We start from the raw sequence: 62,850 nt of genomic DNA, 5'->3' as shown, positions 1-62,850 counted from the left end.
AACTTTAACACCAACCTGGCGGGTGGAGGGCTGCCACTGTTCTCACAATCCACCAACTGCACTAAACGTCTCCTCCACCTGAGAATTTAAGAAAACTCTTCAAGTTGGGTCACCCAGGGGCCATCCCTCTAAAAGACCCAAAATAACGCAGCTTACAGAGCAAACAACGTCTAGAAGCGGCTTAGCTTCCTCCCCACCAACCGTCTCCCCTGGGCAGCAGAATGTTTTTACTGACCGTAAACACAGCCTCTCGCTCTCTCTCCGCAAACCCCGGGCAGAGGCGGGGCGCTGTGCGGAGCAGCCGCTGCCCGGCTGGGACACGCGGGACCCCGACCCCGCTGTCACCGCTCCGCCGGCGGCCCCGCCGCGGAGCCGGCTCGGTTCGGACCGTCGCGCCCGCGAAGATCAGCACAGCGGCCCGGCCGGCGGCGCGCCCCCGGCCCGCGCCCTGGGCGGCGGCTCCGCGCGGCGCTGCGGCTCCCGAACGGCCGCCGGGCGGCGCTGCGGGCGGGAGCTGGGGTTAGGGGTTGACAGTGTCTTACTTTGCACCGTTTTTTGTTTTTGTTTTTGTTTTGTTTTGTTTTGTTTTTTTAACATTTTTTATTGACTTATAATCATTTTACAATGTTGTGTCAAATGCCAGTGTTCAGCACAATTTTTCAGTCATTTATGGACATATACACACTTATTGTCGCATTTTTTTCTCTGTGAGCTACCATAACATTTTGTGTATATTTCCCTGTGCTATACAATAAACAAGTATAATCTTGTTTATCTATGCTACAATTTTCAAAATTGTACTTGGCACTAACTTTAATCCTAAGAGTTATGCCCCTCTTGGGGTCTTACAGATCTCCTAAGAACCTTTACTAGACTGCTGGTTACTCACTGTTGGGCATTTGAAAACAATGATACAATCTAAAACTTGAAAGCAATAATGAAAATCAACCATATTATTTGATATATAAAATATTGAACTAGGAAAAGTATGTATGTTAAGAATAAGGGCAAGAACATGATAGTGTGTATAGCACTTTATGAACAGCTAGGGCTGAACACATATTTTTAAAATTTATTCTATATTTCATTGAATAACAATCTTGTGGCTTGAGTTTGCTCTTTGTGTATGACGGATGTCTAATTTTTAACAATACTGCTGTAAAAAAAGATTGATGAAATTGGGTCTATGCCATGCAAAGGTCCACAATCTACTGCTCAAGAGACAAATTATAAAAATTAATTATGTCACAAGGTGATAAGTCTCAAAATAGTTATGTGATTCATAGAGGAGGCACATTTGTATTTATATTTTGTAGATGAGCAGTTTGCAGTTTGATGGGAGCTGGGCTAGAGGATGAAAATTCTAAGTTGAAACAAGTGTTGCAAATGCGTGGAGACAGGAAAGAGTCTACAAGGAGGGCCAGCTGCATATTGTTTACGACGCCTTTTGTGGGGCGACTAGTAGAGTATATGGGGGATACATAGCAGCCAGAGAGTTAAGGGTGTTGTGCTCTCTGCTGGTTAGTCAGAAGTTTATTAGTAATGTGTAGTCATTGAGAAGATTAAAACACAAAAAGCGTGGTCATTTGTGAGTTTTAGTAAGAATATTCTGCTAACAATGTAAAAGTTTTGGAGGAAGGGAGGGGTATGACCTAGAGCAGTGATTCACAATCCAGGTAGATTGTAATAAAAAAGAGTTACACAGAGAGTTAAAAAAAAAAAAAAAAAAACTCCACATATTCTGGTTAACATCCCAAACTGAAAGAATCAATAGGACTGGAACTTGAGAAGCTATGTTTTTTAAAAGCCCACTTATTAGTTATATATTGCTAGATAAGAAGTTATCACAAAACTTGCAGCTAAAGCAACAAACATTCATTATCTCAGAGTTTCTATGGGTCAAGAATTGGGACACTGTTTATTTAGCCAGGCCTTTAGCTTCAAAGTCACTCACAAGGCTGTGAGCAGACTGGGGTTTCATCTGATAACTGTGATCAAACACTGTAGAAAGCATTTTTTCAACTTCAAGAATTAAAGTCAATCCAAATGTATGGATTCATCATAATACAATGTTTAAAAATGATGATAAAAATATAACTAGAAATTTATATATATATATATATATATATATACACTATATATATATATATATAACCTATAGGTCAAAGAAAATTTTATTTTCAAAATTATAAAATATTTTTAAATGAACAATACTGATAATACCATACATCAAACTTTCAGGATGCAGCCAAATGACTAATTTCAGTGAAATTCATGTCCCCAGAGCCACATGCTAGTAAAGAATTAAAGTTGAAAACAAGCTAAATATCAATCTCTACACGTGATACAAATACACACAAAGTAGCATAAACCAAAATAAAAATGAAAGCATACTTAATGAAACAGAAAACCAATATACAGTAATGGGATCAAAGCATCCAAAATGCTGGTACTTTGTGAAACTCGTAAAGCTAGACTGACTAGTCAAAAGACATGAGATCTGTGTTCCAAATTGCTAAGAATCCAAAATGCCTCAAAAAATATTGTCACAGTCTGAAAAACAAGGACCAAATAACCTATAAAATCATGCTTTTAAAAATCCACCTCTGGTTATGTCACAAGGTAGGAATATAAACTGAATTCCAAAGGGTCCAAATCGCCTTTGAGAAGCAACATAAACTTGTTGAGCATTAGTAAATTATTAGAATTTTTAGAATAAATTAAATAAAATGTTAATGAATTTCTTGAAGACTGAATGATGGCTAGAATCTTGAAAAACCTTGACATAAGAGGAATCCACACATACTCATAGAAAATGTCCCACTGGCCCCCATCAGGTGCTCATAAAACATAGCTGATGTCAGGAAGGAGAGATGTGACATCCCTGGCTGGACAGGCTGACCACACTTCCCAAGGTTTGAGGGGCAGCAGGAAGACCTGGAGAACCTAGGAGCCCGTAGGCACTCAACAAAGCTTTGCATTAAGTAACAAAAGCAGCAGTCTACCATTGAAATAGGTCAAGGGCACAGAGAGAGACTGTAAGACAGGTCAGCAGGTCTGCTAACAGCTGAGGGTGGAACAGGAATACTCAGGAAACCCTCAGACCTGCCACTCAGAGCAATGCCATGGCGGAGTTCCAATGGAGGAATGGGACGCTTTTTGTCTGCTTGATGTAGCTGCAGCAACAGCAGAGCCCAGCCAGGTGGGGTACAGCTGCATTGGATCAGTGCCCCCCACAAACATTCTAACTGAAAATTTTCAAACATAAATTATTATCTCAATATCTACTTTTTTACAATGCCAAGCATACAATAAAAATGGAGTCAAGCAGAAACACGGAAACAGAACATGTTAAAACTATGAATCATAATGAGATGAGATGAGGAAACACAGAACCAAAATCAGAGATAGACCAAATGTTGGAACAATCAGACAGGGCAGGGATTTAAAATCGCTATTATTATTACGTTGAAGGATCTAGTGGGAAGGTGAACACACATGAACATATGAGAAATGAAATGGCAACTACTTTTAGAGTTAAATGAAAATCCTATAAAAGTAAAGCACAGTATCAGTGGTTAAGAATTATTTTAAAGGAATGAACTAAAAAAGATGTGGGCAAATTGGTGGAAAGAATCAGAGAACCTGAGCTAGAGCAATACCAGTTAACCACATGGAAATCAAAGACAAACAGAAAAAAATGACAACTGAGCATTCAATAGCTGAGAACATCCCACAGGACAATGTCTAAACGTTTATTGTAGGTAACTGGAAAAATCAAAATAGAAGAAGTAAAGAAGAAAGGGGAAAACATATTTGAAGGGAAAATGGCCAGGAATTTTCTAAAAATAATGAAAGGCAAACAAATGTCAGATCAGAAGCTCACTGAACACCAAGCAGAACAAAAGAGAAGAGAAATATGGCCATGTACCTCACAGACTAGCAATAAAAACCAAGTATAAAGAGAAAAACTTGTAGGCAATTAGTGAAAAAATGAAACACTACATAGAGAGCAACAAAAATTAGGATTGGAAGCAAACATTGCTAGAAATTATAAAAACTAGGAGAAAGTACAATAACATCTCTAAAGAGCTGAAGGAAAAATGTCAACCAGAATTATCTACATAGTAATTTTTTAAAGTGAATGCAAAGTAGACTTTTGAAGTATAGCTTTTGAACCCTTCTGTCCTTTTGGTGGGAATGTAAATTGGCATAGCCACTATGAAAAACAGTATAGGGGTTTCTCACAAAACTAAAACTACAGCTATCATACGATCCAGCAATTTGATTCCTGTGTTTATATCTGAAAAATCAAAAACTCTTAATTTGAAAAGACACCTGCACCCCAATGTTTATAGCAACACTATTTACAATAGCCAAGACATGGAAGCAACACAAGTCCGTATCAACACCTGAATTGATAGAGAAGACGTGGTGTATGTACATGTAAATATATACATAAAGTAATATTACTTAGTCCTATAAAAGAATGAAACTCTGCCATTTGCAGCAATGTGGGCGGGCTTAGAGAATAATAGTATGCTTAGTGAAATAAGTCAGACCGAGAAAGAAAGTACTGTGTGAGATCATTTATCTGCGGGATGTGAAAAATAATATAAATGAGTGTATATGCAAAACAGAAACAGACTCACAGATGTAGAAAACAAACTAATGGTTACCAGTGGGGAGAGGGATGGGTGGGAGGCAAATTAGGGGTACACCATTAAAAGACACGCACTACAATGTATAAAACAGACATCTAACAAGAAGGACATTGCACAGCACAGAGAAGTATAGCCATTTATTTATAATAGCTTTGAATAGAGTACAGTCTGTAAAAATGATTAATTACTATGCTGTACTATGCTGTACAGCATAGTAATTTTTTTTAAAAAAAGGAAAAACATAGAGGCAGGGGCTGGAGGGGGTCAGGTATTGCCAAAACTTTAAGGACTAACCACCTACAAGAATATTAAATGCGTTTTAAAAAGTCAAAAAAAGAAAAGAAAAAGCTGACATAATTTATTGCCATCAGGCTTTCACTTTAAGAACTGCTGAAGGCGGGCGGGGCGTCGGGATGCGGGAGAGCAGGTGGCCAGTCTCCACAGCCGGTCCCCAGCCCGGCCGCCTGCTCTCCCGCCCCGACCCGCGCTGCGCCTCCGCCTGCGGCCGGCGGCCGGGCGGCCGTGTGGGAAGCGCCGCAGCGCCGCCTGTCGGCCGCCGGGCTCCCCCGCGGAGCGCAGCGGGCAGCGGGGAGCAGGGAGGGTCCCGGCGGCCGTCCGGGCGGCGGCCGTGCCCGCTCGTCGGCCGCGCGCGCTCGGGGGCCGGGCTGGGCGGGGGCAGAGGGCCGGTGCGGGGCCCCGCGGGCGCGAGGAGGAGCCAGGAGGGCCGCGTCCCCCTGGGTGCCCGAGGGCTCGCGTGGGGTCGTGGGTGGAGCAGATCCCATCCCTCGACTCGCCTTGACGCGGGCGGAGGAGGACCGGACCCCTCTTACCTGAGTGAGTCTTGTCTTTCTCTATTTGAGTGAAAAACTGCGGTGCAAAATAAAAGCGCAGAGCAAGGTGGAAGCTAATTGAAGAAAAAGTCACATCTTAGATTAGCTGTTCAACTGCTGCCTCATACTGGATACAATTTTGGTTTCCTATGAGTAGACTTTAACACTAAGGTTTTAGGAATTTGACCGTTAAAAGGTTGTGAAGTTTAAAAGGCTAAGTTTTGTTACTTAAAAGTCTGAGTACCTGTGATCTTTCATTTTCCTAATCATTGTTGAAACGAGATTGTAGAATAGTGTCTTATATTTCATGCCATCCTCGCATAATAAAACGAAGTTTCAATTCTGTAGGCGCTAAAATGGAAGGCTTCAGGGTATATTGTGTTTGATACTTTCAAGGTAATACCATTTCATATTCATTTTAATGAAAAATTGTGTTTTTTAAATTCCTTTTTTATTATGTACAGATGTCAGGGTAAGATCTTTAATGCTTTTAGTGTTGGGGAAGTATTTCGGTATACTTGAGGTCAGAACTATCTAGTAAAGCATGGATGATTTAAAGAGTGACATTTTAGTATTAAAATTTTAATTACTGTCCTTGCTATTTGAAATCGAATGTGCTTGTGAAGGGGGCCGTATCTTTTAGAGTTGTGCTTAGTACCTACCTATAGGCTCTTGAAAATGTAGTAATGAAGTGGTGTATTTTAATTTGATAGTTTTCATTTTGTGGATTTCATTTTTTATTTAAACATGATTTTTTCTCCCTAATATGGTACATAAGAGAGAGTGTGGACATATTTTGAGATTAGATTATGTTAATGGCAGATACTTTAACCACATTTAGTCAGTTTTGGAAGCTGAATATAAACTCTAAAAAGTTACTGATTATTAGTATATTTATTGTACATTGGAAGCCTGCATTTTCTAGTTTATAGTTAAGCTATCTAATTGTTACATTTACAGTGATTTTAGATTTATGAAATTTTATACCTTAGCACAGTTAAAAATAATATATTTTAGGCAGTTACTGATGTTTTCTTAAACCACTGAAATTTACTTTGAAACTGTTGCTAAAAATTGCGCTGGTCAACTTCATATCCCATTTGTTCCTTTTCTGTACTTTACATCGTTGACAGTATTCTCCAACTGGGGAAGGGAGGAGTGCAGAAGCAGTTTTGGACTATGTTTTAGAACTATTTTAAAATTATACTTTCTATTAGCTATACTTTTGTATTGTTTGCTTCTTGGTGGCATGGGAGGCGAAAGAGTAGTTGTGTGTAGTTGTGAAATTTAAAATTAGGTGAACTAGATAGACGTACTGTACATGTTTTGTTTTTTACTCGAAAGTAAACATCTATCTTACTGTCAACAATGAACTAATTAACTGGTGTATGTTAGAAATAAAATTTTGAACTCCCAGTCTGTCCCTTCCCACCCCCGTCCCCCTTGGCAACCACAAGTTTGTATTCTATGTCTATGAGTCTGTTTTTGTTCTGTATGTATGTTCATTTTTTTTTTTTTAGAACTGACTTTGAACCTCAATAAGCTTGTGAGAGCATCATTTTGGTGAGCAAACAGTGAAATTCAGACAATGATAAAGTAGTTTCATACTGACAGTAAAAAGAAACAAGAGAATCAAGAAAGTTGTCCATAAAAAGAAAATCAATCTATTTCCTGTCTAGGTTACAGCAGTAAAGGCACGTTTTGCAATACCGAAGCCTTGTGAATTTTATTTGATTGACACAAAATACGTATTCATAGCAATCTTACAGCCCTAACCAGCTGATTTAACACATCATGTGCCAGAAGTGTTTGATGATGCTTTCTTAAGGCTTTTCATTTTTATAAAGTGAAGCAAACTTGATTGATAGTATGAAGAGGATATGAAAGCTCTAGATGTTGATTTATTTCAACAGCTATACTTAGGCAAGATAATGATTTCTTTTAGATATTCTGCTTTCTGTGCTGTATTAGGTGTCAAACTTAGTTCTTTCAAAGAAATTGTATCCCCAAATCAGGGCTTATATCTCTCATTTCTACATCTGTACTCCCTGAAGATTCTATTTACGTTCATTTTAAATATTTATAATAGGGTTTAGAAACGGTGTTAAATATATAGAAATGTTTTTTCCTTTACATAATGAAGATGCTAAGAACAAGGATACCACATCTCTCTCTCTCTCTAAACTTGTGTGTGTATGTGAGAGAGAGAGAGAAAGTTAGAGACAATTTTGCCATATAAATAAAACTTACCAATGTTCAAATGAGTTGAAAAGCATTATCTCATTTATTTCTTGTGAATTTTCAACAGCCTTGATAGCGTAAGCCCATTCAGATAAGAAAACAACAATTAAGACATTTTTTAAAAAGTGCATACACCTCAGTTCTCACAAGGCCAAGATATAAACCTATATACTCAGGTAACAAATTGTTTTATTTACTTTTTGTTGCTTATTTATTCTGCAATTGAAGCATTATTGGCTCAAGTGTTAATTAACTGACACAAAAGATATATTATCACTAAAAATTTAAAGCATAACATTTTACAAATCTGAAATTTGACTGTTTTTGTCATACTCCCTCTTGCATTACCATTTCATTTTCATTCATTCTTGAGTTACTACAAAAGAATCATGGGCATTTTATTTATTTGTAAGATATCTTATCCTACTTAGCTTAAAGAAATTTAGCAATTTTTTTAAAAAGCACTGATGAATTCACACAGAAAAATATTAGAAAACATCCAATGATAGGCTGCCTACGAGTGACTCCGCTTAGATTTAGGACGCACACAGACTGAGTGCAGGAATGGAAATAAATGTTTCAAGCAAATGTTAATGTAAAGAAAGCAAGGGTAGCTACACTTATATCAAACAAAACAGACTTTAAGCAAAAGATAGTTAAGAGACAAAGAAGCATTATATGATAATGAAGGAATCAGTCCATCAAGAAGATATTTTTAAAATTGGGTATAGAAAAAAATGTATCTCAGCATAATAAGGGCCGTATATGATGACTATACAGTGGTGGAAGGTTGAAAGCTTTTCTCTAAGATCAGAAGCAAGACAAGAGTGCCCACTCTCAGAACCCTTATTCAGTGTACTACTGGAAGTTCTAGCCAGAGCAATTAGGCACACACACAAAATTAGAGCCACCCAAATTGGAAAAGAGGTAAAACTGTTTGTAGATGTTTCTGTTTTCAGTCAATCAATTTCAAACAGTCTCAAAAAACTGTGAAATAAGTTTGACTGTTTTCCCTTCTAAATCAGCTTTCAGCTGGCAGCTTAAATGTGCCTTTGCCATGATACTAAAGCCCAGTGATTGTCTCATATATTTTAGGTCCCTGAATGCCAAATATCATTCAATTTCAGAAATGTATTTGACAGTCTTAAAAGAGGAGAAATGATGACTTTAACCATTTATAGTAACCTTGAAACTCTTTCCTTTTTTTCCTTATTTTAAGTTCCAGTGTAAACTTCTTACAATAGTGGTATAACATTAAATAAAACAATTAATTAATTGACTGATTAAACAACTTCAGTTTTATTTTTCTAGATAACATATTTACTCTACACTTTTTTTTAGCATTTTGTTATATTATTTAAAGTCATCTGTGGTTGCATTTTGCTATTATCTAAATATTTAAATATAGTATTTGTTAAATATATTTTCTATCTGTAAAGTGTATATCCAACTGAATATTTTCCCTAAAAAAACAGTAATATTTTTGTATAATCAATCTTTACCACACTGATTCAGTCTTTACATCCAGAAACTTAAATGTTCCACCTGCTTCCCCAAATTAACTATTGAATATTTTTTCTTAAACATACTTCATAAGTCTAGTTTTAAAATAATTTTTTATAATATCCTATGAACACTGGTTTTCCCTATATAAACTTCTGGAACTGTTGAGTATTCCTTCTAATAAATAACCATTGGAGTAGAATATGATTTACCTCAGACGTTGGCTCAAAATATAATAATCAACTCAATGTTTTTACTTATTTTATTTCAAGTCAAGTTAGACATATTGAAGCAGTCTTTCCAAAGCAAATTTTCTAGCCTTAGAAATTTGGTTAAATGATACTATTTACAAATCATTTTTAAAAAAGTTTAGAACATTGATCAGAATATTTTATTACATGAGAAATATTTAAAGAAATCAATCTATGCATTTGATTAGTCATTAAGTAGAAAACAAGTGTAGCTATGCTAGATTAATAGCACTGAACTGTAAAATAAATAAAGCTCTAAAAATAAGCTAATTTGGCATGAGTTGATAATAACCCACTTCATTGATGAACATGAGTTTAAGACATATTTTAACTCTTCGCCCTCATAAAAAAGACCAAATTGAACCAAATTAAAAATAATAAAATTCACCAAGGCATCCTTCCCTTTGGGAGTGATTTTAGGTAACTTTATTTTTCACTCAGATTTTTCTTATATCTACCTTTTACGTCAGTAGTCTTAATGAGGAAATTCAGGGACAATGAGTTGTTCTGGGTCAGTTGCGGTCATTTAAAGTTTAGCTCATTCACCCAGAATGACACCACTGAGTTCCTGTCGTCATTACTGAAGTTACAGAAAATGTGTATTAAAAGTACGTGATTGACTTATTAGAATGTTGTGACATAAGACAAGCACATAATTTTTTAAACTGAAATTTACTTTATCTTTCCTGATTTCTATATTCACTGATCAAATGGAAGGAGTAATTTTACGTTTCTTTGCATGAAAATTTAATGAGATGATATCACACCATTTGGGTAAAATTATGTCATTTAACTTTGCACCTCATTTTAAGAGTTCCAGTCATCAACATATTGTCAGAAGGAAATTTTGTGAGTTGAGACAAATTGCTTGCAAAAAGACATCCTAACTTTGTGAAGGACAGCTAGAAAGATTAAACAGAGTTAGCTCTCAGGTGACAACCAGGCTGAGGAAGTTTGGTTATTGACAAAGAATTAGTGAAGAAAATTCCTTTCTCTCTTTTCGTAACAGATGCAAGAATAATTAGAAACTGACCCAGACGTGTTCACAGTAAACCTATTAAAAATATAATGGCAGCAGCCAGCAAAAAACTGTCACATTTATTCTTTCAATACATACAACATTCTTATAGCGGCCACGCATTTGCCAGCAATTTTTATTCCCTTTTCTCCTCAACCCCTGATTTAGGCCAGAAGAAATTATGAAGAGCTGGGGGCAGGAGGTGGGAAATACACTCAATATATTTGAAACATATACAAATATGCTCAGATAGCTACAGCTCTCTCTTCTATCTCCCTCTCACCCTCAGTCTAAGGGAAACAGTCCCTCCTGGTGACAGGGAGACAGTATCAGCGAATCTAAACTTTGAGTGACCGTTGTTCATTAGAGCTTCTCTAATCATTTTTGGCTAGTAAATTAATTTTTGTGCTAAAAATAAATCTTGAAATTTCTGTGTACTTATTTCCTGTTGCTGCTGTAATAAATTATTATAACCTCAGTAGTTTGAAATATTTATTATTTTATATTTCTGGAGATGAGACATCTGAAGTCAATCCTGCTGGGATCAAGTCAAGGTTTTAGGAGGGCTCTGAGGGGAGACTTGTTTTAGTGTCTTTCTGGCATCTTGTGGATACCCACATCCCTTGGCCAGTGGACTCTCCCTGCATCTTCAGAGAACATCACTCCAATCTCCGCCTGCCATCACATCACTTTCTGTGTCCCTGTCTCCTTCTGGGGTCCCCCATATAAGGATTCATGTGATTAAATCAAGCCCATCTGGATAATCTAGGATACTCCCCTCCTATCAAGAACCTTGTCTTAACTATCTACAAAGTTTCTTTTTCATAAAAGATAACATTCATAGGTTCTTGGGATTAGGACATGCACATATTTCGGGGTGCCATTATTCAACCAACCATACTCTGGATTCCCAGAAACTTCTCAGGAAAGTGATGCCTTCAGTTTATGTGGTATCTACTTCTGATGCTCCTGATCACAGATATTATGGCCTTAACTCCTGTTCATGAGCATCTGGAGAGAAAGCCACTGTCTTGATCTAAAATACAACACAAATGAGATTCATGTCAATCACCACACTTTTAAAAATAGTTTCGCCAGTGATTCCTTTTAAATTTTTAAGAGGCAATTTGTAAATTGTAAAAATTTCTCCAAGGGTGATTTTTTTCCTATTCATTTTTCTGTTTCATTATTAATGAAGACATATTGGCACTTTTACTTTCTCTGAGGCATTTCAAGTGTTTATATTTGTTTCTTACAACTATAAGCATTTCAACCATTCACAGAAATCACACTAATTTAGAGAAATTAAGCTGTCACTTCTTATAGAGCTGTTTTAATTCACTTTATCACTTGATATAAAAATTCTACTGAAAAAAAATCAAGAGAAATAATAAAATATATGCTTATAGCTTCTTCCATTCTTGCTCTTATAATGGTATGATATAGAATCAAGTCAAATTTTAAGTGTGAGAGAAGTTTTTGAATATATTCATGACTTACATCCCTCTTAAATTTCTCCCTATGACAAGACTAGAACTAACTGATTAATGATTAATCAGTAGGAAAAGTGTGGAATCACAAAGTACTACTCATCACAGACCAGTTTACACCTGCATGGACAAGTGACAGTGACATAAGCACCACTTCCTGAGTTTTTTTATTTTTGTCTTGGAACAACTATTAAGACACCTGTACATTTCCTGTACAAAAGCTATTGAGAGGCAATAGAAGCTGTGCGGTAACTTCAATTTCCCTTCATCTTTCTAAGCTGGGACTCTGTGTTGCTTTATTACTGCCTGCTGCCTAGCTACAAATTATACTTTTCTCCAGCTCCGAGAAATAGTCTATAATTTAATTAATTATTGCTTCTCCTTCATGTGTTCTTTTTACTCTTTCTAGAGCTGCTATCATTCACGTGTTAGACCAGCTCGATCTGTTCTTCCAGATATTCAGCTTTCTTCATCATGTCATTGCCTAATTTATCCACTAAATTCTTCAACAAATAACTCTTGAGCTCCTACTGTGGGTAGTTATTCTTCCAGGTAGGTGCATATTTTGATGAACAAATTCCTCTCCCTCATGTGGTTTATCTTTTAGTGGGAGATGACAGAAAATAAAAATCAGGTGTATTTCAAGAGAAACATAAAGCAAATGAAAGTGGACAGGAAGCTCTGGTAGTTGCTTTTCCCCCAAAGTTTGCCAAGGACAACTTCATGGGCAAATTATCATCAGTCCAGCAGAAATTTAGAGTAAGAGTCATGTATACAGCATAAAGGTCAAAGCAGATCCCCGTCTCTTTATTTTTAACTCTACTTTAAAATAGTTCTTCCATTGAAACATTTTAGATTGCTGTAACTTGAGTCACTATTTCCCTTTGAATTTTTAAAATTAGCTGTTTAATTGAAAAGTATAGTTTGTAGCTGCAGTCTGGCTGTGTACACAAAATGTCTTTGTTCTCCTTTTGAACCTCTTTCCATATTTTAACTATAGTTATCTAAGTTGTCCTCTCTTTTCTCCAGAGACTCTAATCCCTTCAAATTGTATCCATTTTATTCTAACCCATTTTTATCCCTTCCATCCTTAAATTCAAAACTGAGTTGATTCGTTGTGGTAAAGGAGATGGAGAATACCTAAGTAGACTGATTCTGACCCACCTTCACTAGTCAAAGTGTGCTGATAAAGTAGCCACTCTCTTCTATTGTCCCAGTGTTCCTTATACTAACTTACAAATGCTTACCTAGCTGACAAAGTCAGAAAAGTCTGCAGAATTGCTTTGTTGAGAGAGGCTAAGACCTAACTCATTGTAGTCATACAAGGTTTCCACCGACCATTTTGGTCAAAGAAGGCAGTTGCTTTAAAAATGAGGAGAGAAGTGAGAAACCCATTTCAGATCATTATTTTCCTAGAATATCCAATGGATAGTTATATTTTATACAAACTATTATTTTATACTCAACATGAAAATGTTGCAGAAACTTGAATCCTGTTGAGAGACCAAGTGACACTTGGAGTGTTGGAGTACTCGGGTTTATTTCACCTGCGGGCCCAGAGGAGTTAACACTCCAAGCTCTGGACCCCGTTTGTAGGTTTACACAGGCTTTTATAGGGTTTTAGGTTTTGATTAAGTTTGCACCATATGCAAATTAGGTATTAGAAATGGACCAATCAGGAGCGAACTTTTGAGAACCAATGGAATTTAAGGGGTAAGTTTCATTTTCCTAGAAGCAAGCAGATTTACAGAAGCACAAAAGCAGGAAGGCAATGGCCCTGCCTTGGAGGTCTTGCTGGTCCCTTTTTACCCTTCCAAAGTATTAGGAAACAGAAAATATATTCAGGAGACTGGAGGGTAAGTGGGATATAAATGATTATGATGAATAGGTTAAAGATATCATTTTCAGTGGTAAAAAAGGGAGATAATATATGGAAAAGCAGAGAGGAATTGCAAAGATACACATAAAGAAAGAAAAGAAAGATAATGGAAATAAAATATCTGAGTGGAAAAGCTAGGAGAAAAGAAAGAAAACAACTTTATCCTCTCCCCCTGTGTTTGTTTCTCAAGATGATTTCCTATAACTTCCTTAAAAGCATCTCCATTATTGGGCTGCATTTTGTCGTTTAGGCCAATACTTATTGGACAATTGGCTTTACTCTCTTTCTTGGACAGAGTTCCCCAAACTTTGTTCAATTACCAATGGAATACCTGCTACTCATTTTAAAGAGAAGTGTCAGGCTATGAGGGGGCACAGCATCCAGCAGAGCAGAACAATGTCAGCAATCCTAGAGCAAAACGTCTTCACTGGCATTGTGGTAAATACTTCAGTAATACAGAGATGCTGGCATTAATTACAGCTGTTTATTTTTTAAGTGTAGAGAACTCATAAAATAAAATAAAAAATCAGTGAATGTAAATATTTAATATATTTCAAATACAAGTTGTTAGAATAGACATTTTTTCAATATATCTAGAAAATCATAAATTTTATAAAATAAAACAATGTATAATGCCATTGTAAGTGAATGGTAGAAAATTATTGAAGCAATGCATTAAATAATGAAGTAACCATAAACGATAGAACAAAACAAAGAAACTTGAAAATTAAATATTATTTGATTTTTTTTTAACAAGCTAGCTTCAAAGACAGTATGCATCAAAGACAGTGTCCCTTTTGGATACTTAGTATATTCTTGCTTAAAAATTTCCAGCTGCTGAAATAGCTCTTTGAAACTCAATACTATTCCTGGAAATTGAAAGGAGATAGTTGTAAATTAACTCAAAATTGTTTTCTCTGATTCTGTAATCTTGAAATACTCTTATCACTTGTTTGAGGTCTTGGAGGAGGTTCTTGGTACATTTTGGGGGGGGCTGAACCATTCTATTATAAGTAAGTTGTAATTTTTGTCTCAAATAGAGCATTGTGTTTACTTTTGTCATCTTTGGATTCATCATGTATAAATGAAGATTCTGATGCAGAGTTACTTGTACCAGTTTCACCACTGTCATGTTCCATTTCTTAGAAAAAGACTTTGAAGTAAGGAAAACCATTCTTAAAATAGAAGCTTTGCAATATTGCTGGATGCTCAGTCTGAGACTCTTATGGGCACAGACAAGTGTATAACAATAGATCACTCATTTCATCAGTTTATCTTTTTGGCTTAAACTGGACAACCGAGTCACTATCCAGATCTCAAGACACGATGCATTATATTTCATAGGTTCTTCAAACCTTAAAATTAAGTTATCAGAACAAGTCTCTGTATTTTGGCCATTCAAATGAGCATGATATACTTCAATCCCAGGAGACAGAAAGTCAGTATTAAAAATAATAAAACAGCCATTTCTCTGGCTTACTGTGTGCTTAGACTGTGGCACAGAAAATCATAAATGCATAAAATATAATGATAGACTGTGATAAGGGCTATAAAATTTAAAAAATAAGGACAGGTTAAAGCAGAGAGAGTAGTGGAAGAAGAGCTGTTTTAGGAATGTTTATTAAACTCAACAAGAAAGACATCTTTGAGGAGATGGTATTTGAGTAAAATCCTAAACGAAATGAACATTGAGCACCGTAATTTCTGGTTAAAATGTGTCATAGATAGAAAACCAACAAACACAGGGATTTGAAGCAGATGCTTAAGGTATTCAAGAAACTTCTTGTGGATCAAAGCGGCAGAAACTGAGTACTCAGAGGCACTGCAGTAGAAGGTAATAGTGGAGGGAAAGGCAGAGACAAAATACAGCCAGCATGATACGCATTTAAAGTACTTTAGATTTTATTTAAATGTTACAGGAACCCACTGAGGGAGAGTGGCAGGGGAGTAACATGATTTTAAAACAAATACGTTCTCTTGTGTACAAAAGAGATGATAAGGAAGAAAAAACTTTTCAATTCTGCTTTAGCTGTAGCTCTCACCATTCAAATGATGGCAATTTTGCCTTTTAATTGCTCAGCTAAAAACTATAGAATCATTAATTATACTCTTTTAAACTCAAACCAGTATAAGGGAATATCCTATCAAGTCCATCTTAAAAGTCTATCCAGAATCTAGCCACTTCTTACATGTCCCCTCTCCCATCCTGCTTCGAATCGCTATCCTCTCCTGCCCAGATCACTGCATTAGCTCTTAACTGAGCTCTTCGCATCTATCTGTCCTTCTCTACAGTTGTTCTCCAACACGGCAGCCAAAGCATCACTTTAAAGTATACGCAAAATAAGTCACCCGTTCGCCAGCAGCCCTGCTGTGCTTCCTATTCACCGTAGGGTAAAAGTCAACGGCCTTAAAATGGCATTCGCGGTCAGCACCCGCCCGCCGCTCCAGTTTCCTGCCCATCCTGCACTGCTTCCCCTTGTCTTCCCCTGACCTGCCACACCAGCCTCAGGAGTAGGATCTGAATAGACAGGGACTTGGCATTGGGTGCTCCCTCTGCTGTGAACGCTCGAGATAGCGGCGTGTCCCTTCGCCTCACTCAAACCACCGCCCAGACACTCGCTTTCTCAATGAGACATTCACTCACCATCCTACATACACTTGAATGGGGAGTCAAAGCAGGGAGGGAACGTGGGAGGCTAACGAGATTCCCAGATGAGAAATTTTGGTAGTTTTAACAAGAGAGTCACTTTTGTATAAATAAGTGAATAAATGTAAATAGTAAATAGAAAAAGTAAATAAATGAATAAAAGTGTTCATACACATGATATATATTTATGGGGGACTTAAAAGATTTACTGATATACCAGAAGCAGGCTGAAAGACAAATGAAAGAAATGATGGATCAAATAAAGAACACTGGCAGAAAAGCAAGTTTAATCCTGGGATTAAACGTCAACCACAGGGGAGGGTATAGTTCAAGTGGTAAAGTGAATGCTTAACATGCACAAGGTCCTGGGTTCAATCCTGAGTACCTCCTCTAAAAATAAATAAATAAACCTAATTACCTCCCCTACGAAAAAAAAAAAAAAAAGCAAAAAGCAACCATTTCTTCATAATATATGAAGTTTGAGATGCCACATCAGGTTTGTATGGAAATGGACACCAGTTTACCTGGCTGGATGCAGAATTAAACTGGTTTGGTGTTTTCAGGTCAACAGAACATGAAACAAGGGAGATACAGAATTTGAAACTGAATATACAGGTATGCTGAGGGTGATGAGCAGAGAAGAGGAATTTCAACCAGGTAACTAGAGATACCTGTTGGTGGTAGGAAAACATGACGTAATTTCAATATTAGGGTACGTGATTGAGTGAGCTTGAAGTACTTGGAGGATGATCAGAGAGTGGAAACATTTAAATCAAGGTGTTACAGGGCATGTATTTAAAGGTCATGATGAATTAAAAGGCATGGGAAATGGACCAAGACCAGGAGAAGGAGGGAAAAAAATCATAAAATAATTGTTAAAGGATTTAAGCGACCAAGATAGGTGGATTTGCAAGATAGGTACTGATATCATGAAGAATGCTGACAACAGTGTTAGAGAAAGGGACACAAGCCTAGGGATGCACAGGAACTAAGAGGAGAGGAGATGCTTGAAAGGAGCCTTGGGAGAAAGAAACAGAGTTCGAGGGAGAATGGTCCACGGTATAGCCATCGATGAACATGGACAGGCTTTTGAGGGGGAAGAGGAGAAATGGTGTAGATACGGCAACAAATGAATAGAGCCACCCAAGAGGACTACAGGTCCTCAGGTTTCAGTCAGAAGAAGAAAGGAAAAAATGCAAAAAGAATGTGGCATTGGAAAATTTGCTGCTGACAAAATGAGGTCCTGAGGGAACAGTGGAAAGGGTATTGGATATTGGAGTGTTGGAGGCTGTGCAGAGCAGACTGGGACTAAGATTCATTTGATCAGGTGTCCCCTGGAAGATGTAGAGGTTACACGGTGCTAATTCAAAATGTACGTACATAGCTCTGTACTAACTTCTGTCGTGGTGTTTTATTATTTATTATTTGCAGAGAAATGAGTAGGTCCAGGACTAATGAAGAAAGGATTATACATGTATTTTCAAAATGAACCACTAGGGGGCCAGGTGGCAGGGTGACCTCTATACCAGTCCCCGGGGAATACAAAATTATATTCATGGTGACAGAAGCTACTCGTGATGGTAAAATGTCAATGGTGTCCCAGATACTTTCAGTTGTAACAGAGTTTCAAACCCTAATCTGAAATATTAATATTGTGCTTAAACTTTAACAAACTTTTTTTCTCAGTTAAATTGCAGAATGATTTATTTGAAAGGGAAAGTTGGACTTACACATACGGCTACTGATTTCAAGGAAAGAAAAATGTAGCCACTAAGCTTTTGAGATAATTAACCCCAAGAGATTGAGGTTTCCTGTTAGTTAAGAACTAGAGAGCCACCAAGGGGAAACATTCCATTATTAGCGAACTCCTCATCCAAAAGTGTGATTGTTTTTTTTCCCCAAAATTAATGTAAAAATGTAACTTTATTATATGTTGAAAGGAAAGCTGTCTACCTATACATTTCTGTGGTCCAACACTCTATTTCAAAGTCACGATGCATGCTCAATTAGGTTGATTTGTGACAGAAACTGAAAATGCTAACTCTCCAGGGCTAACATGGTGAGACATCACACAGACTAATGAAATGATGAAACTGACTTGAGGTAAAAACATATGTTAATACATTGAATGACACAAAAATTGGGCAAGCCATAATTGGGACTTCGTGAGTAGGAAACAGGAAAAAAAAAACAACAAAACAATAAACTAAGAGAATAAAATAGAACATCATTATTCCAGGAAATATCTTTGAATTTGAGGGGAGAAAATAAAAGGTTCAGAAAGCAAAAATCTGTATATAGAACAAAAATTCTGCTTTTTTTTTTTTTTAAAGCATAGTGCTTATTTTTCCAATATCGAGTTTCTGGCATATTTTACAAAGGTAACTCTCAGTAAATATTTGTTTAAATGATTGAGTTTCAGGCTGGAAGGAAAAAACAAACTGATGTAAGAGAAAGACACTGAGTAGTTCCATTAACATCGATTTCCTGATTTATGTTTCCTCATTTCATTCTAAATATTCAGAATGTGATCATCTTTACATATAGAAAATATTAGAGGCATTACATTCAGTAAATATTAAAATAGGCAGGTGTGTGTCTCTGTGCTCTGTGTGTGTGTGTGTGTGTGTGTGATGGCAGTACCAGCAGTGCCTCCAAGCCCTCATGTGGTCTAGTGGTCCAGGCCCTTCCCGCTCTGGTGCGCAGCCGAGAGCTCAGAATCTGCCTGCCAGGTCATGATGCCCCTCTGGCCACTGCCCAGCGCTCCTCAGAGGGCTGACCCGGAACCTCAGCACTGCCTCTGGAGGAACTTCTGGGCTGTCTGTTGAGCTCCCTGAGCACCTGACCAGCCCTCACACCCCTGACTTAATGCCGATTCTCGCAACTGCCCCACTCTGATCTATCTTCGAGGCCACCCGCCTGAACCCCTGATTACCATTCACCACAGAAACCTCCTGATCATGTTCCATCCTCCTCCTTAAACATTGCAGTTATTTGAAGACGGTACCTTCCGTCTCCTCCTGTGCTGTCCTTAACAGCTAACCCCCCTGGGTGTTCTTCTCATTCTAATTCTTCAGTATTTGACTACTGGCCCATCACACCTTCCTCTGATACAATCCCAGTCTCACTTATTTCAATATCTGCAGAGTTGACCCAGTTAGAACCCTAGCTTCTCAGACGAGGAGACCGTCTCAGCTCAAAGATCTCAGTCTTCATCCTGCCTCCAACCTACTCCCACTGCAGGGTTCTCCATGCTCCCAAACCATCGCACGTGATGTTCCTGCCATCATCTTAATGTCAAGGATCTCATGCTCCATCAACGGCCTCATTCTCCTTATTAGCTCACTCCTTGTGCTCTGAAGACAGCTCTTCAACTCCATAATCCATTGCCCCTACCAACTCTCAAATGTCTTTCAGCCTCTCCCTGTACCCTTACTTATTGAATTAGATCATGTGGCCCATTTCTATACTCACTGCTTGCATATGCCTGCAAATCCCCTGCGCCTTTCTCTCCATTACTGTAGCCTGATCAAGACCCAATTTTAGTTGAATTGAACACCCAAGCTGTTTCATGTGAACACGTGAATAACTACCCATATCTGAGGATGCTGCACTGTACTGTAGACTGAACTCACTCTTAATCCATGATCACTAACTTCAAGGAGTCCATTATTGCTGCGTTATCAGTAATGCTCCGTTTTCCTCCTCCTCATGTGGATAACGATTTCACGCCTTTTCATTTCACATGACTTCTTATTTTGCTTGAGAAATAGAACAATCAGAAGACACTTTCCAAATGATTCAACCCCACATATTCAAAACACCTAAATCAGTACAAATATCCTGCTTTGTCTCCATTGTAATTGATGTAGTGTCCGCCGTCCTGCCTAAGCCTGCTCCTCTGTTTGTGTGCCGCACCCCAGCCCATCTCTCCTACTGTTTAAAGATGACCAGTTTTGAATGTCCTTCAGCTGCCACTCCATTGCTCTATATTTCTACTACCCTTTATAGGAAAAGTCCATTTCTTTCCCTCCATTCACCTGTGAAATGGGTCTACCCAATATTTTCCCCCACCATTCTGTCCGATCGCTCTTTTCAAGGGAATCCTTATTTCCAATTGCAAAGATCAGTTCTCATTTCTGATCAGTTCTCAGTTCTCTAACTCTAGCCACATTGTTTGAGATAATATAGCACTGTCTTAATATTCTTAAAATATTTCCTGTTTCCTGTGATGATTTTTATAGCCCTGACTCACTGACCGCCACTTCTTAGTTTTATTTTCCTGTCCTTTAATTTCCTCAAATAGAAGAGTGCCCAGGGTCTCATCTGCAGACCTCCCACTTCCCTGTCCAAGCTCCCTTCAAGGTAACTCATCCAGTTTCCTGCTTTAAATGCCATGTCCTTGTTACTGTAATTCAAACACATATGAAGCTGAGACCTTTCCTCTAGAATGGAAACTTATCTGAACATATCTGAACGCCTCTCTCAGGGCTCCCACTTAGCTCTATTAGCTATTGCAGCCAACATGCCCAAACTGATTTCTTGATTTCCACCCTTCCCAACCATGCTTCTTTCTACACACATTTTCTCATTTTAGAGAAATATATTTCAACATTTCAGTGGAGCAAAAAAGCAAGCTTAGCATTATCCTCGACTTCTTTTTATCTCTTGATTCACATCCAGTCCTTCAGCAAAATATTGAATCTTCCCTTTAGAAATATATCCCAAATCTGGCCCTTAATTATCACCATCATGTGACTTCCTGGGGGCAGTGTCAGTCACCACCACCTCTAGGATGTATGTCATAGCACCTTCCTCACTGGTGTCCTTGTGTCTTCCCTTGGGGTCATACAACAATATACAGTCTAGGGAAAGGACGGAATGGTTCCTCAAAGCAGCACCTGCCTACTAGAATGGTCATGCTGACAGCTTTTCTCTACTGCTGTAGAAGAGGGTTTCACTGTTATGAGAGACTCTTCAAGTATTCTTATGTTATTTCTTTCATTTTCTGCAATTACTGTAGCTCATAAACTCCATTTTATTTTCAAATTATTAGCACTCCCAACTAACACATCCTTCAGTAGTTTCAGAGAATCATTGACTTTCTATTCCACCTGCCTGGTGACTCCAAGACATCAATTATCCCTTTTCCTTTCCCACCAGGTTGCACGTGTGCCCTCCCTGCTCTCAGTTTGTAGGCACAGATGAAAATGAGCTCCTGTCTAACACTGTGTTGCCTGTGGTCAGGAGATGCCAGTTGAATTCTTACGTCTGATGTCTTAGTGTCTTTCTCAAGGAAGCACTTTTATTTCCTCTCTCATCTAATCATAGGAATGCAGATCCAGTCCATCTGTGCAAGTAGAGAAACTGATGCCATCATCACCTTTCTATTCTCCTCTCTTCATCTTTACTTCTTCCCCAACTCCACACTCCCCCGCCACCCCAGATTCAGAATAGAAGAGTAGACGCTTGGGTTGAGGTGTGTGGATATAGCAGGGGAGAAGATAAAGAAGGATCTTCCTCATTGGTGCTGTTTGAGTTCAGTGCAGCATCTCAAGAATTTGGTAGAAATACACATTTGCAGCCCTCACTGGGACATATTGAATTAGAAACTCTAGGGGCAAGGGACAACTATTTTTGTTTTAAACAGCTCTTCGGGAGAGTCTAACATGGCTAAAGTCTGGTGCAGCTAGTGTGAGAATCACTTTTAGAAAAATACGCATTTTAAGATAACAATGCACAGATAATTTTTTTGCTAAACGCATTTAAATCAAAGGGCTTTTATTTTTCTTATTTTCAGTGATTCTCTTAATTTCCTTTGAGAAAAGAAAAATGGTCTTTCAGACTACTTTCTGTCACTGTTCATGCTTTATTAGTTTATATTGATGACATCGCCATCACTTCATCTGAGTCAAAGTTGGGGAATTTTTTAACTATCCGTGGTGAGTCGTGGGAGGGATGAGGATCTGGGTGCTGGAAATCCTGTTTTTGTGTTTCAAATTTCGTTACATTCTTACTGATTTCTGAGCTTGGATTTTCACTCTTCATTTGAATTGGACTGTGTTATTCCTGACTCATTAAAGCAGTTTAGTTTTTACTCTCCTGTCACTTCCCTAATATTTCCCAATATCTCCTGTCAAGCTCTAGTAACCAATAGTCTAATTTAGCCAAAGGATGAGACAATATTTTTAATTATGTAGATTCAAGTTAGCACAATGTATGTTGTGCTCAATGTAAATTCTTAAAGAACATGGATGTTACTGGAGAATGTTATCCTAAGTGATGTAAGCCAGAAAGAGAAAGAAACATACCGTATGAGATCGCTTATATGCAGAATCTAAAAAAAAAAAAAAAAAAAAAAAAAATACAAAACAGAAACAGACTCATAGACATAGAATACAAACTTGTGATTGCCAGGGGAACAGAGGGTAGGAAGGGACTGTGATTTCAAAATGTAGAATAGATAAACAAGTTTGTACTGTGCAGCATGGGGAAATGCATACAGGATCTTGTGGTGGCTCGCGGCGAAAGAAAATGTGACAATGAATGTATGTATGTTCATGTTTAACTGAAAAATTGTGCTCTACACTGGAATTTGACACAACATTGTAAAATGACTATAACTCAATTTTTAAAAGTTAAAAAAAAAAGAACATGGACAATCTAAACAATTAGAACACATATACTGGCTCATATTAATTTCATGAGTTGTTCATTAATTTCAAAGTTGTTACAACTTGTTACCTACTTTGATGTATCCATCCTTGAGAAACCTAACTTGTATCCTTATAGCATTCATCCTATCAAAAACATGCTTTATAAAGCATTCAAGATCAAATTCCATAATTTTAAGTTTATTAATTATAGAAAAATAAACTGAGGGATGATAGTAATACCTCTAGCTATCTCATTGTATCTTTGATGATAAAATTTAAAACAAAGCCTTCTAGACAACCAGAATAATGCTAGTAAGGGCCAATAAAAGTATCATACTTGATAAAGAATAAATTTTATATATAAAGGTACATTTACCCCATTTATATAATGCTATCCGTATTTTTAAAAGTACATTACTTTTCTAAGTAGATTCACAAATATACTAGCACTATAAGGCTTAGAACCAGAAATTATAATTAAAAAGTCAGTATCTTTAAAAGGATGGATTTATTGGTAAGTGAATATAAGATTGCATGCACTCACTAATTTCACTGGATGGGTAAGATCTAAGGTATCGAAATGATGAGGCTTCTCTTCATTCTCTTTTGAAAATGTCAAATTTTAAAAACTGAATATGTTTCTTTTGTAAACGTGTGTTTAGATTCCTTTGAAATTGCTGAAGGTACTGTCCAGTGTACTTCCGGGATGTACGTGAAAGCTTCTTTTCAGTGTGTTTTAAGGCTTTTCCTGTACCAGAGCTTTTAATTTTCCTTTTTTATGAATATTCTAAAATTTTGAGGTTGTTTACTGCCCCTCATTAATGCCCGACAGAACTTACTTTAAGCAGCTGGATAAGTCAAGCAAGAGTGAAGAGCACAAATTGTGCTTCTTAACAGCGTGAGGAAGTATCTACAAAGCTATTTAAAATGGTCTAAAATTATAGGCCCAGATAACTAGGTCACTTCTGTCATTTACAAGTGGGTAATTTTTAGCAAGTTTTTATTTAGATAAGGCACTGCTTCCTAAAACTTTGCCTAAAGATCCTAAATGAAAACTACCAGCTGAGATCTGTGAATTGCAGAAAGAGATAATTACTCTACGCTTTCAAAATATAATATTAATGTTGTATGTGTGCAGTAGAAATAATACAGTGGATACTTACATCACCTCTTCTTTCTAAACCTTCAAATATTACTCAGTTATCCTACAAAAATCCATTATAAAGCAAAATATATGTTTTATAACTGTATGTTCAAATTCTGTCTGAGAATTTCTCAAGCATTTATTTAAAACCAATACCACAATGTTTAAATATCCCATAAAAACACATTCACATTTTTCTACTTTAACTGGAAATAAAATATTGTAAGCCATTAAATAAAATTTAAGCTTGAAACAAAACATTGTTTTATTTCTGCCCACATGGCTTTAAAATTCATATATTTTTGTTTAAAAATAGGAAATTAAGTAATCCTACCTGCAATGATCATCTTTGTCATATTTTATACTTGTGGCATCAGTCTTGCAAAGAAATGACTCATGTGGTGTTTGAAGTTGCTTACAAAGCTTGTCTGTCAATATTGGTGAACACATGCATATGATATCCTAGAAAAGATTAAAAGGTAATTTTTTACAAAAATGTTCAGGTATTTCGAATATAATGAATGGATTCTTACATGGGGAGGGGAGAAAACCATTTACATGAGCAGGTAGTAGAATTTCTCAGTTTAACAATGTGGAAGGTTCTATTTTCCAAAAAATCCCGACATCATTTCCCATGTCACAACCTATTTCTACTACAGTATTTCAACACTCCCCTAAGTGAGAGTTGAGGACCAGCACTTCCCTCCTTGAGTGGAAGCAAGCTGTGACTCTGGGGAAAAAGATGTTCTGTGACTTTCAAGGCTAAGTTTAAAAGACCTCTGTCTTGGGAGGTTCGCTATTGGAACCAGCCACCATACTGTGAGGAAGATCAAGCCACATGGATAAGTTATACTTAGGTTTCCAGCCAATATTGGACCTGGTTGACTGCCAGCATCAACCACCAGACATGTAAGGAAGTCATTAATATATGAATATGAATTCTTATTATAAATTCAAGTATCAATCTTATTAAAAGGAAAGATATTCATTTGTAGGAATTATTAAATGATTTCCTAGTCTTACTTCTTTGACTATTAAATTTAAAAGTTAAAATGTAACAGTAAATATAATGAACTGATAAAGAAAAATTGTTTTAAATAACTAAAAATGAAAATTTAGACAATTACATTGTTCACATGGGAGAATTCTGGCAGAAGAACAAAAAAAGGAAATTGAGTGTTTTTGAATTTATGGTTTCTATTTAAAATACGAAAAAATGAAAATAAACAAGTTAAGTAGCTTTTTTGATTTTTCTGAATTTAAAAATTATATGTTAATTAGAATTTTAATTACTTGTACTTTTCAGACAGGTTGGTAATGGTAAAATATATTTTCAAATAGCTTCCTTGTATGATAGATTCACACTTACCTTTGGAATAGGAGTGCAGTCAGTATCATTCTGACACGGTATTGGTGAACATTCATTGACATCAGTTTCACAATTTTGATTGAGAAATCCTTCTGGGCATTCCCCAGTGTAAGCTGTCATTTTGACTAATTCCCCCTTCCCGACAAGACTGAGAAACACAGTGTTCCATTGACTCCTCACAGAATGGGCCTTAAAAGATGACACACACAGAGAAAATAAATATAATCATAGGCGTGTAGCCAACTTAGTACAGAAAAAGGCTCTAGAGTTCATGAAATCTTTTCTAACACATTTATCCTGGTGTAATTTACATACCATAGAACTCACCCATTGCAAATCTAGAATCCAATAATTTTTGCAAATGGAGCTATTGGACCCTCAACACCAGTGTTAGCACATCTCCATTACCAAAGAAGAGCTCTTATATGGTCCCTTCTTGTCCCCAGCTCCACCCCCACACGACCATTCATCTTTCTGTCTCTAGAGATTACTGTTTCTGGGCATTTCATACAAATAGAATGATAACAACATACTATCTTTTGTGATTGGCTTCTTTTCCTTAGAATAAAGTTTTTGAGGATTTTTCATATTGTATCACTATCTTGTTACTCTTTACTGCCAAAGAATCAATTCAAAACTATACAATATTTTATTTATTCATTCACAAGTTGGTAAACATTTGGGTTGATTTCACTTTTCAACTTTTTTACTTAGATTATAATTGACGTATAACATTATGTTAGTTTCAGGCTCATAACATAATGATTCAGTATATGTATATATTGTGAGATCATCATCACCATAAATCTAGTTAACATTCATCATAACACATGGTTACAATTTTTTCAAATTCTTCTTTTGTCAATTTATGTCTTCCTTTGTTTACTTCTTGGTCAGTCCAACTAAAACTATGTCAGTTTTGTTTTTATCAAAAGCCAGTGTTTGTTTTTTATCAATTTCTCTTGTCAGTTTCAATGATTTTGCCATTAATCCTTTCTTTTGTGTCTTTTGGGTTCAGTTTGCTCTTCTTTTTCTAGCCATTCAAGGTAGAAGCTTAGACTATTGCTTTAAGACATTTTTCTTTCTTAATCTGGAAATTTAAAACCATAAACTTCCCTGGGGGCATTGTTTTAGCTAAATTTCATAAATTTTGATATGATGTGAATATGTGTATTCCACTGTGATTCTTCTTTGACTCAGGTTGTCTTAGAAATTTGTTTAATCTCCAAATATTTGGAGATTTCTTAAAATTTTTCTGTCATGAATTTCCAATTTAATTCTATTAGGGTTGGAGAGAATGTGTCATATGACTCTAATTCTTTCAGACTTGTTGAGACTAGCTTTGTGGCCAAGTTCACTTGTTGACAACATTGTCTACCAACAGCAGAGTTGAACGTATGCGCTCTTGGTGCTGATTGCAATGTGAGAGTGGATACCTTCTTAAATTTGTACCCCAGGAAAGTCACCTGCCTTCCACTAATCCCCACACTAAGGTTGTGTGAATAGAACAAATAAAGTAGTGACCTTAAGGCCTAAGACTGGTAGCCCCACTGCAGCTTTCCTAAGAGCAGGATCAATACGTGTTTCATTGCAAAGTTGAGAGGCGTTTGTCAGCTATGGGTCAGCATGTTGCTATGGGCACCCCCTAGTGGCAATTGAAGGTACCTGCAGGACTGGCCTGACAAGCCTCGCCTTACCTGTTAAGTCCTGGGCTTCGAAATGGAACATACTCCTTTACTCCTTGTTGGCCTGATTAGACAATTCATACACGCTGGGGAGAGCTGAATAGAGACATGTTTGACTTCCTGCTAAAAATGGCATACCTGGCCTCCAGAAATTATCTACAGAAAGTAAAAACATATATATATGTGTGTTTCAAGTTTGTAACCCTTGTCAACCAATCACTCTATAACCTAAGGCCAACATGTATACAACATGTTCATTGGAAAAAAAGCTTTATACAAAACTCCAACTATTGTTACTTAGCAAGAATATATAAGCCAAAGAAAAGAAAAAAGAAAAACTTAGAATATATGCTATTAATGGATTTGAAGCTTGAATTGTGCGCCGGATTCTAAAATATAAAGGCAATATAAAATGTTGAATGGTCACAGTATTGACACTGTTATATTAAAATAACTCAGCGTCTAACTTCAGGGTATAAGTACCTGGGTAATTATTCTGATCACACAAAGAAAAAACAAATATGTATTTCTCAATGTTGTGATATACTAACATTATCATATTAAATAATTATAGGAAGTAAAATTTAATTACATTTAAGACATAAAGGTTATTTAGCATCATGGGAAGAATTATTTGAATGACATGACTTCATATGTATGTAATGCTTGCAGTTTCCATGGCGCTTGCATTCATTATATCTGATAAAATCCTTAAGATAAACCTGAGATGTTTAAAACATCATTATTATCTAGTTTTATGTTTGAATTCTTTTTTAAATGAAAAACTCATTTTGCTAGTGGTTAAGCAACTTGCAACATGCCAGACAGTTGGTTGATTAATGGCAGGTTAATAATAAAAAAGTGTGCATTCCGCTTAATCCTATTATAATTCACCACAACATATGCCCACTAGATTTGTTCTTTAAAAAAGAGATTAAGACTCAAAATCACTTGATTGCTAACATTAGTCTTTTAGACAGTTAGATAAGGAGGGGCACCAGGTAGAAGAGGTGGAGGAGAGAGAGGATGGTCTCTCCTCTCTAGATATTTTAGATAATATATCAGTAGCAACCCTAAACAATGAGCCACACTCCTCCCAACCCATGGATTTTTGTCCTTGTTGTTTATTTATTTGCTTGCTTATTTAGTGACTTGGATGTGTTAGGTGATTAGATAAGCGGGTGCACCAGGCAGATAAGGTGGAGGAGAGGGAGGAGGGTCCGGAAAATGGTGATGTGCCTGCCTTCAGCATAAAGGGGATTTGCTTCCTCTAAATGAGTGTTGGCAGGAAACCGCTTAGAACCTGACAGCCACAACTGCATGGTAGTGACAAGGACATAACCTGATGTGACCCAATGCCGACCGTAATATAATTAGCATTGTGGTTTAGGCACCACCCGCACCCCAGGCCTTTCTGTGTGCATCATGGGTAGGGACATGTGCAAAAGGGGGTGAACAGGGGGAGGAGCCAAGACGGCAGAGTAGAGAGACCCCCCCAGCTTGCCATCTCCCACAAATACACCAAGAATGACATCTACAAGCTCACTGAATCACACGGAACAGCTAATGAACTCTGGCAGAGTGTCTCTCATTTCAAAATACAAGAGGATTCTCAGAAAATCTGGTAAGAAATAAAAGAAAAAACTCAGTGCAGGACCAGTCTTGCAGGCACTGACTGGCACAGGAAGAAAGGTGCCCTCACCCTGGGATGCCCTCTCTATAGCCAGGTGGTCAGTGGGGACAGAAGCGGGGCTTCCGAGGTTCAGAGGAGAAAGTGGCAACTGTGTGGCAGACAGAACTATGGGGAACTGATGCAGAGGGTCCCTGTGACTCCCAGCCCTAGATGCAAGCCAGCAGGGACAAGCCAGGGCTGGCATCAGGAGATCGGTGAGCAGCCCAGGCAGAGGGCTGGGCCCCAGGGCACAGAGGCAGCCTCGGGGGACTGGAGGGTGGTGTGACTTCTGGCTGGGGGTGTGTGTGGAACAGAACAACCTGGGACCCTCGTGAAAAAGCACCACCTCTGGTGTGAGTGAGGGGAGGGGCACGATGCAGCCATGCCATGGCCGCTTTCTCTGCTTCGCTCCATTGTTACTGCGTCCACATGAGAAGAGAGTTGGTGCTTGGTCATAGCCATCACTTCTGTGGGGAGGCAGGGCTGAAGCTGAATCCATACCCAGCGGTCCTGCAACCAGTGGCACAGGCAGGACGGAGGTTTGCTTACAGTCCCAGGCAGAGAGGGCAGGTTTGCTCTCTCTGGACCTTTTGTGGACCCACGCCGCTGGGAAGAGCATGCAGTGAGCAGAGCCCTGACCTATGGCGTTCACCCCAGGCATTCACAACAGGCTGGCGGGCCCTACTGTGTGGGGGGCTGGGGCTGGAGTCCACACTGAAACCCTGGCATGCCACAGGCCCAGGCATGCGACTGCATTCTTGCTACTAACCCCTCACATTGGCAGATCTGGACTCGTGGTTACTGGGGCTCCGAACCTGGGGGACAGCAGAGCTGGTGGTTGACATTCCTGCAGCTAAGGTGGAGACAAAGTAAGTATCAATAAAGAACACTTTGTCAGCCCTCATAACAAGTGACAGATAACTGCCAAGTGGGCATCTCCTGCCTACTCCTCTTCCCAGCTGCAGTGCTCCCACCCTGCCCACCACACAGCCCAGCTCACAAATGGGTATAGAAGCCGATATTCTAGGGAGCAGATTTGGGCCTGACAAGGCTGTGACAACTACAGAACAAAAAAGGAGGTCCAGCGCAACAACAACAACCAAGGCAGGCTCTGAACACCACACCCCTACCCACAGCTCCAACCAAAAGGAGAACAGCCAACACTCATGGAAGAAAGACATGGCAACCATCCACACTAAGCACAGCCATGGCAAACAAACTGTTAGATGCACACAGTTTACACAAGAGCACTCCCACTTTAAATAAAAACAAACAAACAAAAATCAAATAGCCCTTCAAGACCACAGTAGATAATGGGTGTTCCTAAATCCATAGAGCCAGGAAACTATAAGTAAAATGAAGAAGCAGAGGAACCACTCCCAATTAAAAGAATAAGAGAAATCCCATGAAAAAACAATTAATGAAATAGACCTCAATAGTCTACTAGATCATGACCTCAAAAGGGGAATGATCAATGCACTGAAGGAACTAAGAGACTATCAACAGAGACAGAGAATACTTTAAAAAGGAAATTGAAACTATAAAAGAAGAGCCAATTAAAAACAGAAGACTCAATGTCTGAGATAAGAGCAAGATAAAAGCTGTCAAAAGCTGACTAGACAAGGCAGAGGAATGAATTAGTGACTTAGAAGACAGGACAACAGAAGTCAATCAATCAGAACAGCAGACAGAAAAGCAAGTAAGAACCAGTGAAAGCAACATAAGGACCTATGGGATAATATAAAGCATGCCGACCTATGCATAACAGGGGTCCCAGAAGGAGAAGAAAGAGAAATAAAATAACCTTTTCAAAGGTATTTTAAGAAATCATGACTGAAAACTTTCCAAACGTATAGAAGGAAACAGATATCCAAGTACAGGAGGCACAGAGATTCCCAAAAAGGAACCCAAACAGACATACACCAAGACATATTATAATTAAGTAGAAAGAAAGGATTCTAAAGGCAGTAAGAGAAAAACAAAGAGTGAGTTACAAGGCAACCTCCATAAGGCTTTTAGCTGATTTCTCTACACAAACACTGCTGGCTAGAAGGGAGTGGCAAGATATATTCAAAGTCCTGAATGAGAAAAAGCTGCAACTTAGGATATTCTATCTGGCAAGACTATCCTTGAGAGTAGAAGAGAGAGAAAGAATTTCACAGAGAAGCAAAAACGAAAATAATTCAGCACTACTAAACCCATATATTAAAAGAAATATTGAAAGATCTGCTTTAAATGGAAAAGAAACAGGAAGCTACAGAAATGAGAAAACCATAACTGGAGATGTGATAACTACAATGAGTTGCAAGAGAATAAACATGAAGATGAAAAAATAAAGAATATAAAAAATCATAGAAAGGTGGGAGAGGAGGGCAAGAAAATATAGATTTCTCTCTCTCTTTTTCTTCTTTATTTTTCTTCTTTCTTTCTTATTTTTTTTAGGATGTGCTTGAGCCTGCATGACTATCAGTCTAAAGCAAACAGATATAGTAAGGGTAACCACAAATCAAAAGCATACAACAGAGTCACAAATGCCAAAAAGAAACCAGGCTAATACAAAAGAAAGTTATCAAAACACAAAAAGGAAAATAAAAAGGAAAAGAAAGAAATAAAGAAGAAATACCAAGTAACTGGAAAACAAAATTCAAAATGGCAGTAAAGACACATCTATCATCACTGTAAATGTCAATGGACTAAATGCTCCAATCTAAAGACCCAGAGTGGCAGCTTGAATAATCCAACAAGAGCCTACAATGTGCTGCCTACAAGAGACCCACTTCAGAGTGAAGCACACACATAGATTGAAAGTGCGAGGAGGGAAAGATTTTTCATGCAGATGGAGAGTAGCATCACTCATATCAGACAAAATAGGCTTTAAAACAAAAGCCATAAAGAGAGATAAAGAAGGGTACTGTATAATGATGAAAGGAGCAATACAAGATGAGGGTATTACGCTCATTAACTTATACACACCCAACAAAGTAGCACCTAGATATATAAAGCAAATACTAACAGACATAGAGGGAGAAATTAATGGGAATATAATCACAGTAGGAGACTTGAACTCCCCCCTAAGACTGAAACAAGCAATTCTCCAATGAAGACATACAAATGGCCAATAGGCACATGACAAAACACTTAATATTGCTAATTATCAGAGAAATGCAAATCAAAACTATGAGATACCATCTCAGACCCAGTCAGAATGGTCATCATCCAAAAATCCACCAATAAATGCTGGGGAGGCATGGAGAAAAGGGAACCCTCCTACACTGCTAGTGGGAATGTAGTTTGATGCAGCCATTATGGAAAACAGTATGGAAGTTCCTCAAAAGACTAAAAATAGACTTACCATATGATCCAGCAATCCCACTCCTGGGCATATATCCAGAGGGAAACTTAATTCAAAAAGATACATGCACCCCAATGTTCATAGCAGCACTATTTACAATAGCCAAGACATGGAAACAACTTAAATGTCCATCAACAGATGACTGGATAAAGAAGCTGTGATATATTTATACAATGGAATACTACTCAGCCATAAAAATAATAAAAGACGGTCATTTGCAGCAACATAGATGAACATGGAGATCGTCATTCTAAGTGAAGTAAGCCAGAAAGAGAAAGAAAAATACCATATGATATCACTCATATGTGGAATCTAAAAAAGAAAAAATAAAGACAAACAAATTTATTTATAAAACAAACTCACAGACATAGAAAACAAACTTATGGTTACCAGGAGAGGAGGGGTGGGAAGGGATAATTTGGGAGTTTGAGATTTGCAGATACTAACTACTATATGTAAAATAGATTAAAAAAACAAATTTCTACTGTATAGTACAAGGAACTATATTCAATATCTTATAGTAAATTTAGTGGGAAAAGAATATGAAAATACATGTATGCTCCTATATGAGTAAAGTATTGTGCTGTACACCAGAAATTGACACAACATTGTATACTTCAATAAAAATGTATTTTTTAAAAAGGGGCGCAAACATGACGAAGCACTCCAGGGGCAAAGCCATCAATCAATCAAGAGACCATCTCTAAGCGAGGGTATAAGACAGAAGAGTCAAACAGAGCCATTGCTGTCTGCCCTTTGATCAGCCTGCCTCCCCGTTCTTGGAGGTGCACTTTCCTTATGCTAATAAAATCTTTAACTACACAGCACATTTTTTTCTACTGTCTGAATTCTTCTCTTTCAGGTGAGACAAGAACTGAGGTCTTCCCCTTTTGGGGTAACAAGTTCAATACTCCCACTCCAGGATACAACATCATGTGAAAAAAAAAAAAACCCACAAATAAATAAATATTACTTTAGCATCTTGTACAAACAAACCAAAAAAAAAAAAAAAAACCTCTCAAGGCATAAATATACCTCAGGAAAAAAAGGTGAACAGTGAAATGTTCATTTTAAAAGTTTTTATTTTGAAATAATTCACATACAGTTGCAAAGATAGTACTGAGAAGTCCTGGGTGTGGGTACATCCCATAGAACCATGATACAGTATCAAACTAGGAAACCAGCATCAGCACAATGTGTGGCTAAAGCTCTGTGTCATTCTGTCACATGTGTAGATTCAGGTAACACTACCTCTAACACGGTAGAGAACTATTTTAATCACCACAAAGATTTCCTTTTTGTCCCCTTTACAGTCTCACTCATCCCTAGTTCTCTTACAACTTTGTAGCCACTGGCAACCATTAATTTGTTCTCTATCTCTACAGTTTTGTCATTTCAATAATGTTATACAAGTAATGTGTGGCTTTTTGAAATTGACTTTTTTTTTTTTTTCACTTGTAATGCCCTTGAGAGACGAGACTCTAAGTTCTTATGGACTTAGCTTTGCTATAGGAAATTTAAAAGAAACTTTTGTACAGACTTGGTGCAAAGTAGCAGGGGATGCGGCACAGGAAAAGTCGCAGTAATGATCCACTGAACAGTGAGGAAGGAGTCAGCAATCGGTCAGATCCCCAGCTGACATCTCACTAATGACAAGCATAATTTTTGGAACAATGTGGTGGAGACGGTAAAGCGCATCTGTTATTTCAAAGGCGACATGAACTTCTAAGCCATCTTTATAAGCGGGGCATGTTCTTGCCAATGAGATCCTAGGAGAAATTCTGTGTGTTCAGTCCAAGTCAAAGCCTTTGTGTGTGGATACACATCCTTCCATCTCTCCCCATCTTTAGTTCACTGGCCTCTTGGAAGCCACATGTTCTAGTCGGCGCCCCTCCCGTATTCCAGGAGTCTAGCTCCCTGAGTCACTACTTGGGAAAGATCTGCCCTACGGAGGCACCAAGCCTCCAATGACTTTTGTGTAAGGAAAACATTGAGTTAAAATGTAACGTGTCAGGTGAATGTAAATCTAGCCTACAATGACAACTACTGAATAACTCTGCCAAAGTTGAGGTTCTGCCATAATGAGAAGTTAAAACGTGTGGTATTGGCTTCCGGAGTGGTGGGCACCAAGGAAATGTGAAAGGGTGAAAAGCTGACGATTCACATTATAAAGTATCACCTGATGTAACTGGAGAGTAACTGAAATGCAAGCCTTCTCAACACCTGTAGCAGAAGAGGTTGGAAAGCACAAATGTAGTAGAATGTTTCAGCTGCTATTTACTGCTTTTGGCAAGATAGTAAATAAAACAGACTATGGTCTATCTGCAAACAAATAAAAGAATGGAAAAATTGGAAATATCAGGGAGCAATATTCAGAATAAAAACAAAGTGTGATCATTTGCAGGCATGGACTGGTACGGCCCAGAATATGTAGGCTCTCTTTCTACCTCTTCAATATGTTAAAATGTTTGAATGATTCACCATGTGAAAATAAACCCCTTTATGTCAAAATATAGGGCATTAAAAATCTATTCAGCATAAAAAGAATTAGAGGGTAAATGCAAAAGTAGTGATGCCTCCTTTCATCTTTTAAACATCAAAATATGCATACAGCCATGGATATATAAGACACATGGTCCAAATAATTTCAACTATTAAGCAGAAATTCTATTCAATCACCTAAGTAAATTTTACTTTAATGGCAATCTTAATGGGTCTTCTACAAAGGAAACTAGCTCTGCTCTCCTAAGAAGGTGCACATATCCACTAAAAAGTGACAGTAAAGAGAAGATCATTTTAGACTGCAATATTTTATTATGATTTTAGTAAGTTCTTTAGGTCAATGCTCTAATGAAGTGTCAAAATTGTCTAAAGCGATTTGGTGTAAAATAATGCATAGCGGTTAGTTGAATATTTTATCCATAAAAATTCATTTCAGTCTACTTTCATGTGAGAATAAAGCTATTATACTCTAAGGATAGAGCGCACAGAGACATCATCACATAGGAGAGCAATTTGCCTTTTACTCCTGTGGGAAGAGAAAGTAAGAAAAGGTTGCTAGGAGCTCTGCTCAAGGAGTAGAAAAGTGTAATAAGCAACAAAATGAGAAAAATTAAAGAAAGACAGGCAACTTGTCGACTCATGTTTGAAGAATTTGTCAAGATGAAGAATTACTTCAAAATAAGAAAGGGTATTTGATGCAAATATTTAGTATTCATCTGTGTTAAAAGTCATCGTGTGAAATATTGATATTGAGGTATTTAAGATAAATTCAATACTAAGCTACTCATTTTATGCATACCTTAGCAAATACCATTTAAGTACCCTTATTCTTATGTTATTTATTCAGTTTCATCCATGCACGGCATGACATTGTAGCAGTTAAACATATCAGCTTTGTTAACTTCCTAACATGTGACTCTCACTAAGAAAGTAAAGCTGGGCTTTATTAAGGAGTGGATGGTTCACTGTAAGGGGGGAGCGGGCAGGGGCAGGTGAACAGCTGCCCTGCGTTTCTTTGGCAAGTTGGTTACACAGGCTGTAGAAATGAATGGGTGGGGTGTTCATTGGTGATGGAAGGGTTTGGGGTCCTATTCCCTGATTTTCACCCCGACTCCACTTTCCTGAAGGGAGGAGGGATTTTTGTCCTTATTTAGTCTGGATCAGAAGTGTCACGGCATTGGTGCATGGTGGGTACTTCTAATCTGCAAGGCTAATTTTATTGTAATGAGGGTATAATGAGCAAAAGGTTACACTCGGACACTGGAGATTCCTGCTGTTTCCCACCTTTCTTTGTTGGCCTCCAGGCCACTTGTCATCGCAAAATGTGTGGCTGCTTATCAGCCCAGAGGTTCCTGCTTTTCCTTCTGTGCCCAGAGACCCCTGTTGTTTATACGATATATGGTTTCCTGCTTTTGGCCCTGGTGCCCCTCCTTTTAGCCCAATTCCTGCCATTTGGCCTGTGCCCCTTTTCTCTGCTCAGATCTAGCTATCTGCCTGCTCTAATGATTATACCCATTATTATAGATTGAATGTTTGTGTCTCAAATTCATATGTTGAAACCCCTGCCTAATGTGACGACAGTAGGAGGCAGGGCCTGGGGAAGGTAACTAGGATTAGAGGAGCTCATGGGAACGGAGCCCTCATGAGTGGGATTTGTGCCTTATGAAGTCCTGAGAGCCTTCCTCTCTGCTGTCTGCCTTGTGAGGGCATCATGAGAAGCTGGCAGTTGGCAACCTGCAAGCCTTCACCCACACCTGACCGTGTGCCCACCCTGATCTTACACTCCCAGTCTGCAGAACCTGGGGAGTAAGCTCCTGTTGTTTACCAGCCGCCTGGGCTATGCTAGTTCTGTTACAGCAGCCCGAATTGACTGAGATGTCCATTACGGGGCGGGGGGGGTGGTAAATGAGGTACAAATGTATCATTCCCCAGAAACTTTGAGGAGTGTCTACAAGAAGCACAAAATATAAGACTGCATTCAAGATGTACCTAAAGATGTGTGAGTCATGAAAAGAAAAAAAAGTCACCTCAGAGCAAATGGATACGGTCCCTAAAGTAAACCCACTCACAGTTCTCAATTCAGAGCAGCAGGAAGCAGAAATCAAGATGGTCTCTGGAGCACTCTGTTAGGGTACAAGGTGGGTGCAGGGGAATCCAAATCAGACTTTGGGAGCTTATTGAAAAGAAGGATGCCTGAGACTAAGTACACCCATCAGGTACGTTTTCATTGAATAAATGCGAGTTTTTCTGGTAGAAAAACTACATTTCCAATTAGAAAACTACTTTTTTAGCAGCAACAAATTGGTGTCAACAAAAAGACAAGGACAGAAGGTCTGCCATTAATACTAAAACTTTCTACCTCAAGGTCATAATCAGTGTATCTCCAATTAGGTAGGAAAGTAAAACCTCTATCAATCTAATTTTGTTCTCATGTTTAATCAAAGCCTTACAGATTTGAACAGGAATCTACTCAGTCTCTGGCTGAAAGCATGTCAATACCCAAATACCAGACAAGCTTGAGAAGACAAAGAAATGAGATCACACATGTGAAAAGAGCCAGTATTTCAAAGGAAGAGTTGAAAAGTACAGCAAACATCCTTGGCTGGAGCAGAGACACTGGTAGGAGAAGAAATAGAAATCTACAATTCAGGGACTGATAGAGCAAAACAAGATTTTTTTTGAAAAGAAATATTAAAGTCAATCTTTCAGTAATTCTTATCAAATAGTGAAAGAATAGATCTACTTGACATTCAGAATATTAAAATGGTCATTTATATACATATATTTGATTATATGTATTAAAAGGAGAATGAAGTATAACATAATAATTAATAATTCAATACCAGGAAAAACTGAAAACAGAAAAAGCATGCCCAAAATTAATACAGAGGAATACAGAATGGCTGACTATACCAATAACATAAAACACAATTTGTAAAGAAAATTGGAGAACTACTCGGACACTGAGCCTAAATTTTCTGAATCATTAAATTTTGTCAAAAGTGTAAAATTGGATTCATTATGTTCCACAACAGCCTTGTTCAAAGAAATAAAATATCAAATAAAATTTGAAATTTTCTAGTAATTACATTTAAAAAAATTAACTAAGCAAATGAAGTTAATTTTAATAATACACTTAACCTACCTCCAATCATTCCCAAACACAATTATTTCAATAATCATCAATATATGATATTATTAATGCCATATTTTATATTTTTTTTATACTGGGCCTTTGAAAACTGACGTGGGAAAGTGTGTTCTTTGCACTTATAGCCGTAAGTGGCTAGTGGTTCTGTCCTGGACAGCACATTTCTAGACAGAGGAAAAATGTAAATCTTCCAATTTCATCTCCCAAAGCTATTCTGAACTTGAAGGCAAACACCTTACTGAGCATAACATTTAATTTCAGTCCCATGCCTAAGGATGGAGGAAGCTTAAGTGAAATATGAGCAATTAAATCTCACTGACATTGAAAAGTAGTACTAAAATACAACCAAGTTAGGTCTATCCTGAGGTTGAAAATTTTAGAAAACATATGAATATAATGTCACACTAATAGAAATAAAAGTATATAAATCTGAGGGACAATGAAATGAAATTGTTCAAACCCCATCCCTGTATCTCATATCTTACAAAAATTATCAGTACAATCAGATTGGATATTTACATGTGATGGGTAAAACAATAAAAGTTTTAGGAAGTAAGATTTCTTAGATATTACACAAATCATTAAAATCTCCTGAAGAATAAGAACATCTACTTATTCAAAGATGCCACTGAGAGACTGAAAACTAAGAGAGAAAATGGGACAAAATATTTTGGACACTGATAATTAGTGAATAGAGTATTTAGGAACTCCTACAGATGAATAAAATATGTAAATTATATGTATGCATATTTATATATTGTGATATACATACTATAAAAACTCTTTAAAGCGTTTTATATATATACATAAAACAACTCAATAAACAGTGAACAAAAAAGTTAGATTCTTCGCAAAAAAGATATCAAATGCCCAATAAAGTTTCAAAGCATTCACTATTATAAGGAAATATAGAAATAAAAATTAAACCAAAATAAAATTCTAGTATGTAGTTGCCAGAGTGGCTGTAATAAAAATGCGTGATGTGCTGAGTGATGCTTGTTTGTACAGAAAAGGGAAGTTTCATACATGCTCACAGGAGTGTAAGTTAGCACAACCCTTTTGCAAACAATGTGTTATTAATTACTAATATTTAACAAATACATAAACCATGACTACAAACTCAACTGATATATATGTAATTGGTATACATATATGCACATATAAATATGTATATATGCATATATATACATTTACAAAGGAGAAACAAGATACAGGTGCAAGAACGCTTATAGTAGAATTATTCATGAAAGTCACAAACTAGAAATTGTCTAGATGATGTCCATCATCATTACATTAGATACATAGTTTTGATATGTTTATACAACTGAAAAGCACACAGTGACGCATTTAGCTAAAGCTAAACTCTCACAAGCATAACATGAATAAAAAAGGCTAGGCAGAGGAGAAAGCATCCTGGAAAATTCCATTCATATGAGATCAAATGAAGAAAAAGAAAGCTAAATTATAAAAATTCTGGAGAGTCTTCATCTTCGAGAGTAGAGGATCGGGGAAAATTCCCAGGAGGGGTATGGGAAGGGCTTCTGGGATGCTGGCGATACTTTATTTCTTGATCTATGTCCCAGTTATGTGGAGTTTTATGTTATGAGAAGTCTATATTCATAACACTAAATGCAATTTAGAAATACATGAAATTAAAGCACTCCCAAAATTAAAATAAAAAAAAAACTGGTTTAAAAAATAACTTATATTATATGTGATAGGAAGATGCTCCTTCTTGTTTCTAAAGGTTTGCTTGTGTCATTGGTAATCTAATGTGAGCCAACCTCAGGCTCACTGGAGGACTTGTTAAAACAGATTGCTGGACCTCATCTCCCAAGTTTGGGTGTCAGTGGGTCTGCATTCATCGCCTCAAACTGAGAGTTTTCATTTCCAGTTAGTTCCCAGGTGATGCTGATGCTGCAGATGCTGGACCACGCATTATAAAGCACCAACCTCTGGTATTCTCTTTGAAAGAGACTTCTCCTCCTTGTAGTCACTTAACTAACTCATCCAGCCCCAGCTAAACCATGTACTAGGTTTTCCTGCCCCCAACCACAACCCCTACCATTAGAGGGCGTGCTTCTGCTTGTCCCTAGTACTTCCTTAGAAACTTATGTGTGCTTTTTATCTCCTTGTCTGGGTTTTTAAAATTTCTCCACTTTATACTGGCATTCTTTGGGGGCTTATTTTAATCCTTAGAATTATTTTGATTTTGCTTGTTGAATAAATGAACAAATCCCACTGAGTTCTCAATTTCTTGTGTGGTTTGAATTTTTTCTTTTGCGTTCCTGTATTTCTTGTTTTCAGTTCTCCCTTTGTCAAATTTCAGGCCAGATTCCTCAGGGCTGCCTTCCTCCTGTATTCCTGATGCGTAATGAATTGATGAAACTTGTGTCCAGACAGCCTCCTGCCCTACTAACTCAGAAGAAGACTGAAGAGGTTTTTTGGGGGTGTTTTTTTCCTCTCTTACATATGAAATCCTATTCACCTCTTTCCTGGCTGGGGGCACCATTCCTCTCATAAATTGCCAGGAAATTGACAATCAATTGCTCTTCTCTCATTATGCCCCCCAGCGACTGACTTAATTTCTATTTTCCTTTTCCCCTTTTCTCACCTAATCTTGCTCTGAAGACTTTTCTCACAGTCTGTGAATTATCTCATTTTTTTTTCTTTATTCCAGCTTTACTTCCCACAAAAACACTTTCCTAGAAAATAAATACTTTTCCTGTTTTCTTCACCTTCTGCTTTCAGAACCAGCACTTCCCTTACCACGTCCTTTTCCATCTTCTTTCTGGGTCACCAAAACCTGCTTTTAATATACAATATTAAATAAACACATCCATCCTCTTGTGTTCAAAACATATGTTTTCTATGTTTAATGAAAAGTCTGTTTTATATTTCATCAAATCCATCTTTTTATGAATCAGTACACAATTACATTCTTTAGAGGAGAAGCATTAGAGAATATAGCTTAATTTTATAAATGCTTTGGAATTTTGTTTATACTACAGCAAACATTCAATTACTCTGGTATTCAGGTGATGTGTTATATGATTAATTTAGATGTGTATAGGTAACAGGTAACATCTGTGAATATTGCAGAAATATTATGCCTTCAACTACCCTCAGACCTAGAAGCTATTATCAATAAGGGGCAAGGACACTTCCTCTGCCTTTCCAACTTTCAATGCATAGAAACTATTCCCCTACGTTTTCTGCTCAGGTGTAATTCAAGTCAGGAAGGTAAACCAGAAAGTCATAGACTGTTTTTCTTCTTTGGTGTCTGTATATGCTAAGAGTCTTATTCTAAACATTTATAACCAATGGCAATTGAATGACTAATGTAGCTAAATGTGCATGTCAGTTACAAAGGTTATTTTTGACCAATTGTCTTGATCAGCTGCAAAGCCTTTGGTTGTATAAATATATATTTGATTACAAAGTTAATATTGAATACTGTGGTTACATATTCCTTCATAAGGGCAGCAGATTGCCAAGATGGTGGAGTAGAAGGATGAGGACCTCATCCTCTCCCACAAATACAGTAAAACGACATCTACCTGTGGAACAAATCTCCCAAAATACCTACTGAACTTTGGTAGAATATCTCTTACAACCAGAAATACAAGGAAATCCTCACACAACCAGATAAACAAGTTTCTACTGTATAGCACATGGAACTAGATTCAATATCTTGTAGTAGCCTATAATAAAAAAGAATATGGAAAGGAATATATGTATGTTTATGTATGACTGAAACATTATGCTGTACACCAGAAATTGGCACAGCATTGTAAACTGGCTATACTTCAATTAAAAAGGGCAGGAAAACATTATTTTGTATATGAATAATAAATAATGACTGGAAAAGTGACATTTCAAAAACCTTGAATTTCAAACTCATTTTGCCCTATGTATGTTCTCTGTAACCACTGAGGACAAGTTATATGGGTAATTTTAAATATACTTAGTAAACATACCTAAGTAAAACAAGTAAATTTTTGAAACATGGTTTCTGGTTCAAAACTGTGTCCTGTATAGATAAATATTTGTTTTCTTTGTCTTTTGGGAGCACATTAAAACAATGGCAGTGATTTGTTTATATGTTAAGGAATGCCAAAAATCAGCAGAACCATGAGAACAAAGAGACTGAATAGGTAATTTAAGCCTTTTTGTTTTTCTACAGTTGTCATAGACAATATTTCTGCTTTATAACTAGTAGCTTTGCTACCAGTCTCTGTGTTTTAGAGGCAAAAACAATGACTAATGGGTTTAAATCAAATCTGGTTTGCTTTTTCTTCTCTCTTTCTTTCTGCCATTAGAAATTTGAACAATGAAGTGAGGTCAGGAGCCTCTTTGATAAAATGCTGGCTTTTTACTTTTCATAAAATGCTGGGTGTGATGGGCAAGTTCATGGCTAAGGACTATGCTTTTAATTCTCTTTCAGTCTTCACCAAAGTCTGCTCATGGGTATGGATGGTCATCTCAATAGGCATTGGAGAACTTGAGGCTTTATGACAATACGTTTTTCTTTCTGGGATACTGATGGCAGAGATAAAAGTAAGATATTTTTATGGCTGAATTCACTCATCAGACTCAAGTGCATACAAACTAGAGATTGTAATACAGAAATTTCTTAATAAATTAAGCAGAAATTCTATTTCACTTTATTGTTATTATCATTATTACTCATTTAGCTTTTCCCTCCTTGCGCTAAAACAAAATTTTTATTTCCTTGTCTAATTCCTAGGTAAAATGCAGCAGTGACTTTGTATTTAGTGGTTATTCTATATGGAAGTAAATCAGTAGTTGAATACATTCTTATCTTTAACTGTCAAAATAACAAGGGAAAAATGAGACTGTCCTACTCTGGGTCACAGATAATGTGATACGGTGCCTGTTAGAGTAGCTTAATTCTCCCACGCCACACTCCCGAAGGCACAGATAGCTGAGGGGACTGGCCTGCTGTCCCCTCCACTTTTCACCTTTTTTTTCCTAACTGATAGCCATCCTGCCATGTGTGAGGTGCTATCTAGCTGTGGTTTTGATTTGCATTTTCTCAATGATTCGTGATGCTGAACATTTTTTTCATTGACTCTCCATGGAGAATCTAGGTTTTCTTACCATTTACCTGGAAAGGGGGTGACTTTAATGGAAGGCAATTATAGTTTTTCCATTTCCCTCTCTCTCTGTACACCAAACATTATATTTTTCTGCTAAATGTATGGTTAGGTCTCCTTACCTACCCCCCAAAGTCTAGGGTATTCACTATTTTCAAATTATATAGAAGTCCATTAAACTGAGAATTGAAATTCAATTTTCAGGGTTTTTTTTTTTAGTGAGCATTACTATAAAGAAATAGAAAGTAGTTTTACTAAACTTTTTGGGGTGATTAACTTACAATATATACATATATCAAATCTTTATGTTGTGCACATGAAACTAATATAATTTTATAGTCAATTACATCTCAAAAATGTAGTAAACAGACAAGCAAAATCAGTTTAATTATAGAAGTTTACTATAGGCCTCCCAGAAGAAAGGGTAAAGGTAAATAAGATTTCCCTAATACAGATGTATATATTGGCCTAGCAGCAAGACACGATTGCTGAGGGACATGTCTAAATTCAGATATCTCCATAAAAGCAATGCATTGCATGAGTCCTATTTTTCCTTACTAGCAATTCCAATTCCCAGAAGATAGAGAGACTTAATAATCTGAAATTATTTTTGAACACAAAGGGACAAAGTTATTGACAATAAATTAATCCCAGGATTAAGAAACTTGACATACTGTTCAGATTATTAAACTAAAACCAACAGGATGAAATATAAGAAAAAAATGAATGAAGTCTCCTGGACTTCAGGTTAAATATCTACATAAGGCAACAGATGGAGCACATGTAGATTAACAATAGTTCGTGTGAGAAACCCGAATATCATGTAAAAGAGCAAAGTGATTAAAATGCCGACAGGAGCACTAAAGTAGAGCTAGCAGCAGCAGCTACTGGAATTGGTAAAAAACTCTGAGTCTACGTCTTCTTACTTACTAAGTTCATACCTGACTGTTTCACAGGAGTCAAAATTTTATTTTGTATTTATAGCTTCCCGCAGATTCTACTTAGAAACAAAATTTTCCATGGGAAAATATCTTGCTCAATGAGCTACTTGTAGGAAGTTCTTTCTGGATGAACAGATGTCAGCGTGGGCCAAGGCAATAGCGAAGGTAATCACAGTGGTCAGCTGAGACAAGGTTCCCGCCCACCCACCCCTCCCCACTCCCCGGGTGAAGGAGGACAATGCAAAGGAGAAAGAAAGGAGAGTGAAGCCGGAGAAAGGCGTTAGGAGCCGAGGACAAATTCTCCAGAGGAGAGGCGAGTGGAAAGTCCAAGGAAGTGAAGAAATTATACCCAGGTTAGCAAATTTATCATAATGCTTGTAATGATATTAACCTCTATAGGTAAGGGTGGTTTATAATGACCTCTTTCATATATCAATAGTAAGATTATAAATTTGCTTGCCAAGTCTTAAAGGAAATTTCTTTGTGTACATATGTCAAGAATCTTAAAAATATTGATACACGTGATCCAATAATTTCATGTCTAAAAATTTATTCTAAATTCAACTATGGAAATAATCAGTGATGTAGACAAAGTTTTGTATTTATATTATAGCATTATTTATATATTATTATTTATACATATAATATTTATATATTATTATTTATAGTCAACTGATTTTCCACAATAGTGGAAAAGTCAATTAAATGCACAAAGGACAGTCTTTTCAAAAAAATTTGGTTGGGACAATTACATATCAACATGTGAAAAAGCATATATGTATATACATTTTAAATGAACATACAACTAGAGTGGTTAAATAAACATATTGACTTAATAGAACACTTAAGTAGCTATTAAATTTTAATATTACATCAGTCACTCCTATAGTGTTTATTATGTGTCAGCCACAGCTAGAAACTTGTACATAGAAACTTACACTCACTTAAATCTCATATCTGTTGTGTGAAGTAGTAACTGTCGTTAGGCGCACTTCAGAAACACTGAGGTTAGGTTGGTACCCAAGGTCAGCAGGTGGACCTGGACTGTATGCAAATCCATGCCCCTTCCTCAGTGTCTTCCCTCTTTAACTGTTAGGAGACGAACTCGTGAACTGGCTACCCCACGGACACCAAATTCTCCTTTGCCTTAAACTTCACCCATGCCTCCAGGTCTTCAATAACACGAAGACAGCTCTAGAAAATACAGAAAACCCTGCTTCATTCTTGAGAACCCAGGATCACCGAAGAATTCTCTTAAATATAATGCGAGTTGGATCAAATTGCTCTCAAGATATCCAAACCTGTCAAATGCATCGGAGACACCTGAACGCATTGCTAATAAATTCCCCTCTGGAGGCAGCACGGTGGAATTATGGGCTATAAATAAAGGATGTTCTGCACAGGCTTCTGGCAACTGTTAATTGGGAGAGAAATTCCCTGGGGCCAGCGCAAGGTGCATGAGCAGAGCAAACTGCTTGAAATTCCGGTTTAACAGCCACTGGAACTTAACACATCGGAAAGCAGACTGCCTGGCCGGATGGCCTTTGGGATTCTAATGCTGGATTTACAAAGTTAAAAGCAAAATACCAGTGAGGCAGGGTTACATGGATTTTTTTCAGCTGCCTTGGGGATGAAGCTGTGCATAGTCAGAGAGAAAGCTAAATACTGAAATCTGACCTCCACCGTAGTGGGTCCAGTATCTGTAAAAAAAAGTATCAGGTAATAAAATGCACTTTCTAGGATGCTCACTTCTCTGGCCACAGACTCACTCCTCCACCTGTTAATCTACTTTGGTATAAACAACCTCCCAGCTCACAACCTAGAAAGACAACATGGGCACTTGAATAGCCAATAAGGGAAGCCGAATCCAAGAGAGTAATTGCATCTTTGTGAGAAATACTGGGGGAGTAAAGACTTCTTTCTTACATAGAATGAGTTTCCAGAAAATAAGTAAAACCAATTTGCAGTTGATGAAAATATCCTGGAAAATACATGAAGAAAATAACACTTGATAAGCATAGAAAAGACATTTTTTAATGACTGTGAGACAATGTTAGCTAATACTGTATGGTAGCATTTGTGTTTGCCATGCCAGGCAGGGCTCTACCAGACTTACGTGGACAGCCGCACTGACCCTCCAGTGCATCGGGCAGCAGCGTCACCCCCGTTATCAATTAGGAAAATGAACCGAGGAAGTTGAGTCCTTTGTTTAACTCAGCACGGCTCTGAATGGCAAACCGCGTGTGTCAGACCCGGGGATCCATCTGCACGTCCTGCTCGTACTGCTTTTCTCTTGCGCCTTCTCAACTTACTGCCTCGACTTTCACTGTTCAGAGTCAAACTTCATGAATTTTCTGACTCCACTGCCTCAGATCTGGACTTCCTTTCCACCATTCCAAGGATGGACAAGATCACTAACAGGCGTCATACTGCAGCATCCAGTGAAGTCTTTTTGTTTGTTTGTTTATTTTTGTTAATGGACCTGCCAGCAGAGCAGCAATTAAAGTGTGGATTGCTCTCTACTTTTTTTTTTTTTTAATTGTGAACACTTAAAACATGAGCTGTTCTGTTTGAACAAAATTTTAAGTATACAGTATAATATTATTAAATACAAGCACTATGTTTTACAACAGATGCCTAGAACTTCTGCCCCTTGCATAATTGAAATTTTATAGTCTTAAAAAACAAACAAACACCCATTTCCATCTCCCTCCAGCCTTTGGACACCACCATTTTACACTCTGCTTCTACGAATTTGACTACATTAGGTATCTCATATGTGTGGAATCATACATTACCTGTCATTCCATAACTGGCTCATTTTACTCAGTGTAATGTCCTCCAGGTTCTTCCTGGTTGCTGTACATGGCAGGGTTCCCTTCTTTTCAAAGGCTGAGCAATATTCCGATGAAAGTATGTACCACATTTCTGTATCCATTCATCTGTGAATGGGCGTTTAGGTTGCTTTCATATCTTGGCTATTGCAAATAATTATGCAATGAACATGGGAATGAAAATATCCTTTTGGGGCTCCTGGCTCCAATTATTTAGGCTATATACCGAGAAGTGTGATTGCTGGGTCATATAGTAATTCTGTTTTTAATATTTTGAGGATCATAGTGTTTTCCATATCAGCCGGGCCATTCTACATTCTCATCAACAGTGTACAAGGTTTCCAGTTTCTCCACAGCCTCTCCAACACTTTTCTTCTGTTCTTTTGATAACAGCCACCCTAACGAGTATGAAGGGCTGTCTCATTGTCTTCATCTGCATTTCCCTGATGGTTGGTGATGCTGAGCGCATTTTCTTACACCTGTTGGCCATGCGTATGTCCTCTTTGGAAAAATGTCTATTCAAGATTTTGCTCATTTTTAACTGGGTTATTTGTTTTTTGCTATTGAGTTGTAGGAGTTTCTTATATATTTTGGATATAAACACCTTATCGAATGTAAGTTTGGCAAGTAGATTCTCCCATTCTCTTAGGTTGTCTTTTCATTTTATTGATTCTTTGTGCAGAAGCTTTTAGTTTGATACAGTTTCACTTGTGTATTTGGGGGTTTGTTTCCTGTGCTTTTCATGTCATATGTTGGGAACATTTGCCAAGGCCAGTGTCAAAAAGTTTCTCCTCTACGTTTTGTTCCAGGAGGTTTATAGTTTCAGGTCTTGCGTTTAAGTCTTTAATCTATTTTAAGATGATTTTTACTTACAGTGTAAGATAAGGGCCCAGTTTCATTCTCTGAATGTGGATATTCAGTTTTCCCATCACCCTTTGTTGAAGGGACTATGCTCCCCCCCCCCCTTGTGTGTTCTTTCTCCCTTGTTGAAGATCAGTTGATTACATAGACATAGGTTTATTGTCAGTCTGTTTCTGTTTGTTCTCTTGATTCATATGGCTATCTTTAAACCAGTAATATAGTTTTGATTACTGTAGTTTTGTAATATATTTAGAAATCAGGAAATGTGATGTCTCCAACTTTGTTCTTTCTTAATATTTCTTCAGCTGTTAAGGATTTTTTCTAGTTCTGTAAGCATTTTTGACTGTCTTCATGTAAAAAATATCATTATGAATTTGATGGGAATAGCACTGAATCTGCAGATTGCTTTGGGGGTATTATGAACATTTTAACACACTAAGTCTTCCAATATATGAATATATATTTCTATTTATTTCTGTCTTCTTTTGTTTCTTTCTTCAACATGTTGCAGTTTTCATGGTACAAATCTTTCACCTCCTTGGGTAAGTCTAATCCCAAGTATTTTATTGTCTTTGATGTTAGTGTGAACAGGATTGTTTCCTTAATTTCCTTCTCAGACAGTTCACTGTGTGTATAGCAATCAATTTTTGCATATTGATTTCAAATCTTACAATTTTATTGAATTTGTTTATTAGTTCTAACACTTTTTCATGGGGCCTTATGGTTTTCTTCATACAAGACCAGTTTGTCTGCAAACAGGTATATATTTACTCCTTTTCCAATTTGGAATTCTATTTCTTTTTTCTTTTTTTTCTAATTGCTTTGGCTAGAATTTCCAGCACCTTGTTGCACAGAAGTGGTGAGAGGGAGCATCCGTAACTTGCTTTTGATCATGAGACAGTCTTTAATTTTTCTTCCTTGAGTCTGACGTTAGCTTTGGGCTTGTCTTCTATTTCCTTTACCACATTGAGGTACATGCCTTGTATCCCTAGTTTGTTAAGCGTTCTTACCATAAAAGAGAGTTGAATTTTGGAAAATTCTTTTTTCTGCATCTATTGAGAAAATCATGGGGGTTTTATCTCTTTTTCTGTTAATGTGGTGTGTCACATTACTGGCTGGGCTTGCTGAACCATGCCTACATTCAGGGGGGATAAAGCCCGCTTGATTATGGTGTGTGAGCCTGTTGACTTTGATGGCTAGTATTTTGTTGAGAAGTTTTGCATGTATGTTCATCAGGGATATTGACCTATAACATTCTTCTCTTGTAATACCTTTGCCTGGCTTTGGTATGTGGGTAACCCTGACCTGGTAAAATAGTTTAGAACTATTCTTTCTCCTTCAATTTACTGCAGGCGTTTGAGAAGAAGGGGCAGTAATTCTTTTTTTAAATGTTTGCTAGAATTACCCAGTGAAGACATGTGGTCCTGGGACTTTCTGTTTTTGGAGGCTTTTGATTACTGATTAAATCTCTGTACCGGTAATTAGTCTGTTTACATTTTATATTTCTTCATTATTCAGTCTTTGTAGGTTGTATATTTCTAGGAATTAATCCATTACTTTAAGGCTATGTAAGTTGTTGGCATATACTTGTTTATAGTATTCTCTTCAGATCCTTTTTTATTTTTGTGATATCAGTTGTGGTTTGTCTTTTATTTGTTTGAGTCTTCTCTATTTTTTCTTAGTCTAACTTATAACTGTCAATTTTGTTTATTTTTCAGAAAACCAACTCTTATTTTGATTTTTAAAAATATCTTTCTATGTTTTTGTTTTTGTTTTTTTTTTTTTTTTTTGCTCTGAGTTTTATTATTTCCTTTCTTAATTTTTGGCTTAGGTTATTCTTCTAAATCAATAAGGTGTAAATTTAGGTGTTTTTTTTTTTTTTGAGGTCTTTCTTAATTTCTGATGTAGGTGTTTATCAATATAATCTTCCCTCTGAGTAATGCTTCTGATGGATCCCATAAGTTTTGGTATGTTGCATTGTCATTTTCATTTATGCTGACATTTTCTGATTTCTCTTTTGAATTTTTCTTGGCTCCATTGTTTGGTAAGGAGCATGATGCTTAATATCCACATATTTGTGAATTTACCAGTTTTCCTTCTGTTGTAGATTTCTAGTTTCATTTATCTGTGGTCAGAAAATATATTTACAATAGCAGGATTTCAATCTTTTAAAATGTGTTAAGTTTGTGACCTAGCATGTGATCTTTCCTGGAGAAAGTTCTGTTTGTTTTTGAGAAGAATGTGTATTCTATTGTTTTGGGGTGGAATGCTCTATATATGTGTGATAGGTCCATTTGGTGTAGATAGCATTATTTGAGTGCACTGTTTCATTATTAATTTTCTGTCTGGATGTTTTGTTCATTATTGAGAGCGGGGTACTGATGTCTCTTACTGTTATTATATCGGTGTTCATTTCTTCCCTTCAGCTCTATTGATGTTTGCCTTGTGTTTCTAGGTACTCTAATGTCAATTGTCCTGGACTGAATCTTCTTTCATTTCACAATGTCCTTCTCTGTCTCTTCTGATAGATTCTGACATACATTCTATTTTGCCTGATGTAAGTAATGCCACTCCTGCTCTCTTTTGTTATTATATTATTTTCCATTCAGCCTCTTTATTAATTTGATTAAGGAGTTCAGTTTATATGCTTTTTTACGTATCTTTTCTTTGTGATTACCATGAGGCTTACGTAAGGATCTTATAATTATAACAATCTATATACCCTTTATCTTTTAACTTTTATACTAAAATTAAAAGGAGTCTACACACTAATGTTACAATATTCTGTACTTGTCTGTATATTTACCTTTATCAGTGAATTTTATGATTTCATACTATGCTTTCTTTTTGCTGTTTATCAACTTTAAGCTCTCCCTTTAGTATTTCTTTAAAGCAGTTCTAGTGGTAATGAACTCCCTCCGCTTTTGTTCATCTAAAAAAATCATTTTCTTCTCTTTTATTTTTAGTGTACAGCTTTGCCAGGTATAGCATTCTTGTTTCATAATTTTTCCCCCAGTACTTTGAATATACTATTTCAATCTCTCCTGGCCTGCAAGCTTTCTGCTAAGAAAAGCACTGATCACCTTAAGAGGACTTCCTCCTACATGGTGGGTGATTTTTCTCTGGGTGATTTCAAAATTCATTCTGTCTTTAACTTTTGACAATTTGGTTATCATGTCTCAGCATAGACACCGTCTGTTTCATTTATGGGCTACTTTGGACTTCATGAGTCTGGTATCTACCTCCTTCCCAAGATGTGGGAAGTGTCGGGGCACTAATTTTTTAGACTTTCTGCAACTTTCTGTCTTTTCCCCTTATGGGACTCCCGCACTCTGTGCGTTGTTCATTTGAGGTGTCTCATCTTCTGCTTCCTTTACTCTTTCATTCTTTTTGCTTCTCTGATTGAATTATTTCAAATGACTTGTGTTGAAGTTCACCAATTCCTTCTTTGCTTTGATCAAATCTGATTCTGAAGCTCTCTTTTGAATTTTTAGTTGTATTCTCCAGCTCCAAAATGTATTTACTTCTGTTCTTTCTCTCATTCTCTTTATTTTTTTCTTCCTTCTTTTTTCTTTTTTAATGCCTTCTTTCTCTTTCTTGATATTCGCATTTTTAATATATCATTTCCCTGATTTTGTTTAGTTGTGTATATGTGTTATTTTGTAACTCATAAAAGCATCTTTAAGATGTAGCTTCTTGAAGATGATTATTTTCAACTCTTTTTTGGGAAATTCATAAATCTCCATTTCTTTAGTCTTGGTCTGTAGAGGTTTGTTTTCTGGTTGGGTCATGTTTCTTCTCCATGTTTCTCACAGTTTTCCATTTGTGTCTGCATACTTGTACAAACAGACGCCTCCCCCAGCCTTTACAGACTGGCTTTCACAGGGAAAGGGCCTCACCAGGCAGCCAGCTAGAGAGTCTCAGGCTTTTTCATGGATGTGCACATCCCCCCTTCTCTCTCTCCATCCTGGGCTGTGCGCCTTCTTCCGTTTGTGTGCAGCTGCACTGGCCGTAGTAAGCTGCCACCTCTTTCCCTGCGGCTAGTGGGCTGAAAGGCCAAGGGTGCTGGGTGCAGGCTCCACTCTCTTTCTCCCGAGGAAGAAACCATGGGTCAAGCTGCGCCCTCTTGGTGCTGAACTGTGCCTGCTTGGGGGAGGGACTTCTGGGGGTGAAGTGAAGTTGCGTTCTTGCCTGTTTCACTTGGCTGCCATTAGCTCTGTGCTCATCGCCACGCTACAACTTACTGACTTGGATGTGGAGGTCTCATAAAGCTATTTTCCCCCGTGTGTGGTTTCTAAATCAGTGTTGCTGTTGGGGGACAAGAGTTGGGACTTCCCACTCTGCCAGCTCTCTGAAGTCACTCCCCATAGCCTAGTTTTTGAACGCTCCTTCATCTTGGCTTCCTAACGTCTTCTATTGCTCCCATCAGTGCCTTCAGATCAGTGTCTCAGTGCCTCTTCGTGTTCACTTTCATTGCTGGCATTCCTCCGGACCTCGTGCTAAATGCACTTTTCTTCTATTCAAGTTTCCTCCTTGGGTGATACTGCTGTATCCTAGGAAGTCACCTAAGATGCATATAATAATTGGGACAAAATTAAGAATATATTATTATAATAGTGGCTTCTATTCTGAGTATATTTTGTTGTCATGTATTTTGAAAATATTGTATTTATCTTATATATTTGTTCATTAAATATGAAAGTAATGTATTATTGGTGGAAGTATCTTTATATGTTGAAGGAAATTTTGATCTGATTGTGTTCCTGATCGTGCTAATTGAGAAATAAATGTTATTAGGTAATGTAGAGTTAAGATCGTATTCAAATGGCCATTAAAGTTATAAAGGAAATGAAGTATGAAGTCAGAGTTAGCTTTGAAAAGTTGAACTAGTAATTTTAGTAATAATGCCTAACTTTAAAAAACTCCAATTAAATGCATGAAGAAACAAGTATGAAATTAAATTAACTTCATCATTTTATAAACTTGTCTAAATTTTCAAAGTTCAAATATAAAGCTCTCACAAGATTTACATTTAACAGTATCAAGCCAATGTCTCTGGTAAATTGTTTTTATTGTATTTTTAAAAATATGGACTATAATAAAGAAAAATCCCTCACCAGATTCCTTCTGGAAAACAGGAAAATATCCAACAATAACAGCAAGCTTCAAATCCACTTAATTAAAATCTTCAGCTTTATGAAACTAAGCAGATATGTTAAACATTACTCAGTTTTATAAAGGGAACATGAAAGGAATATTGTGGTATTTTCAGAGTAGATATTAAGCTTTTCATAGAACAGTATTGAAAGAGTAATTTCATAAATAGTTTTTTTCCCCAAAGTTAATTACTGGTATGGTAAACAGGACATTATTATGTGCCAGGGGCTCTTCTAGGTACTGGAGCTAGAATAATTAAGAAAGCAGATCAAAATGGCCCCTTCCATGGGTTTTCATTCTGCTAGAAGAACATAACAAGTACATACACATTTTATTATTATTATTATTATTATTATTATTATTATTATTATTACTATTATTATTACTATTACTACAGTATATAGCAAGTTAATTGGTGACTGTGAGGGAAAAAAAAAGCAAAAAAGAGGATAGAGGGTGCTTGAGTGGGGACATAGGGTTTATTATTAAGTAATGTGGTCAGAAAGTGTCTAATTGCACAGTCCAGCAAGGTGGCAGTAAGACTGCGAAAGAGTAAGAGAGGGAATAGTGAGACGGGAGATGAGGTCGGAGATGGAAGGAGACCAGACCATGCAGGTCCTCATCAGGCATTTTAAGGGCTCCTATTACGGTGATCTAGGCAGCCACTAAGTGGAAGGTTTTAGCAGAGTGACAGGATCTGATTCACATTTAAACAGAATCACTCTTGCTCCTATTGGAGGAAAAGGCAAAGGTGGAGTGATTAATTTGGAGACCATGTCCAGTAAACCAGCTAAAGATGCTAAAGATGATGAAATGACACCGAGATGGTAGTGATGGAAGTAGTGAGCAGCAGATTTTAATTCTGTTTTGTTGGTAGGGGCAACAGGATTTTCTGAGGGATTCAGTTTAGATGCAAGAGAAGAGAGAAGTCAAGGATAAATGCAAGTTTTTTTGCCTTGATCAAGGAGAAGAATAGACAGAATAAGGGGAGGGGGGAGGGGTGGTAAAAGGAATATAGGTGTTTGATTTGGGGCATGTTGAATTGAAATGCTGATGGGAATTCCAGGAAACATATCAAGTTGGACATGAGATACGAAGGTTTAGAGAAAATATGTCTGGAGATTAATATTTGGGCATTTTCTTCATGCACACTCTTTTTAGAGCTGTGAAAATGTGACTTAGAGAATGTTTGAGGTTGGAAAAATCCCAGAAATAATTAAATCATGTCCAAACTCATTATAATATTAGACATAAAAGTAATAATATCCAGTTAGGATCAGAGACTATGAAACATCTAAAACTTTGGATCAGCCTACAAGCCCTTAGGGACGTATTTATTACATTTCCCAAAGGCAAGAAAATAGAAATATTTCAGGAGTTGTTAATGAGATGATGACTTTATAAGGATATTTTCTAATAAAAACTAGTACCCGAGGGAACTTCATAATGACTTTTAAAATTTGAATATACATTTACTTTCTACTTTAAATAGATCTGGATTTGTCTCTTCAACATGTTTCATTTACTTTTTTTTATATATGCAATGACTGTAGTAATCAGTTTATTACACAGATTAATCATTCTTGAACATAAAAGCTCCAGAGGAGCAAATGGGTCTTTAAATATACACAAGCATTTCCATCAAATGAATTTTCACCCTTACATCCAGATAGACCTAAGCAGTTAAAAACATAAGAAAAATGAGCTATTAGCTATGTATTAACTGAGAAACCACATACAAACCAAAGAATATGGAAGACAGAAAGAGGGGCTGAAGGATGAAGGGTGGGGAGATGTAAAAGAATTGGGATCAAAGCCCATCACACTTCATATACTCATAGCTCCAATCCATTTAAATGTTGACCAGTTAAACTTAGACCTTAAAGTAAAGGATGTGGGTAGAGTTTAATCTGGTTGGTCGTAACTTTCACCTAAGATGTAGGTCCTTAGAATGAAATGAATACAAAAACAGCTTTGTGTTCTTCGCCTTGCTTTTCGTAACTGTTTTGAGTTTAACAGGATTCCACTTAAAAAACCACCTCCTAAGGTCAGTGGAGCTTTTCTTCTCCTTTCAAGCCCGCACCATACCCACCACCCCTCACCTTGCTGTTATCCAAATTGAAGTCAATAAGGAAAGCTTTTATTCTCGCACCGAGGTTATGCCTGGAGACCTGGCTTGTCACACACACACTTCTCCGCTAGGAGGCAATGTTGGTACAGAAGTACAGGAGTTCTAGTTTGTCGTTCCAAGTATGTGCAACACGCAGCACTGCTGTATCAGGTAAACATGTGCACGGGGGAAGATGAGGTGTGGGCACATAGAAAGCAGTCAGATGGAAATCAAAAGGACTTTCTCTTTCAGAGTTCCCCTATCTTTATTTGTAGAGGTTATCCAATCATTTCTTTAATTACATCACATACTTCTGAGTCCATTCCCGAGCTATTCTGTTGTGTTTTTCTCCATGTTTTGTAGGTCCTCTGGGCAGTCGCAGGCACTAAAGGATCATCTGGATTGGGGTCACACAGCAGAGAACAGATGGACAAGAGTACTTTTGAAATAGTGCTGGAGACCTCTGTGACTGTAGAATATCAGGACAAATGTTGCCATTACTGTTAATATTTGGATGATAAATTCTTGTAAATGCACGCTTAGGTAGTTTGAAGGGTAACCTGTTAGGAAAAGAATTGTCAAGAAAAATACTCCACCCTGATCAGGACGGTCATTTGGCCCCAATGACATAGCTTGCCAATGGAAAATATCATCTCCAAAGGGACCTGTCCTGGGGGCTCCCGTGCCAGGTCATTCAAGGACGGGGACAGGGGAGGGACAGGGAAGGGGCGAGGGGGCACGAGGTCGCTTCAGTGATCTCAGATCCGCCAGAGAAGATGGGGAGATCCGGAGAGCCGGTCCGGCGGGACTGACTGAGGCCGGGGCCCAGCTGGCTTCTGAGCCTGCCGCAGCGGTCACCGCGCCACCTGGCGGCGGCCCCTGTATGCGGGCTCCGCGGCGCCTCTCGGTCGGACAGCCAGAGGGATTGCCTGCTGCAGGTGGGCGCTGTTTCATTCAGGTTTAATCCCTGTTTTGGCCCAGGGGAAAAATTAACGATTTGAAATGACATGTTTCGTTTTCATTCAACAATGAGACCTGAAATCTGAGTCACGCCTCCTCTTCAAATCATTTCAGTCATTTAGCCAGAGATATCACAGACCTCCGCCTCCCACTGTTTGACTCACACATCCTCTTGAAAATCAGACTTTCAAGGTAAACCCAGCTGATCTCATCATTAACCTGCCCTTTTGAGTGAACAGCACTTCACTGAAAATAAAGCAGAGCCAACTGGCTGGGGAGTAACGTGGAGGATTAACTGGTAAGGGTGCTTGGGAGCCAAGCTTTGCTGAACATCGTGGACTTTGTTAAGGACACGAACTGTTTATGCACAGATGGTGGGAAGCATAATATGTTACAGGTGGAAAGGCCAATATTTAAAAACAAAACACAATAAAACAGAAAAATTATAATGGGTGCTTTCTAAAATTTGCGTGTATTTTACCTAAAGAAGCAAGCTGTCTTTAAAATGTATCACCTTTGAGAGGCTACACGATGGAGCCCTGAATCTCTCCCGTCTTCCTCCCTCCTCTAAACGTACTACAAAAGCCATTGACACGTGCTACTCCTGGCAGCATCTGAAATGTGCCCTTAATGTGAAAAGTGTATCAATATTTTAAGGCTTTATTTATATTCGTCCTCCTCTGTGATGACCTACTGCTCTTATTCCAATCAAAATCTTCTCTTCGTTTTCTGTACTTTTGTAATTCAATTACCTCTACCCTTTGCAGCATGTTTCATATTTATTATGCATTTGGCCTTGGGGGCTAAAAGGCTAATATTCTGCAAGGGTTATACTTCGCATTGTTGCTAGGTCAGTTTCAGTAATGAACAAATGAAAAAATTAACGTTGTATCTGAACCTAATATACTTAAATTGTATGTTTCATTTATGTTAAAGTTATGCCTGAATATGCTTAAATAACTGAGGTTTTCTCACTGATTTAAGGGGAAAATTCAAAGACAAATTCTTATATGAATACGTACAATACGATGTTGCATTTATGCAACAGTACATGAAAATATAAATGTAACCTTATTTATTTATGAGAGTAAAGGTTTAATGAGACTGAAAGGTATTTTTGGAAGTCAAAGATTGTAATGCTTCACATTTTAGTTCTGTTTTCAGGAAAGTTACTGCTTTCCTGATTGAGTTTTGCTTTATATGATATATATTATTTAAAAGGAGACATCCCTTATTATAGGCTAAAAATCAGGAAAACTTTAAGTAAACCATTATGTAAACATGTTTATAGTGACTGAGCGAATGGCTGAAAAGTATAAAGGGAAGGATGGATTAAATTCATGACAACTGGAAAATTGAATAAAGGGTACATGAGATCACTATCTAGTATTTCTTGCACTTGCATGTGAATCTACAAATTATCTATAAGTAAAAAGGTTAAAATATTTTCACACTGAATATAGCATTTTATTTAAAAATGCATTATGGCTAAGAATACAAGAAAAATCTAGCAGCAAAGAAAATTATTGATGTAATTGGTCACATTAGCAGAGTCACGAAACAAAATCACGCGATCATCTTATTCAATGCAGGAAAAAGATATTTAATAAAATTCCACAAACTCTGAGTATAAAATGCCAGAACATTAGGAATGAAAGGGAGATTTCTAAATCTGATAGTGGTTACTTAGTAACAACCAACAACACACATCATTTTTAATGGTGAACACATTATAAACATTTTCTTTAAAAATCCATAGCAAAAGAAGGACGATGCAATGACAGCAGCTATTCAATGTTGTGCTGAGGGGCTCCACCATAACAGTGTGATGAGACAAAAAAAAGAAAACCACAAACGAAGTTATGATTGTCTATTCAGTCCTTGCCAGCATTTTTAATCTCAGCAGATACACAGAAATTGCTAAAAGATTCAGATCAATATCTTGCCACAGTTGTAACCTATTTGTGACACAGCAGCGTTCCACTGCAAATAGTGGGGAGCCCTGTACCATACAGTAAATCCATGTAGAAAAGAGCAGTCTTTTGGGAGAAAGCCTTCATCAAGTTTGCTGAATAAAATGTTAACAGAAAAACAGATACATTTCAGTGCATTTTTAACAATGTGAAAAGAAATGTGCAGAACATCTGTGGTGATAATTATAAGATCGTCCTTACACAGCACATCTAGGATTTACATAAATGCAGAAGTAGATGTGGATACAATAGTTAGTATCTTATAAAAACCATTTCTCCCCACAATCAATCTGTAAATGTAATGAATTTCTACTAAAAACTGATAAATTGGTACTCAAAGGCAGAGACAAGATAGCCAAGACAGTGTTGTATCAAACAAGAAGGGAGATAGAGTTTATCAGATATTGAGAGTTATATACATTATAAATCTTTAGTAATTAAGAGAGTATGATATTTTGTGTTTAGATGGTTGAAGACATGGACCAATGGAACAGAAAGAGAGCCCAGAAATAAACCCATAGACTTACAGTCAATTAATTTTTGACAAAGGAGGTAAGAAGATACAATGGAGTAAAGACAGTCTCTTCAGCAAGTGGTGTTGGGAAAACTGGACAGCAGCATGTAAAGCAATGAAGCTGGAACATTCCCTTACACCATACACAAAAATAGACTCAAAATGGATCAAAGACTTAAACATAAGAAAAGACTCTATAAACCTCCTAGAAGAAAATATAGATAAACCATTCTCTGACATAAATCTTAGCAATGTTCTTCTAGGGCAGTCTACCCAGGCAATAGAAATAAAAGCCAAAATAAACAAATGAGACCTAATTAAACTTATAAGATTTTGCACAGCAAAGGAAACCATAAGCAAAACAAAAGGACAACCTATGGAATGGGAGAAAATATTTGCAAATGATGCAACTGACAAAGGCTTAACTTCCAGAATATATAAACAGCATATATGACTCAATAACAAAACATCAAACAACTCAATCCAAAAATGGGCAGAAGACCTAAACAAGCAATTCTTCAATGAAGGCACACAGATGGCCAATAGGCACATGTAAAAACACTCAATATCACTGACTATCAGAGAAATGCAAATCAAAACTATAATGAGGTATCACTTCACACCAGTGAGAATAGCCATCATTAAAAAGTCCACAAACGATATATGCTGGAGAGGGTGTGGAGAAAAGGGAAACCTCCTACACTGTTGGTGGGAATGTAGTTTGGTGCAGCCATTATGGAAAACTGTATGGAGATCCCTTAAAAATTGAAAATTAAAAATATATGCCACTCCTGGGCATATATCTGGAAGGAGCTCTAAATTTGAAAAGATATATGCACCCCAATGTTTGTAACAGCACTATTTACAATAGCCAAGTCATGGAAGCAACCTAAATATCCATTGACAGATGACTGGATAAGGAAGCTGTGGTATGTTTATATAACAGAATTCTACTCAGCCATAAAAAGGAATAAAATAATGACATTTGCAGCAACATGGATGGATCTGAAGATCATCATTCTAAGTGAAGTAAGTCCCAAAAGAGAAAGAAAAATACCATATATCACTTATATGTGGAATCTAAAAAAAGAAAAAAGAGGCACTAGTTAACTTATCTACAAAACAGAAACAGACTCACAGACACAGGAAACAAACATAGTTACCAGGCAGAAAGGGGGTGGGAAAAGATAAACAGAATTTGAGATTTGCAAATATTAACTGCTATATATAAAATAGATAAATAAGATTTTTCTGTATTGCACATGGAAATATACTCAATATTTGTGGTAACCTATTATAAAAGTGAATATATGTATATATATTATGCTTGAAACATGCTGCACACCAGAAACTAATACATCATAAACTGATTATGCTTCAGTTAAACAAAAAAAGGATACATGCACCTCAATGTCCACGGTGACACTATTTACAACAGTCAAGATACAGAAGCAATTTAAATATCTATTAACAGATGATAGGATAAAGAAGATGCATTGTATATATACATGGAGTACTACCCTGCCAGAAAAAATAATAAAATAATGCCATTTCCAGCAACATGGATGGACCTAGAGATTATTATATTAAGTGAAGTAAGTCAGACAGAGAAAGGCAAATATCATGATATTGCTTATATGTGAAATCTAAAAAAAGATACAAATGAACTTATTTACAAACCAGAAATAGTGTCACAGACATAGAAAACAAACTTATGGTTCCCAAAGGGGAAAGGCATGGGGAGGATAAATTAGAAGTTTGGGATTAACATATACACAGTACCATATATAAAATAGATAAACAGCAAGGTCGTACTGTATAGCAGAGGGAACTATATTCAGTATCAATAATGGAAAATAATCTAAAAAATTATATATATAATTTTTTATGTATGTGCTAACTAGATGACGCAGAAGAAATGGATCAGCTCTTAGACATGCAGCCTGCCGGGGCGGGTCATGACGTCTGAAGAGACCCATAAGTATTTACAATATTGCATCAGAAATCAGAAACCTCCAAACAAAGAAAAACCCAGGACCAGCTGACTTCGTTGGTGAGCTCTACTAAACATTTAAAGAGGAATGAATGCTAACCCTTTTCAAACTCATCCCAAGACTTGAAGAGGAAACAGTCCCCAAGTCGTATGACCAGGTCAGCAGTATCCTGATTCCCATACAAAGGCACCAAAAGAAAAAAGACAGGCCAACATTTCTGATGAATATGGATGGAAAATCACAGCAATTTTCCAGCAAACCAAATTCAACAGCACATTTAAAAGGATCACACACCACGACCAAGTAGGATTTATCCTTGGGCTGCAAGGATGATTCAGCAGATGAAAATCAATGAACAGGACGCATCACCATTAATGGAATGAAGGATAAAAATCATGTAATCCTCTCAACAGAAGCAGAGAAGGCACTGGACACAGGTCACCACCCTTTCATGATAAAAGCTCTCAATAAACTAAGGAGAACGCCCTCCATGTCATAAAGATCAGATGTGAAAGGCCCACAATGAAACCGATGCTCCGTAATGAAAAACTGAACACGTTTCCTCTCAGATCTGGAGCAATGTGAGGACTCCCGTTCTCACCACTTGCGCTCATCACAGTCGGGGAAGTTCTAGCCGGAGAATTAGGCAGAAATTAATAAAAATAATAATAAAAAAACCCAAAGACATCCAAATTGGAAAGAAGTAAAAGTGGTCCCTGTTTGCAAACATCATTATCTTCTATTTAGAAAGCCCCGAAGACACCACAAAAATAAAACCAAACCTGTTACAGTAAGTGTATCATGACAACCTTTCACGTCTGAGGATGACACCGTGAAGGTCAAACGCATCTGAGACCGGCTCAACCTGTCAGTGAAGCCATCCACAAACCCAAGAAGCCGTGTTTCCAGAACTCCTAGTTACCGAATGACCACACAAACGCATTTTCTAAATTCGAAAAGCAATTATGCTGAATTGGCTCGTGAGTGATGATGTCCACTTCCTCTCCCAGAAGCCTTAGAATACAGCAGGGCGGAGGCACTGACCGCCAGGTGATCCACTGTGGGAGGGCCTGGTAAGCTGGCCGTGTCTTCCCATCCTTGCCAACCTCGCAGGGAGCGGCCGAGGCTGTCGCTGTAGAATGTTCCTGCTGTCACGTGCCCTCGTGCGTTAGCATCCTCTCCCCTGCACCGGATCCTTCTTCTTCCTTCTGTTTACCTGAAGGCTGAGACGTTCCTTCTGCTTCTCTTAGTCGTTCAGCCCGAACCGCTTGGCTAACCCACGACAGAGACTGGGCTCCAGGCGGGAATTGATGAGGCTGCTGGATTTGACTAGGTGGCCGAGTCTGCATGTTTTCAGACATGGAAATAAAGAGTAATGTTATCCACGTGTTCGTCCATCATGTAAAAATTACCATATGCCTGCCACATGCCATGATGCGTGTATCAGGGCGTAAAGCAAAGGAACCTCCCTTGAAAATCTCACATTCCAGGGACAGAAAATAAATTAAAATGACTTTAGCTTACATAGCATGAGTATGATGATTGCTAGGGAAATGAAGCAAAAAGCAGAAGGCAAAGATGGGAATTTGGGAGCTACAGGGAAGGTGGGGTGTGACGGGGCTGGCGGCAGTAATTAACGGGGGACAAAGCAGAGCCTCAGTGAGAAGGCGACACTGAAACAAAGGCGGGAGGCGGGGGGATAAAGCCACACCAGCTGCAGGTGGAGGGAAGCCAGCAAAGCCCCTAAGGGCGCAGCGCCCACGGAAAAGCAAGGCGCCCCAGGGCGAGGGTGCAGGGGGACTGGAGCGGTGGTGGGAGGGGGACCAGCTTAAGGAGTCTGCCTCTGCCTCGGAGCAAGTGGGACCCTTACAGGGTGTTAGGATAACTTGAATCCAGTCTGTCTGGTTCTGTGTTGGGAAGAGACGGAGGCTGAGACCAGGGCCAAAGCCAGGAGACCAGTTAGGAAGGAGGCCCCCTGCGGGGTCCAGCCAGGGACGCTGGGGGTTGGAGATATAAAGACGGGAACCTGTCCCCATACCAGATCCCACTTAAAGCCATGACGCTGATGTGGTGACCGAGGTGTGAGTACAGGGACCAGGGAGAGGAGGCCCAAAAACTAGATCCTGAGCTTATCGACAGGGCAGGAGGCAGCCCAGCCAAGGGAAGCTGCAGAGGCGGCCAGTGAGGGAGGAGGAAATCCCAGGCTGTGCCGTGACCACCACACGGAGGGAGTTTATCAAAGGAGAAAGGAGGGGAGAGTTCTTCCAGGTACAAGGGATAGGCAGGACCAAGGAGGCAAGACCGAGGAGGACTGAGGACAGACCTGGGGATG

At 37.7% G+C, this 62,850-nt stretch overlaps 1 long non-coding RNA gene across 1 annotated transcript; it reads left to right on the top strand.

Moving 5' to 3' along the window:
* The first annotated feature begins 5,382 nt into the window (after positions 1-5,382).
* Positions 5,383-44,462, top strand: LOC116660912. Its single transcript, XR_004316557.1, has 3 exons — positions 5,383-5,498; positions 42,502-42,614; positions 44,159-44,462. It is a non-coding gene; the product is annotated as an uncharacterized LOC116660912 (long non-coding RNA).
* The last annotated feature ends 18,388 nt before the right edge of the window (positions 44,463-62,850 follow it).

The sequence above is a fragment of the Camelus ferus genome, chromosome 32 (assembly GCF_009834535.1).
Source record: "Camelus ferus isolate YT-003-E chromosome 32, BCGSAC_Cfer_1.0, whole genome shotgun sequence".
NCBI lineage: Eukaryota > Metazoa > Chordata > Mammalia > Artiodactyla > Camelidae > Camelus > Camelus ferus.
Note: the sequence above shows the minus strand (reverse complement) of the source record. Positions and strands in the feature narration are given on the sequence as shown.